The sequence below is a fragment of the Thalassophryne amazonica genome, chromosome 2 (assembly GCF_902500255.1).
Source record: "Thalassophryne amazonica chromosome 2, fThaAma1.1, whole genome shotgun sequence".
NCBI classification, from domain to species: domain Eukaryota; kingdom Metazoa; phylum Chordata; class Actinopteri; order Batrachoidiformes; family Batrachoididae; genus Thalassophryne; species Thalassophryne amazonica.
In genome coordinates this window covers 14,865,441-14,937,529 of record NC_047104.1, presented here as the reverse complement: position 1 = coordinate 14,937,529, position 72,089 = coordinate 14,865,441, and the positions used below count along the sequence as shown (strand labels likewise).

Genomic DNA, 72,089 nt, shown 5'->3' with positions numbered 1-72,089 from the left:
AATAAGGATTCATAGCTTATGTATATTATTGGAAAAAACTCAGACATGATTACATAGAATTGATTACATGTATAAAGTTTGAATTTTTTTTCTAAAAGATTCTGTCTATAACAGAGCAAACCCAGTTTGCCCTGTGGATGCACCCCTGAAGACAGTTCAGATATCTGCTGAAATGCTCCACATTCAGGGCAGTTACGAAGATAACATTTTATGTGGCTTCACTGCTTCCTGAAACATGATCCATATTGCAGAGTATTTCTTGTTCAGCTCAGTGGTTCACTCCTGCTCATTGTCACCAAGCAAACAACTGATTTTAGTTCACGTTGGCTACGCACTGTCAAATTACAGATGCTTAAAAAATAATGCTGACTTTTGCAGTAGAAGTCTCTTGTGACAGGCCCTATTGTGAAGTACATTCAGAAAAAATAAGTCATCTGAGATGTTACTTCACTTTGTCACCAAGAACAACATTACAAGTTTAGCCATTGATGTGAAACGGAGATTAGAGTAGGGATTATTAGGGAATAACCCTGTTGTCTGATGATTTGCAGACGTTAACGCTGGATTTTATGGTCACAATTAAGTTTTACCGGCGACGTGTTAGTGATCGTAATCCATCATAATCCTTATATAATCATAATCCTTGATGTCTGTAAACATCTCTCATGGATTATTCCGGTCCAGGAACACCCATTCCCATTGCAAGTCTCTCGTTCCTTCCTCCTCCATTAAGTGGTGGTACATGATAGCCGCTTTTTTTGAGGTAAGACACTGAAGTTTTGAAGTTTTAAGGTTAAGGTTTTGTCTTTTGTCTCGGCGTGGTGCACATGCACGCCATTTTCAGGTACTGGACTTGGCTGGCAGTGGACCAAAGCTTCCCCTGCAGGATCCGTCAGATGCAGCCTTTCCAGGGAACTTTTTGGCTCACTTCAGGAGCACAACGCAACTCTGTAGACCGTGATGGGTGGATTATCACATAGGATTTATTTTGGCCAGCACACAGCAGCCGGGTGAGAGGATTTTAACCACAGGGTGTGGTCCCAGCTCCAAATCTACCCTGAACTGTGACACAATCCTGGGCCGTTGCTGGTGGTGAGATTCATGTTTAGTAATGCTGTCATGGCTTGGCACAACAGTTCCATGTCATAGCTCCTACAGAGTTAGAAGGTGATCAATTAATAATATGTATATTACAGTGGAGAGATGCATTTAGCTCCATGCCTGACACGTGCAATAACACATTACTGCGCATGAGACCACGGAGAGGCGCAGCGGCACATTGTGCTTTCGGTCTGATAGCTCGCTGTTCACATTCACTGTACATGATGAATGTGTGCCACATACATGTTATTACATATCAACATGTCCTTTTCCCTCCCTGGCCGGGGTGTGAACATATGTGGCATAACATGCCAGCAGGCTTTGCTGGGACCGATTGATCTCAGGGCACAATCAACTGTGATCGGATCATTTCAAATGCTGTTATGATGCTGTCAGAATATGTAGACTGAGATCAGATGATGCAAAACTGCACACAGACTGCCGTCAGATGTGTGTCCCATCTTGATTGCACCAAGAGTGTTTTGAACATGTGCATCACACTCGGGACAGCCAAGCGAATGGGACCAAATATGCAGACTGCTCATAGACTGCTGTCCGTAGGTCTTTAGACCACACCTCAATACTTCCAGATTGTGGCCGAATGTGTCATTCTGACAGACAATGAAAAGCATAAAACAGAAAATGTCAGACATTTGTCTTGGTTTACACATTTGAATTCATATGAAAAGAAAGAACTTATTGATTTCCACCTCTTCTCCATAAGACTTCCATCAATAGTTATCCATCTTCCTTATCAATCTGAACCTGAACTATTTAATTTCCTTATTTTATTTAATTATAATAGTTGTGTTTTACGTTTGCAAAGCAAAACTAAAAAAATCATTATAATTATCCTGATATATAAAATTATTATCAAGCAAAATTACAAATTCATAAATCAAATAAATGTTAGAAACGGTCATTTATTACTTTCATTTATCATGAACATTATATTATTCATTCTATCATTATCTTTTCATATGACAATATGAAAAGATTGAAGAGGAACAATGCAACCACCGACCAGCTGTTTATGCTCACAAGGATCCTGGAGGGTGCTTGGGAGTATGCCCATCCAGTTTACTGTACGAGGTCTATTAGAAAAGTATCCGACCTTATTATTTTTTCAAAAACCATATGGATTTGAATCACGTGTGATTACATCAGACATGCTTGAACCCTCGTGGGCATGCGAGAGTTTTTTCACGCCTGTCGGTTACGTCATTCGCCTGTGGGCAGGCTTTGAGTGAGGAGTCGTCCACCCGCTCGTCGATTTTTTTCATTGTTTAGGAATGGCTCAGAGACTGTTGCTTTGTTTGATAAAAATTTTTTCAAAACTGTAAGGCACAACTGAGTGGACACCATTCAATAAATTCAGCTGGTTTTCGGTAAAAATTTTAACGGCTGATGAGAGATTTTGGTCTGGTAGTGTCGCTTTAAGGACGGTCCACGGCGCCTGACGGCGATCTGCGCTTCGAGGCGGCAGCGTCTCGCCGTTTCAAGTTGAAAACTTCCACATTTCAGGCTCTGTTGACGCAGTAAGTCGTCAGAGAACAGAGAACTTTCAGAAGAAGTCGGCATGAGGAGTTTATTCGGACATTCCATTGTTAACGGTCATTTTGTAATGAAAGAACGTGCGGGCAGAGTCGCATGTCGGGCTGGACCCGACCGCGGGGGGTCGCGGCAGGAAAAACACCTCCGTTGGAAATCTTAACGGGCAAGTTGGAACATGCCCAAGCTGTTAAACAATTTCTCAGTTACTCACTTGTTGAAAGCCATTAAAAGCCGCCTGAATTCTACAAATGGTTTTCAACACGGAGGTGTTTTTCCTGTCGCGGCGCACACAGATTTGCCGAGTCGTCACGGAAACGACTCGGCGAATTTGCGCGTACGTCTTTCATTAAAAAAATGTCCTTAAACAGTGGAATGTCCGCATAAATTCCTCATGCCGGCCTCTTCTGAATCTTCTCTGTTCTCTCACGATGTCCTGGGTGAATTAAGCCTTAAATTAGGATGTTTTAAGCTCGAAACAGGCCGACGACAGCGCCTGGAAGCGCTGCAGGACGTCCCGCTCCGTGGGAAGTCCTTACACCGACAGAAACACCCCATAATCTCTCATCAGCCGTTAAACTTTTCACAGAAAACCATCTTAATTTCTCGAATAGTGTCCACTCGGATATTCCTCACAGGTCCAGAAAAAATTTTGATAAAGCAACGCGCGCCGTCTCGAGCAGCGTGTGAAACAAAGGAATTCAGCCGAGGGGCGGGACCACATCTCACTCAAGGCCTGCCCACAGGGAAATGACGTCACCGACACGCGTGAAAAAACTCACACATGCGCACGAGGGTTCAAGCATGATTGGTGTAATCGCATGTCATTCAAATCCATATAGTTAAAAAAAAAAAAAAAAGGTCGGTTTATTATCTAAGAGACCTCGTATATATATGCCCGTTAAATTTGTCTCATTAATACCTGCAAATTTGCAGAGGGTGATCTACAAATATTCATTGATTTGCACAACTTCTGCTCTTGTCAAAGGCTCATATACACACACGCAAGGCCTCCTGCACACACCATTAAAACGAAAATATTGTTTTTGATTGATAGAGGGGCTTTATTGAACATATAAAAATTGTAAGACATTAGGAGCTTAATAATTAATTAAACAACTCCAAATTATATAGTACACAATGTTCATATGGCCGAGTTTATTTTACCATTGTGTTATATTTTAATTTCTTGATAGATTCCTCTGACCTGACTTGCCTATATTGTATTCGCTTACCATGCTTATAATTCCAACAATTGCTATCATGCACTACGGGGGTGGTTATGGTTAAGATGGGGGGAAGGAGTAGGATTAGGTTATGGTTAAGGTTAGGGCTGGGGATAGGAGTATGGTTAGTAATAGTGAGTAAAAACAAACCCTGTTATTTTGTGACGGGAGCACAAAAAAAAAAATAAATAAAAAAATCGTGAGACTGGGCTGAGTAAATTAGTAAAATAAATCATTTACAAGTAGACATTTTAAACAACATGAAATTATGTAGCGAGTACAACCTCCCCAGTCCCACCCACTGATATCATAATTGTCCAATTATGTAGACATTCACCCACTGCAAAGACCTTTGAGGTGAAGGAGGCTTGCTTAGGATTCGACGCAAGTGATGACAGATGAGCACTCTTGCAGATTATGTTTTGGAAATACTGGGGAAACACAAGTGCACTGAAAAGCTGGTAGCTCAGAGATGGAGATGGAGCCACTTGTGGCATCAGATCTGAATAGGGTGCAGGCAGAGATTAATGAAAAGGTGTCTGATGTAACCTTTACCCATTGTTACATACAAAAATTGAAGCTGGTGCTCTCACATTCTTCTTCAATGTGAATAAATAAATAAATAAATCAAAATTGAGCACGTTGCAACACTTTTTTTTTTAAGTCGACTGTGCACGCCTACCTTCTGAATGATGTTTACCAAGACCAATGCCCATGCAGTAGAACTGAAATTCTAGACTAGTGCAGACAGTCATATGTACCAACTCACTTGGCCGCTGTGTTTTCTGATTATAAATGAAAATGCTGCTACTTGAGAAAACGGCACCCTGATGATGATCGGATGTGATCTCTAGATATCAGTAGCATCACTGAAACTGATGCATTTGTGTTTGTGTCCTGCAGAATAAAGTAAATGACAATGGATTCTGCTGTGCACAAATCTGTGACACAATTAAGAGTTGTGTAAGAACTTTACAAGTAAAACTGAAACCATGCAACATGCATTTTCACTTGTACTGAATACTGAAAACTTGTCAACTGAATGGTGAATTTAAACAACCGATCAGGTTCATCTGTGTCATACGTCTGCCTCCCCAGCCACTGATGTTGTCATTTAGAATTTACATAATTTACAACAAGTAATGGTACCAACTAAGCAAAGATTATTAAAAGTTGAAAGCTCAATCAAAACCTCAAAAATAGATAAACAGATAGATAGATAGATCCCAGAGATTCCCTACAAAATGTTTTACAGACAGTTTTATTTGAAAAGTAAGTGGATGAAATCATGAATAATTCCAAGTCACTGAATGACTTAGCCTGAATTTGCACCCACAATTTTTACCAAAGGTACACAAGTGGGACAAGTGTAGATTTGATCAGTTTACCTGGCTGAAAAAATTGTATTTCATCCATTTATTTATGAACTCCAAAAACAGAGGAGTCAAAAAATGTATCATTTTGTTAAACCCTTGTTGAAGGCTGCACTACAGGCACTTCTTGACTGTTTAATTCCAGCACTTCTGTGGAAGTGTACAGAGACAAAATTGCAAGTATATTCAAGTCCAAATATTTATACTGTAAATCAGACCATTCATGTTTTGTGAACAGTTACTTCCCAGGTGGCCACTGCCTCCGCTCGTCGGATCCGGTACTGCTGGCAGGAGAGAGCACAACACACAGGAGTGGATGAACGCACCCAGTAACAGAGAGGGGAAAGCCGCCTCCACCTCTTGGCAAAGTATAGCAGGAAGGTGAGTACTTATCCAAAAAATGAGGTTTTCAGTAGTCACCAGTCCTGAAAAAGGTTTTAACAGTCTTAGCTGATGATGCAATATATAACTGCAGAGAATACTACCTTGGTCTTAGGCGATATCTCGGCACTGAGGTGGAGACGCCGTCCTCCTGATATACCTCGGTGCTGAGTAGAACAGCTGTGTCTGGTGATGGGTGACAGCTGTCACCCAGGCTACTCCCATGATGCGGCAGCGCCCTCTGGTGCCTGGAGCCCGCACTCCAGGCAGGGCGCCCTCTGGGTGGTGGGCCAGCAGTACCTCCTCTTCAGCGGCCCACACAACAGTTGCCCATGTATAAGTGTTACCACCATGTTGAACAAGAACTTTGAGTGCTGCTTGTTTTTATTGATCAACTCAGAGTAATGGGTCCTCTTTGTAGCCAGTAGTACATGCTTATAGGCTAAGATAGCATCACACCACACAAGGTGGAATACTTCTAATTTTGAACTATGCCATTTCCGTTCTAGGCCTCGAACCTTATGCTTGAGGTCACTCAAGTAATCATTGAACCAAAGTGACTGTTTTGGGGAGCATGGTTTTAATAAAGGTGGCGCAATCATGTCAAGTGTAGTTTTGAGCACTGAGTTTAAGCTATCCACAAGACTGTCTACTGATTGTGCATTTTCTAAACTTAAAGCTAAGATATCAGGCGGTCTAGCTTCAAGTTCAGTCTTGGTTGAGGAGTTGATGCATCACCACAGTGATAAATAAGGTTGTTGTTCCACTCAACATGGCAGCGAATCTGTACACCTAATAGGTGAGTGATCAGAGACCACCGACGCAAGAGGCATGATGTCAATATTTGTGACAGCAATACCACATTCGAGAGCCAGATCCATGGGTATTTCCACTAATGTGTGTCAAGTCCTCAGTGCATTGCTGAAATCCTAATGCATCCACAATTTCCATAAATGATTTGCAGAGGGGATCAGAAGGCTTATTTATATTAATGTTAAAGTCACCAATAATCAGAATGTTATTTGCACTAGTTGACAAGTTAGAGATGAACGCACCAAATTCATCTAAGAATTCAGAGTATGGGCCAACGGGCCTATATACAGTGACAAAATAATATGGCTGATTTTTATTCTTTGACCTTGGCAATACGTAGCATCAAGGGCAGAGTAGAGAATCAGATGCTGAAATGAATTATATTTGTAACCCCCAACAGCTAATAAGCTAAATCTAGATTTATAAATAAGAGCAAAACCCCTGCCTTTCTTCGCATCACAAGGGACGTGACTAAATGTGTATGCCGGTGGGCAGGCCTCACTTAAGGGGAGGACAGCTGTAGGTTTAAGCCAGGTTTCACATAACCCAATCATATCTAAGTGATGATCCATAATTGGATCATTAATCAACAATGATTTTGAGGACAGTGATCTTATGTTAATGAGACCCAGAATAAGGACCTCAGTGGGGTTGACAGTTGGATTGTTTGGATTTACGGGTGGTTCCAGAGTAGCATATGCCTGGAATCCTGGAAGTAGGTTTAGGTTTGAGACATTCCATGCAGTTTTTAGGTAGCAGACATGAAATATTTGATATTGCTGGAACAGCCAAAGGGACATCCTCAATTTCAACATCATCCAGTGTAGTAATGGTGATGACGCGCAAAGACCTCTCATTACTGCTGAGGCAGAGCACATTAGGGCTTGTCTGGTAAACCTGCTCGATGGGGTGCCCCTTGAAGAGGAGGTACCTCAGTTTAGTGAGTCTGGACTTGTACAGGGGGCCTTTCGGGTAACGTGCACAAATGAGTACTCAGTAGACTGGCTCATGGGACCTGTCTCGGCAGTTCTTGAGTGAGAGGGCCACACCTTCTTAGCTAAGAAGTTTTGAGACCTTCTAATACTGAGGAGAGTTTCTGCATTCATTCATGGTCCCCTGTAGGAGTCCAGGATTGTTTTGATGAGACTCCAGAGGCAGAATCCAGGCCTTCGTACAGAGGTCTGGCGAGTCCTCCACACCCAACCCCAAGAGAGTGGGCAATTACTTCTGCTTTGTTTGTACATACTTCCTGATTAGGTCCCAGCCATGTTCCTACTAATTTCATAAATCTGGTAATTCTTCAATTTCCACTGATGAAAGTCAATTTACCAGCAATTGGTACGATGTTTCTCTGAGTTAGGTTAAGATCTAAGATTTACCCATAATGGAGTGAAGCAACTCTCGTAAGGAAGTTCCAGTAGCCGCCACAACTTCATGGAATGAACAGAACCACGGCACCCGCTGGGCAAGGAAAACCTGTCTCCATCTGTAGAGACAATTCATGATTCATTATGTAATAAGAGCTACATGTCATAATGAAAAAGTACTTTTTTGCTAAATAGTCAACCTGTTTCCAAAACATTTTTTTTTCCAATATAAATAACACACATAACACTGAACCATTGCTTCCCTCTCTGGAAATGTCCATCATCATTTTTTTCTACAATTTATCCAAAATGTAAAAGATGTATGACACAAAAATCATATGGAACATAGCTGAGAAGACACATTATCATACAAGATGTCCATAAAGGTGAGGGAGACAACTGTACATTGATTTTTGGTTGTCAGCCCATCTTATGTTAGCCAAAAGGTAACCTTGCCACACATTTAAGCAGCTTTTGTCACCATCTAGCTGCTAGATACTCTGAGATACTCTGAAATACTCACCTGCAGGTGATGTGAGTACAAAAGTTCCAGCATCATCACCTTGCCTAATGCAGATTCGAGATTCATCACTGAATATGACTTTCATCCAGTCATCCACAGTCCACGATTGCTTTTCCTTAGCCCATTGTAACCTTGTTTTTTTTCTGTTTAGGTGTTAATGATGGCTTTCGTTTAGCTTTTCTGTATGTAAATCCCATTTCCTTTAGGCGGTTGCTTACAGTTCGGTCACAGACATTGACTCCAGTTTCCTCCCATTCGTTCCTCATTTGTTTTGTTGTGCATTTTCGATTTTTGAGACATATTGCTTTAAGTTTTCTGTCTTGACGCTTTGATGTCTTCCTTGGTCTACCAGTATGTTTGCCTTTAACAACCTTCCCATGTTTGTATTTGGTCCAGAGTTTAGACACAGCTGACTGTGAACAACCAAAATCTTTTGCAACATTGTGTGATGATTTACCCTCTTTTAAGAGTTTGATAATCCTCTCCTTTGTTTCAATTGACATATCTCGTGTTGGAGCCATGATTCATATCAGTCCACTTGGTGCAACAGCTCTCCAAGGTGTGATCACTCCTTTTTAGATGCAGACTAACGAGCAGATCTGATTTGATGCAGGTGTTAGTTTTGGGGATGAAAATTTACAGGGTGATTCCATAATTTATTCCTCAGAATTGAGTGATTCCATATTTTTTCCCTCTGCTTGGTCTAAAAAAGTAACCGTTACTGACTGCCACAATTATTTTTCTTGATTTCTTATAGTGTTTCTTATAGCCAGAAAGTTGCCATTTGAAATGACTTTAGTTTTGTGTCATGTCTGTGATCTGCTTTTTTTCTACAAAATTAAACAACTGAATGAACATCCTCCGAGGCCGGTGATTCCATAATTTTTGCCAGGGGTTGTAGTTCTTGAGTTTAAAGATATGAAATTTTTCCAGAATGATGGAATTTCTCCTGACAAGCACAACTTACAGCTGGCAGGCATGTGATAGGAAAACAAAGAAAAATGCTTAATATGGCTGGGTGTTAAGCAGGCTGAAGTGAATTTGCAAGGAGAGATAGGGGGGATGGAGGCAGCTGTTTATCCAACTCTTAACAAAATCTGTCTTTATATGCCGATAACTTCTGTGCTGTGTCAGAGGGTCTTCTCCAAAACAGAAGAGGAACAGACTCATGCCTAACACAGCTGAAATGATCTTGTGTTTAAACAAAAACTTTTCAAACCCCCAAATCCCCTTGTTATGACTATGGTCATAACAGTCCCTAGTTGCATAACAGTCCAGAGTTGCACAAGCATTTCACAATTTAGATCTCTATTACATACAGTATTTTATGATTGTACAATCACATTAAAACAAGCATATTATTAATATTTTTAAATGAAAATATATTCAAAAAATTTCAAGATGTCCATAGAAACCTTTATTATTTAACATACATAACTGTGCCTGACTTTTATTGTTCCATGAAGTGCTATGCTAAAAATTGGCCAGCAGGTGTCACCACATTTAATTGTGTCAAATGCTTCAAAACATTGAACCATTTCAACACAATTGCTTCATATTGATTCAGTGGTTCAAAATGCTTTGGTTTCTCAGTCACTAATAATTAGCAATAAATTGCATCAGTGACCAGTAATTATTATTGTGCACAGACAGACTTACAATCATTAATACTTGCTAATCAGGATGTTAAATAATGCGTAACATGTCCTTTGAACACTAACTTGCTGAAGAAAGAAGCAGAGCAACTCACCTGGATTTTACACAATTTCCAGTTTGTCGGCTACCTGATACCTGCTTTTCTGTCAATGTTCTTGGCACCCGGATCACCAGTTTTGTCACTTCCTATTGTCTTTCTGCAGATTTTGACTCGTTTTGTTTGGCTTGGTGTGATTACAAAGCAAGGTTTTGGGTTTTTTTTTGGTATGTTTTTTTTAGTTTGTCCGCTTTACAAAAAATTGTGCCCATTTACAGTAGCACTGTATAAACATATGATTGTCATAAGTAGTTTTTTTATGACATCTAATGTGCACTCTCAAAACAGACTGATTTATATCTCATGCAAAACACTTTGGCATAAATTAAGAAATGCATAAACATGCAAAATGTGCAGTTCTCAGATGTACAGGGGAGCTACGACCGCTACCACCCCAGGGCTAAACCAAACCAACTTCTTTAAGTTCCTTAGATGACCCCAAAACACAAATCAGGATGTTCCCAAAAATAAAAACTGGCCTCAAGCCAGTTAGCCAAGATGGCCACCAAAATGGAGTTATTCACTAAAACACCTGTAAACAACTTAAAGATCACAGAAATTCAATGGGAAGACCGTTGCAGGTCACAGCAAACTCATTTGTGCCTAAACTAAATTCATTCATGGGTTTAAGATTCAAAATGGTGTCCAAAATGGCCACCAATAGATCCTTATCATTAAAATACATAGTAGGAAGTTGTTTATATGTTATTTAAAGGTGTTTTAGTGAAAAAAAAAAAATCTATTTTGGTGGCCATCTTGGATAACTGGCTTGAGGCCAGTTTTTATTTTTGGGAACATCCTGATTGTGCTTTGGGGTCATCTAAGGAACCTAAAAAAGTTGGTTTGGTTTAGTCCTGGGGGGGCAAAGGTAGTGGTCGTAGCTCCCCTAGTATTGCCTGAGTTCTGAAAAAGAGAAACCTCAAAAATTTTGATGAATGCAGTAGGGATATTGTGAAAATGAAAATAGTATTCTTGCAGCATTCTTTCTGGGCTTCTCTTAAAAAAAATGCTTTTGAAGTTTTATTATGTCACTGTGCCAATGACTGCCAAGCTTCATTTTGATTGACATCAAATGTACTCTCAGATGTACTTGATTGTACAAATGTACTGTCATCCGATTTGAATGGAATATTTTTTTAAATAGGCAGGCCTGAATGACTACTCATATAAAGACTGTAAAAGGGATCAGCTGTACATAAACCCTTTGCCATGATTTATGAAATCAGTTTTGTTGATGCAAGTATATTCCTGAAGATAAAAGAGATAATGTTGAAAAGGTATGGAATGTTCTTTTGAATGAATGAATGAATGAAAACTGTTTATTTCGAACATTTGATACAACAACAAATACAAGATAGATCAGTGAAAACAACAACAAAAAAAGTTCCTACTGTGTACCCAACATGTCCGAAAAGTAATAATGTAATAATAATGTATGAAAGTCAAGTTAGACTGTGATTATCTATTCACTGAAATATATATAAAATGATTAAAAAAAAAACCTACCCCTAATATTCTACAAGGCTTGTTAAAGAACACTCACCTCCCAAACGCAGAGCAGTGTGCTGGATGAGTGAGAAGCGAAGGAAGAGAGAATCACTGCTACAATGGAACTGTGGCTGACTGTAGTCTGGCTCCCTGCCATCACTGTGTTCCGGCACTGAGAAAAACACAAAAATACCTAATTATGTTCTGAATATTTGACATCACATCAAGGAGTTGTAACTAAACATGAAGAAATAAATGTGCATTTCCCTGATTTTTGTAAACAGTTCTTTTTTCTTCATTACAAAGAACCTACAGAATAGAAGTAGTTAGTATGAACTGTATATCAAGTACACTGACATGAACTTGCCCGTTGTATGAAATTTGAATATACCACGTTAACTGGCAGAGCAGATTGTCATCAGCCTTCATGAAGAAAGAAAATCATCTTGAAATGAGAGCAGCTGTTACAGTTGTCTCACGTTGAAGACTTCACCCACAGGAGCAAATTTCACTGCACTCTTTAGTGAGAAGTCACACATACTAGTTGTACGACAGTTTTTACAAGTAAAAACATTTGGTAGTTGTTTCACAGCTGTTACACTCTAGGGTAACTTAAAAATATGGCAACACCAACACATACTCAGAAATAAATTATTCATTCATGCAGTATTCAGTTTCTATAGAACACGAGATTTGCATCCATGCAAGTCAGGCAAATTTTATTTTTGTCCTCTGGCCCTTCAGATTAAAGCTACAGAGCATTTCAAATGTCACAAAACTGAGAAAATTTAGTTTCTACTGCAATCCAAGCATTACACTGGTCAACTTTTTTTTTTTTCTTGTATGGACTTTGAGGACTGATTCAGGCTAATTTTGGGGAGCTGAATCCAAATCTGAGCTCAAATTCCCTCCATCACATCACTTTTTTTTTTTTTTGCAATCTGCAGGTTCCTTATTGATGGATTATGCAGAAGTTGCTCATTCACTGACAAGTTTGACATCACTAATCATGCACAAAAGCAGCTTCAAAACCGTAGCTTTAAATCAGGTTCACAAAATGTGACCAAAAGCCATAATGTTGTTTATGGTGCCAAAGACGTGTGTGAGACTACAGCTTTTGCTCCAATGTTTGTTACCAGAAATATGTTTTCATATCTCAAAAATGTGATGTGACTGGCAAAAACTAACACCAAATTTGGATTCAGGGGATGAAATTCTAAATTGTTTCTAGACAGCATGAATTTTGATCATATTGGCAATATCATATCCAATCCACCTTTATTTATATAGCACATTTTACCAACACAAAGTCTCCAAAGTGCTGCACAGAAAACCAAATAACACGAATTAGAAGAAAAAGAAAAAAGGAAATACAATTTTAAAAAATGCCACATATAGTAAAACAGTTACAACCAATATGAAAATAAAATACATAAAATGCACTAAAACGAAATAGTGAGTCAGAGGACCACAAAATTCTTATGCCGGTTTAGTTGGGCAAAAGTTTGTCTTGAAAATGGTTTTGCATGCCCCCCACTCTCCCCAAAAAATGTAATTGTGCACAAGAAATGTTCTAAAATACTTGCATTATAAGTAAGTAAGGGTAGTTTCTCACTGACACATGAATGGTGGAGAGGAGGCGGAGTCACAAATCTGCACGAAAACCGGCGAAAAGGCCATAAATTTGTCCTGTGGAATCTCACTGAATTGGTCTTGTCAGTACGTGTGCACATGACTGGCGACTGTCCGCTGAATGCCGTCCACAGTGACGGCAAAAATTAATTATGGCCACAAATCTCAAGCAGTCTTGAGGGATTTCATCACAACAAATTTTTTGGTTTGTTTAAAAATCAAGTGACGTGTGGGCGCCGCCCACAACTGAGGTGAAGGGATGGTGAATGGCTGCAAACCTCGCAGATGCCATTCGCAGGCTGTCACAGCCTTGCCAGATCCTACCCTAGCGAGTACATAAGCAAGGTTTATGTAGCACTTATCAGAGATTAAAAAAAAAAATCATGAAATGTTTCACAATCAAAAGAATGAAAACAAAACCATAACATATGAAATCAAATAAGCCATGAGAGCAATGGAAGACATCATAAAAACAAAATGATTTTTAAATGGTTTCAGCAGGTCAGAGATGATGTTTGAAGCATATCCATGTCAGATAATGCCTCCTACAGCATCCCAGAAATAAAGGAGTGGCTGCAATTACAGTGTTTAAGCCCTTGTGATGCATGTATGTTGAAATTTTAAGACAAGTAATGTAGCTTTTATAGGCCATATGACATCATAAGTAAAGGCAACGGTCTGACAACACTCTGATCATGTAAAACCTGTGCAAATTTAAAATCACATTTCCTTTTTTCCAGTGCATTGTTCAATCAGAAAATCTTGCAAAGCTCATGTTGATGACACAAGAGCTACGTTTAGACATAGGAAGGCTTTCGATGGTTAAACAAAGGGAAAATGCACTGGAAACTGAACATCCACAGACCATATAAATCCATTCTAAGATGATTCATGTCCTGTTGCTTTACCATGATCAGCCAACTCCAGCCAAAACAGTGCTGTTCTTTACTGATTTCACTAGAATATAAGATGGAAGAAAGATAAAAGGAGTAAAAGTGTCCAGAATCAAGTGCTTCCAGGAAGCACAAATCTGAACTTTTTCTTTGATCAACTCGACAGTCTACCTAAAAAGTAAGCCGTACATGTCAGCAAATTTTCCAGAGAACAGGAAATGATCATTATTTTCCAGGCAGAGTGCTCTAACTGCACCAATAAATATGAGAGGGAATCTCATAGAAAAGTGCAGAAATTCACACCATTAACCCTGTGCCTCGTGGATGAAACAGCCGAAGCACTCAGAGGAAGAGAATAAAAGACAAGAACTGCTTTTCAAAATGTGGAAGTAGACATGGATGGAAAGAAGGTTAAGTATCTCAAATTATGTCACAAGATAAAAAAAGTAAGATTACGCTGCAAAGTAGCTTCAAGTTACACTGAAACAATTGACAACGTAATTAACAAACATCTGAACCACTGTCATTGAAGACCAAATTATTTGCAGTTATAAATAAGCTGAGAAAAACTGTACGGCCAGCAGTAAATCATGTGTTCTTGCGGTAAGTCTGATATACATTTTATTCAATTGGGGAAAATGCAGATACAAATTTAATATATTTGAGGGAAAACTATCAGATATAAAATTTGTCGCATTTTGCAACCATTTTTTGAGACAGTATGAGTATATTTTTGCAGCCACTTGTGTACATGCAACTGGCAAATTTCAGCCCCCCCCAACAAAAAAAACCTTCGTAAACACAAAGTGGGTCTGCCAGCGTAAACTGTATGTGTGTGTGTGTGTGTGTGTGTATGGGTGGTGGGGTCGATTAGGTGCCACTCCTCTATTAAAAAAATGCAATGACTTCAAAGGGAAGCTGATTTTATATACGTGTGAGGGATGCGTGGCATGTAGTGTGCACCAGTTGTCACAAGCAGTGCGCAGAGCTTTTAGCTCCATCACGTTACCGACTGTACTGCATGAACAGTGAGCAGAACCAGTCAGAAAAAAATGTGCACTGTCTGGGTCACAAATTTCTACCCAAAATTTGAATATTATTTACTCACAGTGAGGAACAGATAATGAGTGGCTCGTTCCTCGTGTGTATGTACTGTGTGCAACCCAATCTCACAGCATGCTCATGATGGTGTCACGAAAAGCAATTAAATCGACTAGTTCATGACACCGTCTCAAAATGTTGCATTTTTGTGACAGTATCATGAAATTATTTTGTGATGGTATCATGAAGTTTAGGGTCAGACGGGGCGCCTGTAGGGATTATGTTTAGGGTTATAGATAGGGGTAGGTTTTGGGATTAGGGGTAGGGTTAAAAATAGTGAACAAAACTTGACTGTATCACAAAATGTGATGTATTTTGCAAAAACAAAACAAAACAAGACTGGGCTGGCTGTGTGAAATGGTTCGGTATGCACCTCTGCAGAGTGAGAAGGGAAGACGGGTCGGTGGTCACACTTTTTTTCTTGTCATACTGAATCTTGTCATTATCAATGAGGTTTCAAGTACATAATTCAAAAAGTGATTTAAAAAGTCTAACTTCTTTTTTAATGAATACCACCTTCATAGTACTTTTCCTTGTATTTAAACCATGAATGTCAACCACATGATTTTAGTTTGAATTATCCTCTGAAATTAGAAGTCAAATGAAGAAATTTACAGTGCTGAAACACATCTAGCCTTTATTAAAGTCATTGTTCCATAACAACTAATGACAGATTAATCATCAAATTATGACCAGAATCTTTGTTAAAATGTCCTATAGCCAAGGTTGAAACATGTAACTGTTTAGATAGAATAATAATAATAATAGCACCTTTACAAATAGATTTACTGGTAAAACTGTTGACATGTTCCATACTTACTTTACCTGCTGTGTTTGTGTGTGTGTGTACACCAGATCCTTACTCCAGATCCTTACTCTGGATGGCATTACCCTGACCTCTAGTAATACTGTGAGAAATCTTGGAGTCATTTTTGATCAGGATATGTCATTCAAAGCGCATATTAAACAAATATGTAGGACTGCTTTTTTGCATTTACACAATATCTCTAAAATCAGAAAGGTCTTGTCTCAGAGTGATGCTGAAAAACTAATTCATGCATTTATTTCCTCTAGGCTGGACTATTGTAATTCATTATTATCAGGTTGTCCTAAAAGTTCCCTAAAAAGCCTTCAGTTAATTCAAAATGCTGCAGCTAGAGTACTGACGGGGACTAGAAGGAGAGAGCATATCTCACCCATATTGGCCTCTCTTCATTGGCTTCCTGTTAATTCTAGAATAGAATTTAAAATTCTTCTTCTTACTTATAAGGTTTTGAATAATCAGGTCCCATCTTATCTTAGGGACCTCGTAGTACCATATCACCCCAATAGAGCGCTTCGCTCTCAGACTGCAGGCTTACTTGTAGTTCCTAGGGTTTGTAAGAGTAGAATGGGAGGCAGAGCCTTCAGCTTTCAGGCTCCTCTCCTGTGGAACCAGCTCCCAATTCAGATGAGGGAGACAGACACCCTCTCTACTTTTAAGATTAGGCTTAAAACTTTCCTTTTTGCTAAAGCTTATAGTTAGGGCTGGATCAGGTGACCCTGAACCATCCCTTAGTTATGCTGCTATAGACGTAGACTGCTGGGGGGTTCCCATGATGCAATGTTTCTTTCTCTTTTTGCTCTGTATGCACCACTCTGCATTTAATCATTAGTGATCGATCTCTGCTCCCCTCCACAGCATGTCTTTTTCCTGGTTCTCTCCCTCAGCCCAACCAGTCCCAGCAGAAGACTGCCCCTCCCTGAGCCTGGTTCTGCTGGAGGTTTCTTCCTGTTAAAAGGGAGTTTTCCTTCCCACTGTAGCCAAGTGCTTGCTCACAGGGGGTCGTTTTGACCGTTGGGGTTTTACATAATTATTGTACGGCCTTGCCTTACAATATAAAGCGCCTTGGGGCAACTGTTTGTTGTGATTTGGCGCTATATAAAAAAATTGATTGATTGATTGATTGATATACAGGGTATATGTGTGTATATTCAATTCAAATTCAAAGGATTGAAAAGGAGTTTTTGTCATATGCACATAAGGAACATGTTCCCTGCACAATGAAATGTGTTTACTGCATGTTTACCCATCCTAATTGACAGGAGCAGAGGTCGCCTTTTAGGGCGCCGGGGACCCAGCTCCAGATGTATATCCCTGCCCTAGGTCACGAGCAGGGCTGAGCAAACCTTGACTGGCCTCATGACACACTTAACCAACAACAACACACATAAGCCGGTCCGGTACATGAACACACATAAAAGCACACACAAAGAAAGATATATATATACTTATTTTCCCCTATATATATATATATATATATATAGTGGGGAAATAAGTGACCCCCCTGTCAGTTTTGCAGGTTTTCCCACCTACAAAGAATGGAAAGGTCTGTCATTTGTATCGTAGGTACTCTTCAACTGAGAGAGACAGAATCTAAAAAAAAAAAAAAAAAAAGCCAGAAAAACATGTATGATTTTTAAAATTAATTTGCATTTTATTGCATAAATAGGTATATGACCCCCTACCAACCAGCAAGAATTCTGTCTCACACAGACCTTTTAATTTTTCTTTAAGAAACCCTCTTATTCTGCACTCTTTACCTGTATTAACTGCACATGTTTGAACTTGTTACCTGTATAAAAGATCTGTTCACACACTCAATCAATCACACTGCAACCTGTCCACCATAGCCAAGACCAAAGAGCTGTCTAAGGACACCAGGGACAAAACTGTAGACCTGCACAAGGCTGGGATGGACTACAGGACAACAGGTAAGCAGCTTGGTAGAAGACAACAGCTTAGTACACATGATGCTGTCATGGTTTAAAATCCTGCAGGGCAGCAAGGTCCCCCTGCTCAAGCCAGTACATATCCAGGCCCGTTTGAAGTTCACCAGTGACCATCTGGATGATCCAAAGGAAGCATGTGGTCAGATGAGACCAAAATAGAGCTTTTTGGAGTCAACTTCACTTACCATGTTTAGAGGATGAGAACAACTCCAAGAAAACCATCCCAACCGTGAAGCATGGGGGTGGAAACATCATACTCTGGGGATGCTCTTCTGCAAAGGGGACAGGTCGACTGCATCGTATTGAAGGGAGGATGGATGGGGTCATGCATTGCGAGATTTTGGCACTGAGGGAAGGAGGTTGTCTCCTTCCCTCAGTAAGAGCATTGAAGATGGGTCATGGCTTGGTCTTCCAGCATGACAATGACCCCAAACACACAGCCAGGGCAACTAAGGAAGGGCTCTGTAAGAAGCATTTCAAGGTCCTGGAGTGGCCTGGCCAGTCTCCAGACCTGAACTTAACAGAAAATCTTTGGAGCGAGCTGAAACTCCAAACCTGAAAGATTTGGAGAAGATCTGTATGGAGGAGTGGACCAAAATCCCTGTTGCAGTGTGTGAAAACTTGGTCAAGAACTACAGGAAACGTCTGACCTCTGTAATGGCAGACAAATGTTTCTGTAGCAATTGTTAAGCTCTGTTTTTCTAGGGGGTCAAATACTTATTTTATGCAATAAAATGCAACTTAATTATTTAAAAATCATACAATGTGATTTACTGTATTTTTTTTTTTTTAGATTCTCTCACAGTTGAAGTGTACCTACGATGAAAATTACAGACCTCTCCATTCTTTGTAGGTGGGAAAACCTGCAAAACTGACAGGGGGTAAAATACTTATTTTTCCCCAGTGTGTGTGTGTGTATATATATACATGCAGCATTTCCTTGTTTTTGTTTGTGTTTTACACAAACTAGTACAAAAGCAGACAGAAATCCATAGGTGATTTCAAGGATTCTTTATTGTCATACCATATATGCTTTCACATGACATGGTACGAGATTATGTTTGAAAAAGGTCCCAGGGGTTAATAAACTAGACTAGGGAAATATAAATACAAACTAGAGTACCACACTTGTAGAGCACAAACCTTCACCAACACTTATTTCCAATTCCACAATGTTCACCTTGGAAAACATTTTAAAGGTCAAAGTCCTGTTAGAAGTGGCTTTTCATGAGCTAAAATATAATACAAAATATAGATCAAAATGGCTTTTCAATGTTAAAAAGAATCAAATATCTGCTAAATTCGCAATATGGATCAGATGCTGATCAAACTTATACCCCTGTTACACATAGCCAGAATGAGGGAAAAATGGCATCGGAATGACAATTCAGCCCACATCCAAAACGTGTTGTTGCAGTTCAAAAACATTCTGACAGCCATCTGTGAGAGTCCACACAGTTGGTCCCAATCGTCCGGTGGCCCCGAGTGTGTTGCACATGTTCAAAACCCTCTGGGGCCGTTGAGATAGGTGGTCCATGTGCAGTCTGAGCACCAGACTGACCACAACTTCCATATTCTGATGGTGGCAAAACAGGATCTGAAATGATTTGAGCACAAACAAGGGAACCTTGAGATGGATCAGGCATAGCAAAGCCTGCTGGTATGACCTGCACGTGCCACGTACAGTTGTATGTAAAGGTTTTGGCACCCCTGATGATTTCCAGGATTTTCCTTTATAAATCATTGGTTGTTTGGATCAGCAATCTCAGTTAAATATATCATATAGCAGACAAACACAGTGCTATTTGAGAAGTGAAGTGAAGTTTATAGGATTTACAGAAAGTGTGCAATAATTAAACAAAATTAGACAGGTGCATAATTTTGGGCACACCAACAGATTAAATAAATCAATATTTAGTAGATCCTCCTTTTGCAGAAATCACAGCCTCTAAATGGTTCCTATAGCTTCCATGAGAGTCTGGACTCTGGTTGAAGGTATTTTGGACCATTCTTCTTTACAAAACATCTCAGGTTTGTTGGTTTCTGAGCATGGACAGCCAGCTTAAAATCACCACAGATTTTCAATAATATTCAGGTCTGGGGACTGAGATGGCCATTCCAGAACGTTGTAGTTGTTCCTCTGCATGAATGCCTTAGTAGGTTTTGAGCAGTGTTTAGTGCTCATCGGGAAATCCTATCAAGAACAAAATTTTCGGAGAGATCATCCTGCCCTTACTAAACATCCATCCATCCATCTTCTATACCCACTTACTACAATTATGTATGGGTCACGGGGGGCGGGGAGCAGTCATAGGGTCTGACAGGACACCAGTCTGTCGCAGAGTCAAAGACAAACAAACACATTCACACCCGCACACACTTACGGAGAATTAAAAATGTCCAATTCAGCTTACTAAACAAGAAACTCCCCAACAGCACAAGAAAGTTAACTGAAATTAAAGAATAAGATGCTTGTAAAACTGTTGAAACAAATATTTTGCTCTAAAGTAAAATTAATTTGATTACAGTAAGGCCACTGACATTCATTATGACAGTTATTCAAGCTTCAGAAGTCATAAAAGCCCTTTACAGTAAACATTCCTCACAATCCTGAGTCATTCTGTGCTGGAACTTTCCAAATGAGATTCCTTTTCAAGAGTTAAAGTATGAGATGCTTACACGACATTTAGTTAACTTAAGCACAAACAGAAACCCTGAATCTCAACTTTACAGTCCACTTTGTTTTTAAACCACACATTCCGTTGGAAAGCTAGGAAAGCCCTGAGGTGAAGATGAGGATTTGAGGTTAAGGTATGAGGTGTCTGTAAAATCATGTTCCACTTTCCTCCCCCCAACTTGTCTTCAGTCATCCATGCTGAGCTTTCAATGTCAATTCCCAGTTTAACAAAAACTCAGGATGTTTGACTTACTGTTGGAAAAAAAGTTGACTACATTAAATGACCAAAAAAAAAAATGCTAAGACAAATTTGAATATCAGTTTGAATATTACATGAAATAGATAGGAATAGATGAATTTATACAGCTTTACAAACAAACCAACTACAATCATTTCACATTAATTTCAGCTAACATGGTGCTGAAAAGAAAAATAATGTGAGCAGTCATCTGACCACTTACATCTTAACATTTGAAGCATAAATCATATTGTGATCTATTGTGGCCTTTGAGGAACAAAAAACACTGAGGAAAAAAAAAAATCAATAATCTGACATTTACACAGTTTATAATAAGCCTGTGTCTATGCCTTTAGGGATGTTAACAGTTGTAGCAGTTGTAATGTAATATTCCACATTGTTTCACATTTTTTTATATAAATTTTTATATAAATAATATGAAAATAAGGATTCATAGCTTATGTATATTATTGGAAAAAACTCAGACATGATTACATAGAATTGATTACATGTATAAAGTTTGAATTTTTTTTCTAAAAGATTCTGTCTATAACAGAGCAAACCCTCAGTTTGCCCTGTGGATGCACCCCTGAAGACAGTTCAGATATCTGCTGAAATGCTCCACATTCAGGGCAGTTACAGAATATAACATTTTATGTGGCTTCACTGCTTCCTGAAACATGATCCATATTGCAGAGTATTTTCTTGTTCAGCTCAGTGGTTCACTCCTGCTCATTGTCACCAAGCAAACAACTGATTTTAGTTCACGTTGGCTACGCACTGTCAAATTACAGATGCTTAAAAAAATAATGCTGACTTTTGCAGTAGAAGTCTCTTGTGACAGGCCCTATTTGTGAAGTACATTCAGAAAAAAATAAGTCATCTGAGATGTTACTTCACTTTGTCACCAAGAACAACATTACAAGTTTAGCCATTGATGTGAAACGGAGATTAGAGGGATTATTAGGGAATAACCCTGTTGTGTCTGATGATTTGCAGACGTTAACGCTGGATTTTATGGTCACAAATTAAGTTTTACCGGCGACGTGTTAGTGATCGTAATCCATCATAATCCTTATATAATCATAATCCTTGATGTCTGTAAACATCTCTCATGGATTATTCCGGTCCAGGAACACCCATTCCCATTGCAAGTCTCTCGTTCCTTCCTCCTCCATTAAGTGGTGGTACATGATAGCCGCTTTTTTTGAGGTAAGACACTGAAGTTTTGAAGTTTTAAGGTTAAGGTTTTGTCTTTTGTCTCGGCGTGGTGCACATGCACGCCATTTTCAGGTACTGGACTTGGCTGGCAGTGGACCAAAGCTTCCCCTGCAGGATCCGTCAGATGCAGCCTTTCCAGGGAACTTTTTGGCTCACTTCAGGAGCACAACGCAACTCTGTAGACCGTGATGGGTGGATTATCACATAGGATTTATTTTTGCCAGCACACAGCAGCCGGGTGAGAGGATTTTAACCACAGGGTGTGGTCCCAGCTCCAAATCTACCCTGAACTGTGACACAATCCTGGGCCGTTGCTGGTGGTGAGATTCATGTTTAGTAATGCTGTCATGGCTTGGCACAACAGTTCCATGTCATAGCTCCTACAGAGTTAGAAGGTGATCAATTAATAATATGTATATTACAGTGGAGAGATGCATTTAGCTCCATGCCTGACACGTGCAATAACACATTACTGCGCATGAGACCACGGAGAGGCGCAGCGGCACATTGTGCTTTCGGTCTGATAGCTCGCTGTTCACATTCACTGTACATGATGAATGTGTGCCACATACATGTTATTACATATCAACATGTCCTTTTCCCTCCCTGGCCGGGGTGGTGAACATATGTGGCATAACATGCCAGCAGGCTTTGCTGGGACCGATTGATCTCAGGGCACAATCAACTGTGATCGGATCGTTTCAAATGCTGTTATGATGCTGTCAGAATATGTAGACTGAGATCAGATGATGCAAAACTGCACACAGACTGCCGTCAGATGTGTGTCCCATCTTGATTGCACCAAGAGTGTTTTGAACATGTGCATCACACTCGGGACAGCCAAGCGAATGGGACCAAATATGCAGACTGCTCATAGACTGCTGTCCGTAGGTCTTTAGACCACACCTCAATACTTCCAGATTGTGGCCGAATGTGTCATTCTGACAGACAATGAAAAGCATAAAACAGAAAATGTCAGACATTTGTCTTGGTTTACACATTTGAATTCATATGAAAAGAAAGAACTTATTGATTTCCACCTCTTCTCCATAAGACTTCCATCAATAGTTATCCATCTTCCTTATCAATCTGAACCTGAACTATTTAATTTCCTTATTTTATTTAATTATAATAGTTGTGTTTTACGTTTGCAAAGCAAAACTAAAAAATCATTATAATTATCCTGATATATAAAATTATTATCAAGCAAAATTACAAATTCATAAATCAATAAATGTTAGAAACGGTCATTTATTACTTTCATTTATCATGAACATTATATTATTCATTCTATCATTATCTTTTCATATGACAATATGAAAGATTGAAGAGGAACAATGCAACCACCGACCAGCTGTTTATGCTCACAAGGATCCTGGAGGGTGCTTGGGAGTATGCCCATCCAGTTTACTGTACGAGGTCTATTAGAAAAGTATCCGACCTTATTATTTTTCAAAACCATATGGATTTGAATCACGTGTGATTACATCAGACATGCTTGAAACCTCGTGGGCATGCGAGAGTTTTTTCACAGCCTGTCGGTTACGTCATTTCGCCTGTGGCAGGCTTTGAGTGAGGAGTCCGTCCACCCGCTCGTCGATTTTTTTCATTGTTTAGGAATGGCTCAGAGACTGTTGCTTTGTTTGATAAAAATTTTTTCAAAACTGTAAGGCACAACTGAGTGGACACCATTCAATAAATTCAGCTGGTTTTCGGTAAAAATTTTAACGGCTGATGAGAGATTTTGGTCTGGTAGTGTCGCTTTAAGGACGGTCCACGGCGCCTGACGGCGATCTGCGCTTCGAGGCGGCAGCGTCTCGCCGTTTCAAGTTGAAAACTTCCACATTCAGGCTCTGTTGACGCAGTAAGTCGTCAGAGAACAGAGAACTTCAGAAGAAGTCGGCATGAGGAGTTATTCGGACATTCCATTGTTAACGGTCATTTTGTAATGAAAGAACGTGCGGGCAGAGTCGCATGTCGGGCTGGACCCGACCGCGGGGGGTCGCGGCAGGAAAAACACCTCCGTTGGAATCTTTACGGGCAAGTTGGAACATGCCCAAGCTGTTAAACAATTTCTCAGTTACTCACTTGTTGAAAGCCATTAAAAGCCGCCTGAATTCTACAAATGGTTTTCAACACGGAGGTGTTTTCCTGTCGCGGCGCACACAGATTCGCCGAGTCGTCACGGAAACGACTCGGCGAATTTGCGCGTACGTCTTTCATTAAAAAAATGTCCTTAAACAGTGGAATGTCCGCATAAATTCCTCATGCCGGCCTCTTCTGAATCTTCTCTGTTCTCATCACGATGTCCTGGGTGAATTAAGCCTTAAATTAGGATGTTTTAAGCTCGAAACAGGCCGACGACAGCGCCTGGAAGCGCTGCAGGACGTCCCGCTCCGTGTGGAAGTCCTTACACCGACAGACAACACCCCATAATCTCTCATCAGCCGTTAAACTTTTCACAGAAAACCATTCTTAATTTCTCGAATAGTGTCCACTCGGATATTCTCACAGGTCCAGAAAAAATTTTGATAAAGCAACGCGCGCCGTCTCGAGCAGCGTGTGAAACAAAGGAATTCAGCCGAGAGGGCGGGACACATCTCACTCAAGGCCTGCCCACAGGGAAATGACGTCACCGACACGCGTGAAACAACTCACACATGCGCACGAGGGTTCAAGCATGATTGGTGTAATCGCATGTCATTCAAATCCAATAGTTAAAAAAAAAAAAAAAAGGGTCGGTTTATTATCTAAGAGACCTCGTATATATATGCCCGTTAAATTTGTCTCATTAATACCTGCAAATTTGCAGAGGGTGATCTACAAATATCATTGATTTGCACAACTTCTGCTCTTGTCAAAGGCCTCATATACACACACGCAAGGCCTCCTGCACACACCATTAAAACGAAAATATTGTTTTTGATTGATAGAGGGGCTTTATTGAACATATAAAAATTGTAAGACATTAGGAGCTTAATAATTAATTAAACAACTCCAAATTATATAGTACACAATGTTCATATGGCCGAGTTTATTTTACCATTGTGTTATATTTTAATTTCTTGATAGATTCCTCTGACCTGACTTGCCTATATTGTATTCGCTTACCATGCTTATAATTCCAACAATTGCTATCATGCACTACGGGGGTGGTTATGGTTAAGATGGGGGGAAGGAGTAGGATTAGGTTATGGTTAAGGTTAGGGCTGGGGATAGGAGTATGGTTAGTAATAGTGAGTAAAAACAAACCCTGTTATTTTGTGACGGTGAGCACAAAAAAAAAAATAAATAAAAAAATCGTGAGACTGGGCTGAGTAAATTAGTAAAATAAATCATTTACAAGTAGACATTTTAAACAACATGAAATTATGTAGCGAGTACAACCTCCCCAGTCCCACCCACTGATATCATAATTGTCCAATTATGTAGACATTCACCCACTGCAAAGACCTTTGAGGTGAAGGAGGCTTGCTTAGGATTCGACGCAAGTGATGACAGATGAGCACTCTTGCAGATTATGTTTTGGAAATACTGGGGAAACACAAGTGCACTGAAAAGCTGGTAGCTCAGAGATGGAGATGGAGCCACTTGTGGCATCAGATCTGAATAGGGTGCAGGCAGAGATTAATGAAAAGGTGTCTGATGTAACCTTTACCCATTGTTACATACAAAAATTGAAGCTGGTGCTCTCACATTCTTCTTCAATGTGAATAAATAAATAAATAAATCAAAAATTGAGCACGTTGCAACACTTTTTTTTTTAAGTCGACTGTGCACGCCTACCTTCTGAATGATGTTTACCAAGACCAATGCCCATGCAGTAGAACTGAAATTCTAGACTAGTGCAGACAGTCAATATGTACCAACTCACTTGGCCGCTGTGTTTTTCTGATTATAAATGAAAATGCTGCTACTTGAGAAAACGGCACCCTGATGATGATCGGATGTGATCTCTAGATATCAGTAGCATCACTGAAACTGATGCATTTGTGTTTGTGTCCTGCAGAATAAAGTAAATGACAATGGATTCTGCTGTGCACAAATCTGTGACACAATTAAGAGTTGTGTAAGAACTTTACAAGTAAAACTGAAACCATGCAACATGCATTTTCACTTGTACTGAATACTGAAAACTTGTCAACTGAATGGTGAATTTAAACAACCGATCAGGTTCATCTGTGTCATACGTCTGCCTCCCCAGCCACTGATGTTGTCATTTAGAATTTACATAATTTACAACAAGTAATGGTACCAACTAAGCAAAGATTATTAAAAGTTGAAAGCTCAATCAAAACCTCAAAAATAGATAAACAGATAGATAGATAGATCCCAGAGATTCCCTACAAAATGTTTTACAGACAGTTTTATTTGAAAAAGTAAGTGGATGAAATCATGAATAATTCCAAGTCACTGAATGACTTAGCCTGAATTTGCACCCACAATTTTTACCAAAGGTACACAAGTGGGACAAGTGTAGATTTGATCAGTTTACCTGGCTGAAAAAATTGTATTTCATCCATTTATTTATGAACTCCAAAAACAGAGGAGTCAAAAAATGTATCATTTTGTTAAACCCCTTGTTGAAGGCTGCACTACAGGCACTTCTTGACTGTTTAATTCCAGCACTTCTGTGGAAGTGTACAGAGACAAAATTGCAAGTATATTCAAGTCCAAATATTTATACTGTAAATCAGACCATTCATGTTTTGTGAACAGTTACTTCAGCAAAGTTGTTACTTTTATGAGTCTCATAATCTTACAGCTACTGGTTGCGCATGAACACTGTACACATCATGACTGCACCAGAACTAATCGAAAAAAGGCTCGACATTTCCTGATTTCAAAGCTTTTTACGCAGCGTTCCCACAGTAGGAGAAGAAGATGCAGTTTAGCAGAAACACGGCTGTAAGCCATAATAATATAAATATTAAATTAAGTGCATATTAAAGGGCTGATTGAAAGGTTTTGAGCCTGAACAGAAAAAAGTGATTCTCCAACTTTTCCATTTTGAGAAACCAACATTTCTCAACATGGTATACAGTGAGTCAAAACTTCACACATTCTCAAGAAATGATGTTTTTTCAATATGTATATATATCCTAATTTGGCATAAGCCACAATCACTGTTGTGGCCTCCCCTATATGAACTTATGAACTTGATGAGATAAAACATTTGTATGTATTTATTTATTTGCCTTTACCGTTCAGGAACTTCCACAGCCGGAAATTCGTTCCACCACTGTGTGCCTCGAGCTGCTCCTCCGGGACCACGGGCCCTACGTCTGTATCCTGGTGCGTCACGTCCTCTCTTGCGTCAAGCCGAACAGGACTCAAAGAGCCGACCCAAAACCAGATCATCACCAGGAGCTTCCACCGGTCTGAAGCCGCTGGCATGGTTCAGCGTTTCTGTGGCCGATGGAAGGAAGAGACGAGCGAAATGTCTAAATAAACACTGACATCACTGGACACACCTGCATTGGTGGAAAAGGAGGCGCACGGGAGGCGCTTTTTTCTCTTCTTCCTGCATCTGATTTCTCAAAACAAGTCAGCAAATCACAGCGCATGATCATCAGTTCTTTCAGCGCACAAAACAATGAATCATTTGACACTGTTAAAATTTAAAACAGAAAAAAATGATCCCTTATGAAAATTGTTCAGGACGCGCGTTATGCGCGTTAGGTTGTGCGTAAATTTGATTTTGGTACGTGCCACTCAGTGCAGCTGGACATTAATGTTTGTCAAACTCTGAGACTTTAAAAAAATGATGACACTGAAATGCTTGTGAAAAAACAGACATTTTGTTAAGTTTATTGTCGGGTTGTTCCTGTGAGCGACAGCACCGTCAGCATGGCGCGATAAGAACAACTTTTAATTGCAAACAGAATAATGATTGCGGGGCTCCACAGAAGCCTTTGGGAGCTGCTCTGTGTTTGGACTTTATGTGAGTTCAACGTGGAATTAAGAAAAAAAAAAACCGTTTGGTAGCGCGTGTACGGTTTGCACATTGCGCAGAATAATAAATGCTGAAATGAGACCTTATAAAACACAGAGACTGTAAAACAGACTCGAATGTGAGCATTTTCAGACTGTAAAAACATTTTGGATAACATTTATCTGAACCATGAATATTAAAGTTATAATATGTCCAATAATATCTTAACTCCAGTGGAAAATAACAAGTCGTGGGGAGACGGCTCACTCAGCCCAGTCTCACGTTTACTTGCTCTCATCACGAAAATAGTCAAATTTTCATGACGGTTTTTTTTTTTTTTTTTTTTTTTAACTCACTAATATGTATATGTGGCGGACATCAGCATCTCACCTGTCATGGGTCCTTCAGACTTTATTTTGAGTAAATGCTTCAGGGGAGCATTAGCATGGCAAAAACCTTTCACCCCCCCCCCCCCCCCCCCCCCCCCCCCCCCCGGACCCCCTGCGTTTTTAAGCTTTTTCTTTATTTTGCCTTTCAGTTTCTGGAGGGGCTCTGATCCCCATTACCCCCCCCCCCCCCCCCACACACACACACCTTTTTAAGCATTTTTCTTTTTTGCTTTTCAGTGAAACCCCCTAATTACAGCCCTCTTATCCTCCTGCCACTTTAAGCATTTTTTTTTAATGTAGATGTAAATTAACATTCAGAGTTTTCAGCTAGTTGACAGTAGGGCTGTACAATCTGGCCAAATTATCGTATCTCAAAATTGTCATATAAATTGTCATGTAAATGTCACTTACATACATGCTGTCCATATTCTTGAGCCGCTTAGGTGGGTAGGGAGAGTTCCCATGGGATAAAAAAGCTTTTCAACCTACCATCCCTGGTTCTTAAGACCAGGCACCTAAGTGGCTCGACTGTCTTTCTCTCTCTCTCTCTTTTTTTTTTAAAGCTATTTAGCTTTACTTTAGTAAACATGAGTAGAGTTCCACCTTAGATTTGGAATGTACTTGTATAATAGAAGATATACCTGACTGAATTTTCATATCAATATGATATAGGATATGACTATGATTTGACACAAAGTGCAGCAACAGTGAAAATTAAACATTCTTAAACAAAAGTACAAAATTAATTCTTGAATTTCCCTCTGGGATCAATAAAGTATCTATCTATCTATCTATCTATCTATCTATCTATCTATCTATCTATCTATCTATCTATCTATCTATCTATCTATCTATCTATCTATCTATCTATCTATCTATCTATCTATCTATCTATCTATCTATCTATCTATCTATCTATCTATCTATCTATCTATCTATCTATCTATCTATCTATCTATCTATCTATCTATCTATCTAAAGTATTGGAACATTTGGAATTTCACACATTTTAATTTGTTTATGCCATTTTAAATACAATAAATACAAAAAATAAAGAAAATTTCTAAAATTATCTTCCTCAAACTCAAACTGAAAGCAAATCTCAAACTTGACAAAACCTGTAAATAATAATCAGTTTTATTGCCAGTTTTCTTCAGACAAGTCAGGGGATGGAAACATGAACCTTCCGAAGTCAATGAATATGTCTTGGACTTTATTTACATCAATTATGAAGAAATACTAAATTTTCTTTCACCAAAACATCAAATCTAGGCTTTCATCTCAAATGTACTTTCTGTCAAATTGTAGATGAACTTTAGGTCTTCAAATCATCCTTGACACCACTTCATCAGGAAGCTGGATTTTATATTTTTAATTAATTTATATCAAGTTGTAGAGATTCGCTTTCAGTTTGAGTTAAGGAAGATAATTTTAGAAAAAAAAAATGTATTTGAAATGGAATAAACAAATTAAAATGTGTGAAATGCCAAGTGTTCCAATACTTTTTGGGGCATCTGAGAAATACTGAGGAGCAGCATCTTACATCTCATATATAGTGCAGCAGATAAGAGAATATTTAGAGTGGAATCCTGCAAATGGTGATATAAGCATCAAATTTGGCACAAATAATCCACAGACATGAACTCTTTTGAAAAAAACTGATTGGCCACTTGAATTTTCAATAGGCAGCCAGGTAGGGTTCAACTGAAGAATTACACAGGGGTCAAAATTAAAAGATGTTCTAATCATATAGAAAACTACACCACATTATTTTCCTTATCATAAAGATTAGAAAAAGGTATAGTTTGGACAATTTGTGACTGAATGTTATGGAGTCATGAGGTAAAAGCAGCAAGAAGGTGGTTGGGGCGTTGGGCTTGGGACCAGAGGATCCTCGGTTCGGATCCCGGCCTGACCGGAAAATCACTAAGGGCCCTTGGGCGGGGTCCTTGGTCCCCTACTTGCTCCCGGGGTGTAGTGGGCGCCTTGCATGGCAGCAGCTCACATCGGGGTGAATGTGAGGCATTATTGTGAAGCGCTTTGAGTGTCTGATGCAGATGGAAAAGTGCTATATGAATGCAGTCCATTTAAGAATGGTGGTAAAGGTCAGTTTCAGTTTGTACAGGGGTCAAAAGTTGCGCCATTAATTTTGCTCCTGCTGTATTTGTGCTGAATTTGATGCTTGTATCACCATTTGAAGGATTGTTTCAGTTATCTGCTGCACTAATAAGCCAACAGCTTGAACCAGCTACTGTCTGTTAGCTTAAACATGTGTATTTAAGGCAACCCGAATTAAAGGAGAAATGCTGCTTTTAACAGCCTGGACCTCATTTCTGGCATAAAATATGGTAGTTTACTCACCAAAATAAGTTTGGTGTGATAAGAAGTCCATAGTTCAAAAGCCCTGTTCAGTTCAAATCTGAAGCAAACATTTTTCTTCTTCTACTAAGGTGGATTAGAACTTTTTGTGGTACACAGCACAAACTACTGGACAGGAGGAACCTAGCAGTCAATGTGACTCACTGATTTGAAAATGCAGCTGTTTCAACCAGACGTGTGGTGCCGTGACATGTCAATCATCTGTGTCCAATAAGGTTTCAGGGGAGTCCATTGAAACCCCTGGTCTCCACTCTAACTCCATCCATGCCAGGAAGAGTTCAACATTTGACATGTCCTGTTTCACTGTGACTGAAATTTTGGCACTTCCTGCATGAGTGTGAGCTTGCCACTGAGTTCCCGCAAGATTCCATGGGATCTTGTCTGTCAATCCAGGAAGTGTTTGACATTTGAACATTTCCTGTTTTACTGTGGATTTGAAAATTGGCAATTCCTGTTTAGGACGCCTTGCACCATGACTGAGCACTCCGCTGCATGATGCTTTGCTCATATTACTAACCCTACTCCTACCCTCAACCCTAACCATAACCATAACCTAACCCTACTCCTTCCCCCAAACCTAACCATAACCACCTCCCCCCCACTTCACTTTTAATTTCGTGCAGCCATCACAGAATGAATTAGAATAAATTTCTGCTGCTGTGTCGAAAATTAGGTGCTTTTTGTCACAATATTACGAACCACTAGATTCATGTATATTTCGTGCTGCTGAATCATGACTTGCCGTGAGACCAGGTTGTCTCACTAACTACAACCCCAATTCCAGTGACGTTGGGGCATTGTATAAATGTAAATAAAAACAGAATACATGATTTGCAAATCCTCTTCAACCTATATTCAATTGAATACACCACAAAGAAAAGATATTTAATGCTCAAACTGATAAACTTTGTTTTTGTGAAAATTTTTGCTCATTTTGAAATGGATGGCTGCAACACGTTTCAAAAAAAGCTGGGACAGTGGTATGTTTACCACTGTGTTACATCACCTTTCCTTCTAACAACACTCAATAAGTGTTTGGGAACTGAGGACAGTAATTGTGAAACTTTGAAGGTGGAATTCTTTCCCATTCTTGCTTGATGGACAACTTCAGTTGTTCAACAGTCCAGGGTCTCCATTGTCATATATTATGCTTCATAATACGCCACACATTTTCAATGGGCAACAGGTCTGCACTGCAGACAGGCCAGTCTAGTAGCTGCAATGTTTTACGACAAAGCCACACTGTTGTAACACGTGCAGAATGTGGCTTGGCATTGTCTGGCTGAAATAAGCAGGGACGTCCCTGAAAAAGACATTGCTTGGATGGCAGCATGTGTTGCTCCAAAACCTGGATGTACCTTTCAGAATTGTTGGTGCCATCACAGATGTGTAAGTTGCCCATGCAATGAGCACTAACACAATTCCATACCATCACAGATGCTGGCGTTTGAACTTTGCAGGTGCTAACAATCTGGATGGTTATGTTCCTCTCTTGTTCGGAGGACACAATGTCCATGATTTCCAATAACAATCTGAAGTGTGGACTCATCAGACCACAGCACACTTTTCCACTTTGCATCTGTCCATTTCAAATGAGTTCAGACCCAGAGAAGGCGGCGGTATTTCTGGATGTTGTTGATGTATGGCTTTCACTTTGCATGGTAGAGTTTTAACTTGCACTGTGTTACGAACTGTGTTAACTGACAATGGTTTTCTGAAGTGTTCCTGAACCCATGTGGTAAGATCCTTTACACAGTGATGTCAGTTTTTAATGCAGTGCTGCCTGAGGGATTGAAGGTCACGGGCATTCAATGTTGGTTTTCGGCTTTGCTGCTTATATGTAGAAAGTTCTTCAGATTCTCTGAATCTTCTGATTATATTATGGACTGTAGATGATGGGATCCCTAAATTCCTTGCAATTGAACTTTGAGAAACATTGTTCTTAAACTGTTGGACTATTTTTTCATGCAGGTGTTCACAAAGTGGTGATCCTCACCCCATCTTTGCACGTGAATGACTGAGCCTTTTGGGGATACATGTACTTCTTTTATACCCAATCATGATACTCACCTGTTTCCAATTCGATGTTGTTTGAGCATTCATCAACTTTCCCAGTCTTTTGTGGCCCCGTCTCAACTTTTTTGAAATGTGTTGCAGGTATCCATTTCACAATGAGCAAATATTTGCACAAAAACAACAAAGTTTGAATATTAAATATCTTGTATTTTTGGTGTATAACGATTGAATATAGGTTAAAGAGGATTTGCAAATCATTGTATTCTGTTTTTATTTACATTTTATACAACGTCCCAACTTCATTGGAATTGGGGTTGTAACTGCTCCAGTTTATAGGTTTTGTTGTTTAAATTAAGATGACTGTTGTGTGGGCCGCTGAAGAGGAGGTACTGCTGGCCCACCACCACAAGATGGCGCCCTGCTTGAAGTGCGGGCTTCAAACACGAGAGGGCGTCGGAGCAACCAGGAGTGACAGCTGTCACTCATCATCCGTGTGTAATAATCTGAACTTCTGTTGCAGCCATTTTCCTGGTGTTTTCCTTGTCTGTGGGATTGGCGTTTGGTGTGACAGCGACGGCTTCGCCTCACACTCCAAACCAGATAAGTGGTTAACCAGGAGCTGCACGAGTGTGTGATTGGAGGTGGAGGTTCTCCCTCCTTTACTAAACACTGACTGTGGGATTACTGAGTGTGCAAACTCACACTCATCAGGACTGTCTCTGTTCTCTGCCAGCAGTACCGGGTCTGACTGCTGAAGACAGCGGCCACCTGGGGAGCAGGGCTTGGCGGCTCCGGTGTTCTTCAGCTCCGTTGGTGGTGGAAGCTGTGTGGGGATCCAGCTCTTCTCTCGCCAGGTGTCTTCTTTCGTCGAGCCTGCCCACACGTCACCTGGTGTATGATTGACAGTCCACCATGTTGTTATTGTCTGTACGTCGTTGTGCGATTCACAACATTAAATTGTTACTCTTGGCTTATCCATTGTCCGTTCATTAACGCCCCCTGTTGTGGGTCCGTGTCACGTCACTTTCACAACAATGACACTGGCCAGCCCACACTTTATATTCCTTTATGACATCATATAATAAAGAGCATCAGCCACCAACTGCATCCCTGTGGAGCTGAACGCAGCTGTGCACAAACAGTGTCAGGCACATAGCCAGGGGGTGTGAAGTGTGTGTGTGTGTGTGTGTGTGTGTGGGGGGGGGGGGTTCCACTGTTATCCACAACTTTGCTATGTGCCCCTTCACACATAAAACGATTGCAGCGATTGATGGCGCACGAAGGAGGAATTGCATGGTACTCGTGAAAAATCGTAGCTGCCTCAAATGCCTCGTACAGCTGTCGCTACAGTCATTTGCTCACACCAGTGGCTGATTGACAGCAAGTGCCCATTTGACCACCTCTCGGCAGGTGTCGACAAATTCCAGGTCCAACACCTCTCGCTGGGCACTGAGAAAAGGCATGGCTATTTGCACTCCTGGCACGATAGTGGAGTGCAGATGGCCACATTTGAGCTGTCTTTGAAAACGGTCTAAGTGCCACATGAGTGTGCGTTACCAAGCAAAATATATGGGTGTGACTGTACCAAACCCCCCGCCGCGCACCCACAAATGGCATGTAAGAATGTGGTGTGTGCCCCCCCAACAGAAATGGCTTGTGGAGTGTGTTGCCCTCCACACACCATGATCCAACAATGTGGCTGAGTGCGATCGCTGTCCAGCATAGTGTACAGCTGGTACAACTGACCGCTGTGTACTCCAACTGATCACATGAGGACCGATGTCACAGACGGAATGGTCCCTCTAAAATCGGTCCCCCCGATGACGCGGTTCACGGATTAACACCTCATTTCTGCTTCAAACTGCACTCCAGTCATCATTAATCTCAGCGACAGATATCTGAAGCTTTTGTACAACAATCATTTCCACATAAATTCAGTATTATTTCATCATAAAATACGCCAGAAGCGATCAGAGCACCGCGGCTAAACAAGCTGTTACCTGATGTGTTCACTGCACATCAGTCATTTCAAACTTTCACAGAATTTTGCAGTTTCCACTTAAAATGGCCTCATTTCTGCTTAAAATGGACTTTAGAATGATTTAAGAGGTTTTACCTTTATCATCTGATGGTTAATAATCCCATTAATCCATTTGATTGCTTTGGGTGAAATGACGTGCTGCTGTGGTCTGAAAATGACACATGCACAGATGCAAAAGGCGGACCAATTTTTAGGGGTGGACCGTTCGGTCTGCGACACCGGCCAGCATCTGTGAGCGTGTGGCACGGTGTTACCACCATGTTAATTGTACTTTACATGACAGACAGAAAGAGTGGAAATTAAATAACACAAATAAGGGTAAAGGTTTGAACTCATTCATATGTCATCGCTTTGCTCATATGCTTTGCAGTGGACATACAGCGCATGTCAGCTGGACCTTACCGTGCACGCAAGGTGTTAAGTTAACCACAGAACGAGTACATACATAAAATAAAAATCACGGAACAAAGGAACACAGAGTGAGCCTCTAAGAGGGACACGCCCTCTTAGGTGGGCGTGTTCCTGTGACCTGCAGCTGTTCAGATATCTGTGCTCGCAGCTGGAGAACACCTGTCGTGGTCTCTAGAATATGACCTCGCATAACACCAACGTGAGGCGCAGGCGTCAGCATTCTGTCCTCACATAGAAATAAATAAAAAAATGGGAGGAGTTCGGGGAGGCCATGCAGGAGGACTATCGATCAGTCTCAAAGAGATTCTGGCAAACCATCCAACGCCTCAGGAGGCGGGAGCAGCTCTCCACCAGCACTGTTTACGGTGTGGATGAGGAGCTGTTGACACTGACTGGGGATTGTCAGGCGGTGGAAGGAATACTTCGAGGATCTCCTCAATCCCATCATCACGTCTTCTGAAGAGGAACCAGAGACTTGGGACTCAGAGGCGGACTCATCCATTACCTGGGCCGAGGTGGTTAGAAAGCTCCTCGGTGGCAAGGCTCCTGGGGTGGATGAAATCCGTCCTGAGTACCTTAAGTCTCTGGATGTTGTGGGACTGTCTTGGCTGACATGCCTCTGCAACATCGTGTGGCAATTTGGGACAGTGCCTCTGGATTGGCAGACCGGGGTGGTGGTCCCTCTGTTTAAGAAGGGGGACTGGAGGGTGTGTTCCAACTATAGGGGGATCACACTCTTCAGCCTCCCCAGTAAGGTCTATTCCAGAGTACTGGAGAGGAGAATTTGACCGATGGTCAAACCTCGGATTCAGGAGGAGCAATGTGGTTTTCGTCCTGGTTGCGGCACACTGGACCAGCTCTACACGCTCCATCGGGTGCTCGAGGGTTCATGGGAGTTCGCAAAACCAGTCCACATGTGTTTTGTGGATCTGGAGAAGGCATTTGACCGTGTCCCTCGGGGCACCCTGTGGGGGGTGCTCCGGGAGTACGTGGTCCGGGGTGCTTTGCTAAGGGCTATCCGGTCCCTGTACGACCGCAGCAGGAGCTTGGTTCGCATTGCCGGTAGTAAGTCAAACCTGTTTCCAGTGCACGTTGGCCTCCGCCAGGGCTGCCCTTTGTCACCGGTTCTGTTCATTATTTTTATGGACAGAATTTCTAGGCGCAGCCAGGGTGTAGAGGGGGTCTGGTTTGGGAACCACAGAATCTCATCTCTGCTGTTTGCGGACTATGTGGTTCTGTTGGCTTCGTCAAAATCAGTACCTTCAGCGTGCACTAGGGCAGTTTGCAGCCGAGTGTGAAGCGTGCGGGATGAAAATCAGCACCTCCAAATCCGAGGCCATGGTTCTCGACCGGAAAAAGGTGCTTTGCCCTCTTCAGGTCAGTGGAGTGTCCTTGCCTCAAGTGGAGGAGTTTAAGTATCTCGGGGTCTTGTTCACGAGTGAGGGACGGATGGAGCGTGAGATCGATAGACAGATCGGTGCAGCATCTGCAGTGATGCGGTTGCTGTATCGGACCATCATGGTGAAGAGAGAGCTGATTAGGGGGGTAAAGCTCTCGATTTACTGATTGATCTACGTTCCGATCCTCACCTATGGTCATGAGATTTGGCTCATGATCGAAAGAAGGAGATCGCGAGTACAAGCGGCCGAGACGAGTTTCCTCCGCAGGGTGGCTGGGCACTCCCTTAGAGATAGGGTGAGGAGCTTGGTCACTCGGTAGGAGCTCGGAGTCGAGCCGCTGCTCCTCCATGTCGAAAGGAGTCAGTTGAGGTGGCTCGGGAATCATTTCCAGATGCCCCCTGGATGCCTCACTGGAGAGGCCGGGCACATCCCATTGGGAGGAGGCCCCGGGGAAGACCCAGGACAAGCTGGAGGGACTACATCTCTCAGCTGGCTTGGGAACGCCTTGGGGTTCCCCAGGAGGAGCTGGGGGAGGTGTGTGTGGATCGGGAGGTCTGGGCGGCTTTGCTTGAGCTGCTGCCCCCGCGACCCGACTCCGGATAAAGCGGAAGAAAATGGATGGATGGATGGATGGATGGATGGATGGATGGATGTTCATACGGCTCATAAAACAGTAAGGAGCCCAAATCTCACAGCAAATAATTTGATTTGGCACATTCACACTGCTATATTCACCTAATCTAGGTCTGTTAACCAGTCCAACATACCTCAGTCGCCCTCGTCTAACTCGGGTGAATATCTGTCATTTTGGGCGAGTGGGAATGGACGTCGGGCCTCTGAAAATGCATACCGCCCTCCAAAGCCATGTTATTGTATTATAATTTCCTGGTGTACATCACTCTGTATCAAACCAACATGTGAAAATCTGTATTCTTTTCCCATATTTTTACAATTCTCACTTCAGACATTGGATCAAAAATCCCTCTCTTTCATTATTTATGCTGGTTGCATAGTTTTTACTGCATTTATGCTCATCTTATTTTAATTGTCCAGCTTTTTGCCTGTATGGTAGCCAGTGAAATTATGAGCTCCTCACACTTTGCTATTGAGGACTGTGGATGGATGGGGGCAGTGCTGAGCAGCCGATCAATAGCAGAGAAAAACACTCTGGCGTTCCCAGCCTTTTCTCTGTAATAACTTTAAAGAAGTCCTCTTTTCTTGCCATTTTTACAGCTCTGTTAGCTCAGAGACCTCCTGTAACAATGTTAGCGTTTTTATTGACCGGTGTAACCTAACCATGATTAATGGTTGATCTGCCCTGAGTTCTGTAGCAAGATACCACACTGATATAAATTCAGTCAGGTCAACACAATTAAAAACAAGCTGTGAGGACAAGATAGCCAAAACCTTCCATCCTTTCCTGTTTTGTCTGGGCAAGTGATAAATACTACAGTTTGAAGGACAGGCCTCAATCATTGCCACAATACAGAGTCATCACGGGTCATGTTGCAGCAAAGAAAATTCAATGCCAGGTTATCTATCAGATCATTAAGTCAAAAAATAATTTTAATTAATGATCTGGCATTTAAAAAAGGCTAATTTCAGCTGCTGTGAATGTGCATGAAGAGAGGAGACTTGTATATTACCTGAACATTAACAACTTGAAGATTGTTATTACCCGCACAGGCACCAGATGATCTGTGCATACAGTGACATGTTTACTGAACCACACTACCGGGATGTTTGGCAGAGTGGCATCGTGCCTGCATTTGCTCTTTTCTTGCAGTTCATCAACAGTTTCCTCAAGTCTCCTTTTAATTATTTCAACAAGCTGCTTATTTGGTGATTGGGCTCAAGAATGTTGGGGGTGGGGTGTCTCTTCCCTTAAGGTGCGCTGACACTTGCACGACTTTGATGCACGCACTTGCATGATGTGTGTTGTGCAGGAGAGTAAATTTGTCTTTAATGGGTGGAGACTGAACGTGCACATGCAATTGTGCAAAGAGAATTTTGAAATGCTCAAAAAAATCTTTCACGCATAAATGTCATGCAACGTGGTGCGATCTGCTCACCAACACTACATGCAGCTCGTCAAGTGGAATAAAGAAGATGTGAAAAGAGTGAGTGATTGGGTCAGTGCACTGCATCAGAGCGCAGCTCGTCTGAATGATTACAGTGGTCCCTCGTTTATCGCGGGAGTTACATTCTAAAAATAGCCCACAATAGGCAAAATCCGCAAAGTAGTCAGTGTTATGTTTTACAATTATTATAGACGTTTTAAGGCTGTAAAACCCCTCACTACATGCTTTTCTCAAACAGGCACTAACATTTTCTCACTTTTCTCTCGTGTGTAAACACTCTCAAAGTTCAAACCTTAGTAGAAAAATAAGACCAATCTGTTTTTCAGGCCCTAACAAATTTCATTTTAACGATCAACCTACAAGGTTGGACACATAAGAAATTATTAATAGTGACTGACCAGTATTTCACATTTCCTCTGATCGTGCCTCTTCGTCCTGGCGCCGCGCCGCTGTCGTGCCTTTTTCCACTGAGTCACACCTACCCATAACTGTGTTATGGGTAGGTGTTGGCGGTCTTTTTTCTTCTGGGCGAGAAGATTCTTATAAACAGGCACACGCAGAACACAATGCGCGTACTCTCCCATCGCGGTGCCGCGACCGGCCTGCTTGATGAGGATGCAGAATACAATGCACTGTAAAAAAAAAAAAAAAAGCATGCAAAATTGGACTAAAAAAATCCGCAAAACTGCGAGGCCGCGAAAGGTGAACCACGTTATAGCGAGGGACCACTGTATAACGAGATGTTATATCACAAACATACACTTACAACTGCACACAAGAAGGAAAGAACATGCAACTGTTTGACCAAGCCATGACAATGTAAACATGACAAATACTTACCTTCTTAGATTGCTCCAAAGGCTTTCTCCAGCTCATTCAGCACGTGTGCATGAACAGCTGCTGCTGGAGTGGTCTCCTGTGATTCAGGATGCAATTAGGGTCCCTTCACACACAGTGCAAAGTTTGGACGAAGTGCACACTTAGTGCTCATGACGTAGGAATCGTATGCAAACCGTGTAATGTTGTCCCTGCCACCAATGCCTTTGTACACCTGTTGCTACAACTATTTGCCACACAAGCGCCTGAAAGACAAAGGGCGCTGTGCGAACCCATCGCACCCTCTCGTGGCAGGTGCGGGCCAAATTCCAGGTGACATGCACGAACACCTGACACCACTCGCATGGCACTTAGAAAATGTGTGCTCAGTCACACTCTTTGCACAACAAGCAATCAGACAATCACTGTCATACTGCTGCGAAATTTGTCTAAGTTCTCCACGAGTGTGACTTTGCAAGCACACACACTGACACACGGGTGTGTGTGCTCCACTCACGGGAGGCGTGGCTTCCAACAGAAGCAGCTGTGGTGATCTGTCATTCTGGACATTCCAGCTATACAACACGTACTCTGTTTGGACATTTATAGACTAACAGCTGTCCACTGTTAGGCGCGTGTGTCTAATTGCTGTATTTACGTGGACATAAATAAAAACATATATCACTGTGGCAGTGACAAGCTGTGGAGTGTAAACTGACAGCCTGCCAACTTGAAACGGACCATCAGATCAGAACACGCAGCGAGCGATCTGTCCGTCATGTCACCCACATGAGCTATATTGCACATGTCTGTCCTGTGGCGTGCTGTCCACAAGACACGCATGTTGGGCAGAACACGAGTGCGGTCGACTATATGCACCTGACCAGTAGATGTGGACATGATCAGAGCACCCTTATTCCACATAAGCAGCGCAATGTGGTCCCACAGGTACCGGTTAGTTTTTATTTTATTATTTTTTCCACATAAGCGGCGCAATGTGGTTCCACAGGCACTAGCTGGTTTTCATTTTATTATTTATTCCATATAAGCGGCGCGATATCGTTCCACACGTACTAACTGGTTTTTATTTCTTCCACATAAGTGGCGCCATGTGTTGCACCTGGCACTGTTCCTGCTCGATGGACACAGCGCGTGCATGAACTTTCTCTCTTGCGGTTTTCGTCCAAATGCTGTCCAAACTTTGCACTACGTGTGAAGGGGCCTTAACAGCCATTTCAGCAGCCAACTTGCAGAGAAAATGATTACTCCCCTACAAAATAATTATTTTATATACGCAGCGTCCAGCACAGAGTGCCTGGCAACCAGTGGAACAAAGCACTGCATCCAGCTGGGGAACACAATGGGTGGGATTGTCACGACGATGTGTGTGCACCAACTGTCAGCATACCTTTACTTCAACGTTTTGAAGCCCTTGTGTATTGCCGGGTAATGAGTCTGGGGCCAGTGACAGTTGTTGAACCACTTTTGTGATGTGTAACAGTGAGTCAGAAGGGGATAAGTCACTTTTTTGTGTGTGTGTTGTTTTGATGGTGTGTTTTGTCATTCTCTTGTCTTTGCTGATGTCCTTGTTAAGAATAAGCTTTTTCGGGGGGGGGGGGGGGGGGGGGGTGTAGGCTGTGCTATCAGAGCTGTCCTTCGCACATATCCACACAGTTGTTTGTGTTTTGTATCTGCAGAGCGTGACGCAGGTTGAGTCCAAGCAGTCTGGACCCTCTGTGGTTCAGGTCTAGTCCATCGGGCTGAAAGCATTCCTGGCCATTCCAGAAAATATTAAAAATGTCAATAAATTTTAGCACACATCCATGGCATGTAGATGATATCCATGAATTTCAGCTCTCTGCGGATGCATGCAATCAGACCACTGATGGACACATTGTGTAACTGATAAATACTCAGAAGCATCCAATAGCTGTGAGCTATATCAGTATCAGTCTTTTTTGACATAATCCACTGTCAACGACAATCTTTAATGTGCTTGGTCATGTGTCCGGGATGGTTGGCAGTAGTCAGGACCACTTTAGTCAAAAGTAAACCGTTACTCTACTGTGACATGACAGCAAGTACCCAGACAGTAAAGAAGAACAACAGGAGGCGTTTGGATGGGTTGCATTTCATCTTGTGGAGGAAGCAGCTATGTCAGCTGTGACAGTTAAATAGGGTGCTGTATAAAGAATGTGCCATTTGAATGTGTATGAGGGAGGCACTTGATATATATATTCAGAAAAATTCCAAAAATAATATTTCTTAAAGTTGTTTTTAAAATTATTGCTATTATCAGAATCAGAATCTGCTTTATTGGCTAAGTATGTCAGCACAGACATTGAATTTGACTCTGGTTCCTCATGCTCACAGTACGATCACAAAACTAGATGAGATAAACAGGACAAGGACAAAAAATACTAAATAGTGACTGCTGTATAAAATGCAATGACAACAGCGCCAAGTGGGCACTGGATGATGGTGTGTGTACTTTACGAGGTCTGTTAGAAAAGTATTGGACCTTTTTATTTTTTGAGGACCCGCCATTCCACCTCTTGTTTGTTCCCCATCTCGGATGAGGCAGATGACTGTAGTGTCATCTGCAAACTTCAGTAGTTTAAGAGACAGGCCAGTTGAAGCAAGAAGAGCAGTGGGGAGAGCACACACCACTGGGTGGGGGCGGTGCTGGTTGTGTGGGCTCTGGATGTGAATTTTCCGGCCCAGAAAAAGTTAGCGATCCACTGATATCTGGGGGCTGGCACAGTGAGCTGGGTCACTTTGGAGTGGACTGCTTCAGGGACGATGGTGTTATTATTATTATTTTTAACTTCTTTGTCAAATCTTAAATCAATAATTTTCTTATATTTTGTTATACTAATAGTCATCATTTTTCATCATTGTATTTATATACTCTGCAAAAACTGTAATGAAACACAAAAATGTTGTAAGCTGGTGTTTTTAAGAGTTCAGTTCTTCATTTATATCTTCCTTTGTGTCATGATATTTAAATATCTTCTTGAATTATAAATAATGAGTGGATTCAAATATTTAATAATCTCAAATTTCCATTTTTGTTGTCATGCTTTAATTATATTGTATTCTTTATTATTTGTTAGCCCACCCACTCTGAGTACTTGGGGACCTAATGGGTCAAATGCCAGGAGACACATCTGTTAAATCATACAGTAGCTGTTTGTGTTTGTTTTTTATATGAGAATTTCCAGCACTGATTAGGTAATTTTACATAGCAAGGGGTGTGTCTGAATATGTATTTGTCTGAATTACTGAATTAGTCAGGACAAAAATATTGTTGCCTTCAAGACTGCAAACTTACATTTCAGCATTACATTTCATCCTTGCTATACTGTAAATACATTTACAAAGATTGCAATTATATCAAATTAGACATTAATGAACACAACACAGAAATAGGTCAAACACTGAAAATAACTTAATTTTACAAATAAATGTTTACAAGTTGTCGTTGTCCATTCGGCTGCTTCCATTTTGTTCGGAGTCACCACAGCGGATACAACCAGATCTGCATTGGTATTTGGCACAAGTTTTACTTACACCGGATGCCATTCCTGACACAACTCCAGTGTAACCTGGAGAAACACACACAGCCGCTGGTGTTCCAAAGAGGTCTCCCATCCAAGTACTAACCAGGTCCCGCACTGCTTAGCTTATGAGGAGACCTGACGGGATCAGGCTGACACAGAGCAGATCGGCTGCATTTACGGCACAAGTGAACCATGATATCGGATGCTTTTGTGTGGATTTGCCAGTCCCATTTTTTCACCATCATTCCTGAACCACAGATTGTTGTTAATTAATGTAAGCTGCATTAATTGTTACACAAACACACACACACTCATCTTATCCAAGATCAGGTCATGAGGGGCTTTTTCTCAGTAATGTCACAAATTGTTCACATTTACATGATAGAAAACGGGAGTCTGCACTAAACTAGCTAATTTGCTACCAGTCTTTCCTCATCCTTAAAACATGTTCATGTTGTTGTCATATTTGTTTAAAAAGTTAAAAGCACTTTGCACAGAACAGAAGAAATGTCATGCAGTTTTCTTTGAAAATTATTAAGCATGCAGTTTAATCTGCAAAACACAAGCAGCTGGTGAGTGGCTGCTCAACCCACGGACACATTTCAAAAGAAGCCACTTTCATGGTGAAACCAAAGCTGCCGACACTGTATGCTGGCTGTATGTGCACAGTGACGTGCACAGACCGTGTTAAACTGCACTGTTTTTATACTGTAGAAAGACCTTTCTTAACCTGACATCAATACATGAGGTTATTAAACCTTGACCATGAGATTTTGCAGGGACAGAGGTCTGGTGAATCTCAAAAGGTGTCAGATCAGCAATGACTAAATTTCAAAATGTCACATTTGAAAGATAAAACCTGAGCTGGAAGGGGGGAAAGTGGCTTTTGAAACATAATATCTACCGACGAGAGTTGAGCTGGTAGTGAAAAGTTGCACTGAAAAGTAAAGCAACTATTAATACTTCTAGATGCTGTTGCCTTCAGTTAAGTTTATGTTACTGGAGCCTTTCTGTCAGAGAAGGTGGTATCCAACTTTCACCAGACACTTCATCCATTTTTAATTTCCTTTTCCAGACCGGATGGTACCATCCATACTGAGATGCAGGAGGCCTCCAGCATCCACAGTTGTGTCCATGTAAGCTTCCGCTTATTGCAGGTCCTACATCATCTATGCTCCATTTGAACGTAGTATAGGGTGACCACATTTTGATCACTGAAAACCAGGACATTTGGCCCTACAATGAGATACTCAAATGATACTCGAAGTTTACTCAAAGATGCTCAAAGATGAAAAACAATGAACACCAGGACATTTTTATCATTTTTTACAAAAAAACCCAGAGCGGCCAGGTCAGGACAGGAAAACAGGTCATGCCCTGGGGAAAGCAGGACGTTTGGTCAACCTAATAGCCCACACGGTAAGATTCTTTACACAATGATGTTTGTTTTTAATGCAGCGCCGCCTGGGTGATCGAAGGTCACGGGCATTCAATGTTGGTTTTCGTTCTTGCCGCTTATGTGTAGAAAGTTCTCCAGATTCTCTGAATCTTCTGCTTATATTATAGACTGTAGATGATGGAATCTCTAAATTCCTTGCAATTGAACATTGAGAAACATTGTTCTTAAACTGTTGGACTATTTTTTTCATGCAGTTGTTCACAAAGTGGTGATTTGCACCTCATCTTTGCTTGTGAATGGTTGAACCTTTTGGGGATGCTCCTCTTACACTCTCAACTGTTTCCAGTTAACTTGTTCACCTGTGGAATGTTCCAAACAGATTCATCAACTTTCCCAGTCTATTGTTGCCCTGTCCCAACTTTTTTGAAACGTGTTGCAGGCATCCATTTCAAAATTAGCAAATATTTGCACAAAAACAAAAATTATCAGTTTCAACGTTACATATCTTGTCTTTGTGGTGTATTCAATTGAATATAGGGTGAATAGGATTTGCAAATCATTGTATTCTGTTTTCATTTACATTTTACACAATGTCCCAACTTCATTGGAATTGGGGTTGTAATCAAAATTAGGAAGCTTCAGCACAAAAGAAAAGGAAATATTATTCTGAAAAATAATATTTTACTGTAAATGACTGAAATAACTTCTAATCTTGAATCATAATATTTGTCAATTTGCCCAGTTGAAATATCCCATAATCCCTTGTGCACCAGAGAGGTGCTGCAGTCAAAATAAGATAGAGAACTCACATAACAAAAATTTCAAATGAACACTATACTACCAAAATGTACATTTTTATGCCTTGCATAACATTAATAAGGGATGAGAATGCCTGAAAACTTGCTAAAACAAATATTGCAAATATTCCATGTGTTACCTTAAACCTGCATGGAACTTTATAAACTCAAACTGAATTTCAGACATTATATATATATATATATATATATATATATATATATATATATATATATAGTGAGGAAAATAAGTATTTGGACACCCTGAGATTTTGCAAGTTCTCCCACTTAGAAATCATGGAGGAGTCTGAAATTTTCATCTTAGGTGCACGTCCACGGTGCGAGACATAATCTCATCAACCTTAAACCTGCATGGAACTTTATAAACCCAAACTGAATTTCAGACATTATATATATATATATATATATATATATATATATATATATATATATATATATATATATATATATATATATATATATATATATTTTTTTTTTTTACTCTGGAACAAACAGGACACATAGTGTGCGACAATAAATGCCAATAATCAGGGTGTTAAAGAGAGCAGAATGACATGAACAGGAAGCGACTGCAGCTCACAATTCCCGTTGCTAATAATGGAGAAACAACCTGAGATTCTCATGCTTACATAAAACAAACTCAATGACAATGTCTAAAAACCTAGATAATATATTCACCAGAGTTTTAGGTACAATATGCAAAACGTTTCACCTTGTGATGTTGATGTCTGTGTGCAGAGGTTAAATTGCAGTGTTATCTGAGTGTCTCAATGGAATTCTCAATGCTACTGATATCTCGCAGAGGAGCGACCTCTCTGAGGGCCCCTTCACACATAACACGAAAGATGCAGAAACCAGAAGACAATTTGCGAACCAAAAACGAAATGGGGAACCCACGAAACCTTCCGCCTGCTGTTGTGAGGAAAGCACGTTCAGACAGGCATGCACAAAACCATTGCCGTGGTTTTGTGCACGCCAAGTGTGACCGCCTGCTCTCTGCTATCATACCAGGTGCGCAAATAGCCCCACCTTTTCTAAATGTGTAGCGAGCAGTGTTAGATGTTCATGTGTGACACCTGGAATTTGGCCGACACCTGCCGAGGGGGGATCGAATGAGCAAGCGCAGGGCATTTTCTGTCTTTCGGCCGCATGTTGTGGCGACAGGTGTACGAGACAATTGAGGCGGCTACGATTTTTCATGAAAGACATGCAGTTCCTCCTTCATGCACTAGTCAGCTTCAATCATGTTCTGTGTGAAGGGGCCCTGAGATTTTGTGGGATTTGAAACATCAATAGGGTGAATGCTATTGCAGGTGAGGTTCCAACGTTAACTTGTTCCATAAGTTACCACTGAGAAATGAGAGAAATTACAGAAACTAAGCCTCATTTTAAAGCTTTAATTCTTGCCAAAAAATATGTACAACTTTGCTGGTGTGAACATGCAGTTTATTGAAGCAATGTCAAACATCCTGAACCCCCCACCATTCAATGTAGGAACAAGGTGATGAGGAAGAGCCAGACCTCAGTCAGCCACAGGTCCACTGCAGCAAGCAGCTGTATCAACCTTCACTTCTCTCGTCAGACACACTGCACTGAGTCTGGGAGGTGAGTCTGTTTCTTTAATAAGCTGTGTCAAGGATCAGGGGGTATTTTACTAAACCTATATAACGGATTAAGTGGAGCCTATCCCAGCCGCGACACAAGACCAACACTTTTAAAAAAACACATTCACTCACTCGTACCTACGGTCAATTTAGAGTCACCGATTCATCTAACCCCTTTGTCTTTGGAAGTGGGAGGAAGCCAGAGGAACCAACTAGAACCACAATATACTATAATTTTTGCAATCAATTAATTTAGTATATTCTCAGTCAATTTGATATCACATAAAAATGTCAATAAATGCTATCCAGAACCCAAGATGACTCCTTTAAATGTCTTGTGTTGTCCAAAGGTATTCAGTCCAATGCCAGAGAGGATTAAAGTAGCTGCTACAATAAACCAGAAAATACTCAAATTCAAGAAGTTGAAATCTAAGAAGTTGGATTTTTTAGACTTAACACAATGAATTGAGTATCAAAATAGTTGTTAATTCTTAATGCTTGGAATTTATTGATGTATTGCTTTTTTTTCCTGTGTTGTGTGCACAATTGGATTTTGGTGTCAAGGATTTCTCTTGTCTGGTGGTGGGGGTTTCTTTCCTGTCTTCCCTCCTGCTTGCCATACACCATTCCTGATCCTTCCCACACACCTGCCATTTCTTCCCAATCACTTCCTCCTTATTAGCTGTACTTCTCCCTTTATCCAGTTGCGAGATTGTTGTGCTCTCTGCCTCTTTCACGCCTTTTGTCTTCAGCGTATTAGTCCTGTTTTGGCAAACCCATGTTCTGACCAGTCTGCCTGTTTTTGAATCCTGTCTCTGCCTAATGTTTCGGGCATTGTTGCTTGTAACGGCCTGCCTTTTTGTGTACCAAACTCAGCCTGACCCAACATTAAACTCTGAAGCTTTTCCATCTGAATCCTGCATTTGTGTCCTACCACCTTGAACCATCATGTCTGTGTTTTTGTTTTTGTTTTGCTGTCACAGTTACTGTCATTTTCACTGTTTTATGGTGCCGTTTTGTGTCACCCCCTTTGTGAATCAGAAAAGGAGCAACAAATTGCTGCTTGGGCATAAAAATTGTACACATTATGGTATTTTTGTATCATGTTTGTAATAAAGAGGGCCACATAGGATATAAGTGTGTTTAATACTTTGTAATTTATTTGTATGTATATTTCACATGAACAAATTTCAAAGCAAACACCCATAAGCCTGCTGGGACTCATCCTGTAATGATGACAAGTGTTTTAAAAAAATAAATAAATAAAAGAAGCTCATAATTAAATTATACATGCTCACTCATAAGTAGTGGGTTGTTCATCTGTTCCTGTCTCGGAGGCGGCTGAAAATTGGCACGCTTAATTTTTTTCCCCTTGGTTAATGTGTTTGAGGTAGCTGACACGCAGTGTGTCTCACCTGTTCCTGGTATTCCCATATCCGGAATGGCTGACAAATGGCACATGTCTCTGCCTCAACCATCAGTGCTCTTCTCTCCGTCAGAGCCACCTGCTTCACCTCAGTCTCTGTTGTGTCTCTCCAGTTACCGAAACAGAGTTCAACAAAAGTCATTTATGCAGCGTTCAGTGGCTCTCTGGCCACTTGGGCAGCATTCAGCATTTTCAGTCATTCTCACGGGTGCCAACTCTGCTTCAGCTGCCAAAGTTCCAGGTCTCTTTGTGCCCCGCTACATTTTCTGCAGAGACCTGCACAGTCAGTGTTTGCTCCAGAGTTTTCTGCTGTTGTAGTCAAACCGTTTTCTGCACACTAAAGGCCTGCCACAGAGCCGCCGAGCCCCCTCAAGAGAATGCTGCAGCACCTGTCTGTGACTCCAGAGAGGTCAACAAACAGTGGGTGTCACCTGCTCCTGCTTCCATGGTGGCAAAGAAACAGACTCCAGTTCCTGTCTCAACGCAGCTGACAAACTGCACTCCCCACCGCTTCCTGCAATGTCTATCACTGAGATGGATGAGATGTAGCATGTCTCACCTGTGTTTGCTGAAATTTGCCTGCTGATTAGTGGACTTATGCCTTAAATATTTTTATTCTGGGTTTTGACCCATGCCTTGGAAAGTAGCTGCGAGGGAAAGAGCTCTACTCCGACCCAGAGCCAGGGAGTTGGGGTGTCCACAGCCTGGCTGTAAACCCTCTGTCAGATGTTAGGGGATGTTATGGTCTTCAGGTGCTTCCAAGTGTCACCGCTGGCCGTAGCCTCACGACAAGGTGTTGGGCATTGTGGTGCTGCTGTTGCGCTGTGGTGTTAAGATATGTAGGGTCACCTTTTCATGGCTGGATCTGGTGTGTACCTCACAACGGTGGCCTGGGGGAACCCTCCGCTCCACTCAGGTGCAGGGTCCTTGACTGTGGAGGGCACAGCAGTGTTTCATCACATTGGCTGTTCTTGCTTTAGTAGGCATCTCTGTGGGGTCCTGAGTTCTGCCTGATTTTGGGAAATGTCCTACATCTCATGTCCATGGGACTGCTTTGTGTGTGTGTGAGTGGGGGGTGGGTGGTCAGAAGGTGCACGCTTTCACTTGCATTCATTTAATGAAAAAAAAAAAGTTTTTCCTTTACTCTGTCTGACAGTGTTAAAGTGTCCAACGCAGCTCTCTGCTGCACACAGATTAAAGACATGGTTTGTTTTGAACTTGGCAGCAAATACTCCATTTTCCAGTATTAATGTGTTTTTAACATTTTTAAAATTATTCATGACTAGCGTATAACATGAAATGACATGAAACACAAAATAGTGAAATATGAAATTTCCATCATATTTTACTAGTTGGCTCAAGTTGTGGCTCTTACAACAGATCAAAAACATTACAAGTCATGAATCATTTATTTTATTTTATTTGGCTTTGTTTTAACAAATTTCCAACCAATTCTGAACATATACAAATAAAAACTAGATCCAACGCTTGTTTCATTTCAAAATACCTGCACCCCTACACTGTTGTGCAAAACCTTTGATTGTAGATTAGCTGTTGTTTTCAAATATAAAACTACATAATCTTAGACACACTTTGCTTTCATGGCATCATTTGCCACAGAATCTTTCTTAGTGCACTGTCCTACACTTAAGTAGCTCCTGAAATTTGCAACTCTATGTACTGAATTACTTTAGAATCAAAAATCAATTTGAATCTAAAATCGATCTTGATTCTAATCTTGTCCCTATGAATCGGAATCAAATCCAATTGTGAAATAATGAAAAATTCACACCCCTAACAAGAGCAATCTGAGATTTCTGACATCTGCCAAGGGTTGACAAGGACTCAAAATAACAGATTATGACCCAGACTTTACCTGATTCTGGATACACAACACAATGCAATAACTGCATACTGATCCAGAATGGTCCGACTGATCAAGATGTTGCAATGTGATATTTAATACACAAGCTATCACAAAATAGTGTCTTCCTGATCTTGGTTTTACATCATGATGTCATATCCGTGAAGTAGTTTTGATGTAATCCTTAAAAGTCTACGAAGTGAAATCCTGATCCAGAATCCAGATTACCTCCAAAATCCAAAAGTCTTCCAAGGCCTAACATCAATGTGTGGTAAAAATCTGTTAAGTACTTTTGGCGTAATCCTCAAAATCTGACAAATTAAAGCATGCAAATTGAAATCCTGATCCAGAACCTCCAAAATTCAGTGGAGTCTTCCATGGCCTAATACCTATATGTGGTGCAAATTTAGTGAGAATCTGTGAAGTCATTTTGACATAATCCTTCAAAGCCTATATAAAGTATAATCTTGATCCAGAATCTGGATTTGGATCACCTCCAAAATTTAATAGAGTCTTCCATGGCCTCATATCTATCTGTGGTGAAAATTCCATCAAATATGTCATTCAAAGCGCATATTAAACAAATATGTAGGACTGCCTTTTTGCATTTACGCAATATCTCTAAAATCAGAAAGGTCTTGTCTCAGAGTGATGCTGAAAAACTAATTCATGCATTTATTTCCTCTAGGCTGGACTATTGTAATTCATTATTATCAGGTTGTCCTAAAAGTTCCCTAAAAAGCCTTCAGTTGGTTCAGAATGCTGCAGCTAGAGTACTGACGGGGACTAGCAGGAGAGAGCATATCTCACCCGTGTTGGCCTCCCTTCATTGGCTTCCTGTTAATGCTAGAATAGAATTTAAAATTCTTCTTCTTACTTATAAGGTTTTGAATAATCAGGTCCCATCTTATCTTAGGGACCTCATAGTACCATATTACCCCATTAGAGCGCTTCGCTCTCAGACTGCAGGCTTACTTGTAGTTCCTAGGGTTTGTAAGAGTAGAATGGGAGGCAGAGCCTTCAGCTTTCAGGCTCCTCTCCTGTGGAACCAGCTCCCAATTCAGATCAGGGAGACAGATACCCTCTCTACTTTTAAGATTAGGCTTAAAACTTTCCTTTTCGCTAAGGCTTATAGTTAGGGCTGGATCGGGTGACCCTGGACCATCCCTTGGTTATGTTGCTTTAGACGTAGACTGTGTTTCATAATTATTGTATGGCCTTGCCTTGCAATGTGGAGCGCCTTGGGGCAACTGTTTGTTGTGATTTGGCGCTATACAAGAAAAAAGTTGATTGATTGATAGTTTTGACGTAATCCTGCTAAGAGGCAGACAGAAAAATAAATAAATAAACACCAATGATTTTATTACATCCTTGGCAGATGTAATAATATGTACATAATTATAAACCAAATTGTTGTTCTGCCATCTTCAATATTGCAGTTCATTTCATATATATATATATATATATATATATCGTAAGTTGAAAGACAGAGAGGCTGTACTCTAAACTAAAATTGCTAATGGGAAAGGCTATAGCTATGCAACATAAGCAAAAAAGTGCCTCCAAGTTCCTTCTACAAATCAAGTAATTGGGCATTTGAAGTTTACAATGAGCCAAAATGGCCCCAAAAATATACAAACCAACAACAACAACAATAACAACAAAAACTCTCATTACTGCATTTGATTTGTATGGTGAATCATTCAGCAGAGTTCTGCATCATTTCTGCCAATATCTGCAGTACCCTTTTTAATTTTATTTTTAGCCTAGATGGCTGCTACATGTATGAAATTCGCAGTTACTCTAAAACAGGCCTAATTATAATGTGGATAACTCTGTTTGATTCAAAGATCTGTAAGGAAAAACATGCAACTCACATTTTCCAGCTGTCTGTAGCATTTTTCTATCGAAACAACATAACAGACTGTGCATATAAGCTCTGAATACTGTTTTCTGAGATCTTAAAATGTTTTTTTGCACTTTTGATCAAGACCACCTCAAATTACACAGATGCACCTGAATGATTATTTTGTGCTACAGTGCTGCTTTAGGCACGGTATTCCAGGACAGCTTCCTGAGGTGTTTATTTGGAGTGTCAGACATCCAGGAAAAATATAGACTCTGGCATACGGTGCATCTGTAAAGAATTCACAGAGCTGCACTTATTCCACATGTTGTGTCACAGCCTTATTTCAAATTGGAGTAAATACATTTTTTTCCCCTCAAAATTCTACTCACAAAACCCCATAATGACAAGATGATTTTTTTTTTATTTATTAAAAATAATAATAAAAATAAAAAACTAAATCACATGTACCTAAGTATTCACACCCTTTGCTCAATACTTGCTTGATTTGGCACCTTTGGCAGCAATTACAGGGGGTTGTCCCCTATTTAATGTACACATTTTGGCAAATGTTCCAATCCCAGCATCATACTAATACATGATGGAGACATAGGTCTAAAGTGATCAGTGCGGGTGTTTGCGAAATTATCATTGCTGGTATTCTCATGTGTGGTCTGTGCAGCAGTACTGCAAGGACGCCAACAACAAGGTCAGCAAAGGGAGAAAAACAAAACAGATTATGCTGAAGGAGCTGTCAGGATGATAGCAGTAATCAAAGAAATATGCAGTTTTGTATACAAGTACACTCAGCAAAACATGCTGCCGAATGGCACACATGACTGACAAAATGAATGTTTGTTTTGCCAACCAGGCAGCGCACATCAGGAAAACAAAACATAAACAATGCCAGCAATCAATGGGATGGTTTTCACTGCAGCAACAACAGCGTCACATCTGAGATACCAAGTTACAGCAGTAATGCCTTCACATACTAAGTGCTCTACAATGTTAAAGAGAAGCACCCACAATGATTTGATGCCAAAAAACTCACTCACTCACGAACATCATTTCACTATTTCTTTCTGCACATATTGGCATGTGACATTTTTTTAACCAAGTGTGCCAGATTTATAGGATAAATAATCAGAATGCTACAGAATCCATTCAAGTTCTGTGAATGAAGCCTTGTATGCAAAGCAAAATGTGTAACAACTGTCAATAGATGCTGCAACTGAATTATAAAAACCATTTTGCAGCATACTGAGTCAAACATCATGTCCTGAATAAAACAACAATCAAAAATAATGGTCATGACAGAAGAGAAACTTGGATGTGTGGGTCAATATGTGGGCACCCACGTGTCAATGTCCCACCTAAGTGATTCATAATTTTCAGATATGTTACAGGCTCTCTAATGGCATACAGCAGGCTAAGATGTGATTGCAGCCATCTTTCTTTGCAGGTTGAATGGCATGGACTGACTCTAAAGACTGCTCGAGTGGGTTCTAGGTGTTACAAAAAGAAAACAAGCTTCATAAACACATTTTGAGAGAGAGGAAGGGAGAGAGGGAAAGAGATGTTGGCTTCACTTTATTTGAGGAGAACTTCACATCATGCCTTTTCTTGGAAGAAAACAAAATAATCACCATTCTTCAAGCCCTACGTCATTTGCCAAACAACTTGTAATAAATTAATTCATGCCATTCATGCTGCCTCCACCCTCACAGATACTTTTCCCAACAAACTTTCCAAAAACTGTATATCCACTGCCATTTACCAAACTCTTAGGTAAAAAAATCAATCATCCACCTCATTTGCTAATGTCCACTGCTGCCGTTGTCACACGCTCACAGAACTCTGAATGTCTGCTGTCATTCACTGAATTTCAGGCCTCTGGGCTGATTGAAGTCAGCCCAAAACATTAGCAGATCAAGGAGGCCTCCTAGGACAGCTGTCACTCACTACATGAGGAAAATGAATGGAAGCTGTTGGAGCAGGGGTTCGGCTAGTAAGAAAAATCAGTCAAAATACTATGCAAATCAAGGGGATGTGCCAGATACCTGTGACTCACTACACGATGGCGAAGAATGGAACCCGATATAACAAAAAGAAGCCAGTTTAGCTAAGTCCTATGTTTTTCTTGAGACTTTTTGGTGCTGTTGCTGCATTTGGTAGCACCAAAGTTGCTCTGAGGTGACATCTGTTGTGATTTTGCACTGTACAAATGAAATAAAATGAATTCACACAAAATCTACTTTTGTTCATTGATTGAGATGAAAGGTGAGAACCCGTACCTCATGGTAATATTGGACCTCAGTAGCAAAACCACTCTGCCAAAACCAGTATTTGTTTGAACATATCCAAAATGTGTAAACTCTGCTTTATGTAGTCTGAACTCTTGAGACTCAATACATTTGCCAAATGAAAGGTTAAGGTTGATCATTTTAATCCTCAAGCGACCGAGTGGGGTCATTTATGACTCCAGGCATATATTTTTGTGCACCAATTTAGTAATTTTAATTGGTTGATTGAATTTGTCAATCTATTCATCCTGCATTTGTTCATAGAATTTTTCAAGGATTGGCAAGTATAATTCAAACTTGTGCGGGGTCACTTATGACCTCATAAATATCTATGAGATTTTTGACATTATCGCTTCAGATGGTATTGTAATTTACCAACTTAACCGTTATATTAGCAAGGAAGCATGTCCACCAGACCAAGAATAGCAAGATTTACAGCTGCACAAGCATTGAGACTGATTCTTGATGGCATTCTTGATGAGTGAGGACAAAAAGGATGATGGACAACAATATTAGAGAATGAAAAAAATCTGAAGAACCCCAAAACAATCATTCATATAGAAGTATTCCAATATAAAGTCAATGGGGCCATAAATAACCCCACTCAGTCAAATTAATCACTAAAATTGCTTGGTCACTTGAGGGTTAAATGACAAACTATTAATTGGTTTCAACAACTGCTGCACATAATTTACAGTTGTGGTTAGAAGTTTACATACACTCATCATTGGTCTGAATGTCATGGCAATTTGGGGCTTTTAATGATGTCCTTGAACTGCTCTTCTGCCAGAGTAAATTATTTTACAGCATACATCAGTAATGGCTTGAATAAACAAGAATTGGGTACACAAGTTTGAATTTAATGAATTCATTTGGGTGTTTTTTTCTTAACATGGCCAAAATGTCAACACTGACCCTCCCTCACAATGTAAGTGATGCTCCTCATCTTAGTCTCTCTTAGAAAATGTGGATCCTTTGAAGACACCTAGTACAAAAGACCTCCAATTGATCCTTTAGGTCACTGGTTAGCATCCAAGTCTCACAACCTAAACACTTGGACCTTTGTTCACCTGCAAAAACACCTGCATTACCAAACACCTTTCCAATGACCTCATGACTCCATATGTTTTGCCAGGTGCCTCTTGATCTCAAAGGCTGAGGACCCAAAGACATGTACAGTAGTGTTCAGAATAATAGTAGTGCTATGTGACTAAAAAGATTATTCCAGGTTTTGAGTATATTTCTTATTGTTACATGGGAAACAAGGTACCAGTAGATTCAGTAGATTCTCACAAATCCAACAAGACCAAGCGTTCATGATATGCACACTCTTAAGGCTATGAAATTGGGCTATTAGTAAAAAAAAGTAGAAAAGGGGGTGTTCACAATAATAGTAGCATCTGCTGTTGACGCTACAAACTCAAAACTACTATGTTCAAAGTGCTTTTTTAGCAATCCTGTGAATCACTAAACTACGAGGGCTGTCAATAAAGTAACGGTCCTTTTTATTTTTTTCAAAAACTATATGGATTTCATTCATATGTTTTTACATCAGACATGCTTGAACCCTCGTGCGCATGCGTGAGTTTTTCCACGCCTGTCGGTGATGTCATTCGCCTGTGAGCACTCCTTGTGGGAGGAGTCGTCCAGCCCCTCGTCGGAATTCCTTTGTCTGAGAAGTTGCTGAGAGACTGGCGCGTTGTTTGATCAAAATTTTTTCTAAACCTGTGAGACACATCGAAGTGGACACGGTTCGAAAAATTAAGCTGGTTTTCAGTGAAAATTTTAACGGCTGATGAGAGATTTTGAGGTGATTCTGTCGCTTTAAGGACTTCCCACGGTGCGAGACGTCGCTCAGCGCTCTCAGCCGCTGTCGTCAGCCTGTTCAAGCTGAAAACCTCCACATTTCAGGTTCTATTGATCCAGGACATCGTGAGAGAACAGAGAAGTTTCAGAAGAAGTCGGTTTCAGCATTTTATCCGGATATTCCACTGTTAAAGGAGATTTTTTTAATGAAAGACGTGCGGACGGGTCCGCGCGTCGGGACGCAGCCGCCGCGACGCTCCGCCACAGGAAAAACACCTCTGTTGAAAGCCTTAAGGACAAGTTGGAACATGTCCTGCCTGTTAAACAATTTCTCATATACTCACTCCACTGAAAGCCATCAAAAGCCGCCTGGATTTTACAAATGGTTATCAACACGGAGGTGTTTTTCCTGTGCCGCCGCACCACGTCGGCTGCGTCCCGACGCGCGGATCCGTCCGCACGTCTTTCATTAAAAAAATCTCCTTTAACAGTGGAATATCCGGATAAAATGCTGAAACCGACTTCTTCTGAAACTTCTCTGTTCTCTCACGACGTCCTGGATCAATAGAGCCTGAAATGTGGAGGTTTTCAGCTTGAACAGGCTGACGACGGCGGCTGAGAGCGCTGAGCGACGTCTCGCACCGTGGGAAGTCCTTAAAGCGACAGAATCACCTCAAAATCTCTCATCAGCCGTTAAAATTTTCACTGAAAACCAGCTTAATTTTTCGAACCGTGTCCACTTCGATGTGTCTCACAGGTTTAGAAAAAATTTTGATCAAACAACGCGCCAGTCTCTCAGCAACTTCTCAGACAAAGGAATTCCGACGAGGGGCTGGACGACTCCTCCCACAAGGAGTGCTCACAGGCGAATGACGTCACCGACAGGCATGGAAAAACTCACGCATGCGCACAAGGGTTCAAGCATGTCTGACGTAAAAACATATGAATGAAATCCATATAGTTTTTGAAAAAAATAAAAAGGACCCTTACTTTATTGACAGCCCTCGTAGTATTTAGTTGTATAACCACAGTTTTTCATGATTTCTTCACATCTGGAAGGCATCCATTTTGTTGGTTTGGAACCAAGATTTTGCTCGTTTACTAGTGTGCTTGGGGTAATTGTCTTGTTGAAACACCCATTTCAAGGACATGCCCTCTTCAGCATAAGGCAACATGACCTCTTCAAGTATTCTGACATATCCAAACTGATCCATGATACCTGGTATGCGATATATAGGCCCAACACCATAGTAGGAGAAACATGCCCATATCATGATGCTTGCACCACCATGCTTCACTGCCTTCACTGTGAACTGTGGCTTGAATTCAGAGTTTGGGGGTCGTCTCACAAACTGTCTGCGGCCCTTGGACCCAAAAAGAACAATTTTACTCTCATCAGTCCACAAAATATTCCTCCATTTCTCTTTAGGCCAGTTGATGTGTTCTTTGGCAAATTGTAACCTCTTCTGCACGTCTTTTATTTAACAGAGGGACTTTGTGGGGGATCCTTGCAAATAAATTAGCTTCACACAGGAGTCTTCTAACTGTCACAGCACTTACAGGTAACTCCAGACTGTCTTTGATCATCCTGGAACTGATCAGTGGGTGAGCCTTTGCCATTCTGGTTATTCTTCTATCCCTTTTGATGGTTGTTTTCCATTTTCTTCCATGCATCTGTTTTTTATTTATTTATTTGTTTGTTTGTTTGTTTGTTTGTCCATTTTAAAGCATTGGAGATCATTGCAGATGAACAGCCTATAATTTTTTGCACCTGCATATAAGTTTTCCCCTCTCTAATCAACTTTTTAATCAAACTTCGCTGTTCTTCTGAACAATGTCTTGAACATCCCATTTTCCTCAGGCTTTCAAAGAGAAAAGCATGTTCAACAGGTGCTGGCTTCATTCTTAAATAGGGGACACCTGATTCACACCTGTTTGTTCCACAAAATTGACAAACTCACTGGCTGAATGCCACACTACTATTATTGTGAACACCCCCTTTTCTACTTTTTTACTAATAGCCCAATTTCATAGCCTTAAGACTGTGCATATCATGAATGCTTGGTCTTGTTGGATTTGTGAGAATCTACTGAATCTACTGGTACCTTGTTTCCCATGTAACAATAAGAAATATACTCAAAACCTGGATTAATCTTTTTAGTCAGATAGCACTACTATTATTCTGAACACTACTGTACCTCACTACTGAGATAAATGATTGTCTATACAAGTTCAACACTCGCCATTCAGAGCATTTTATTTATTTATTATTTTTTTATTATTTTTGAATCACATTTTTTTTTTGGAGAATATATCAGATTGTTCCTGAAAATAAATAAATAAATTCATACGTTGAATGACAGCACCATCAGTATGAGACCAAAAGAACAGCTTTGATTTGTTAACAGAATAATCACTGCGGGGTTCCACAGAAGGTTTTGAAGATGCTATCTGTCTGAACTGTGTCCAAGTTCTACAGGGAATAAAAACGATTGACAGCGCGTCCATTTGCATATTGCACAGAATAATGAACTTGGAACTAAGACCTGACAACAAAAGTGTTAGAACTGTAAAACAAATGTGGATGCAGATTTTGAGCCTGCAAAAATACTTTGGATCACACTGAATTGAATCATGAATCTTGTAAAGTTCTTTACCATGTAATATCCATACATTCAACCAGTGGTGGGCACAGATCCACTAATCCACTAACCGCTAATTAGCAAAGCTAATTTTTTGTTAGCAGATTTGTTTTACAGCTAATACTGAAAACCATCAGTCGACCACTTAGCTTCTGCTAAATTTAGCTCTGATAATTTTCAGTCCGCTAACTTAGTTTTTTTTTTTTTTTTGCTGGCATAGTAAATCAAAATTATATATTTTAATACTTACCTGTTGCATGTCTTACAATAGTCAGATGGCTGTGAGCTATTATTACTGTGAGCTATTTAAAATAACAGTTTGTTAACACTACTGACGGACAGCTGCCTTTGCCAGCTGAACTGTGTGGCACAAGGGCGCCCTCATGTGGCTGGCCCATGGTACGAAGCAGGATCTGTGTTTTCTTGCCTTCTAAGTCAAGCTGTCTCATTAGCTTTTCTGAACAGAAGGTGGCCTGGCTTCCATTGTCCATAAAGGCATAAGTCTCTATCACTTTATTGCTTTTCTTTGACTTGATAAACACAGGCACAACTGACAAAACACGACTGCCTGTTCCGGCCCCGGTGGCTCCACAGGTCCCACCTGAGACGTTGATTCTTCAGCAGTAGCGGCTTCAGTTGTGTTTCTTTGACTGCTGTCCGCTGTGTTCTTGTCATCTTCCATTGTGAGATGAAGCATGCTGGGATGTTTCTTAGAGCAGTACTCACAAGAAGCTCTCTTTCTACAGTCCTTACTTAACCCTTAGATGCACGAGTGACTGGACCCTACACTCTTCCATAAGTGGGTCAAAAATGACCCATATTAGAATCAATGTGTTTTTAAGCCATTTTTTGTCATAATCACTTGTATAATATTTAGTATTTAGGACCACACAAGAATGATTTTATGTATGAAATAACTTTATTTTTTACTTTTAACATTTTTGAAAAAATAAAATTACCCAGAACAGCATTCGAACAATGTGAACACCTATTTTTGACTTTGCGATCTTTGTTGCTTGGGCACATCTGACACCTCTTTCTCTTTGGTTGGCCCAGTCTGCTTCTTTCCTGTGGCTGGGTTGTGGCTTTTGTCACCCCACACCTTTCCATTGCTTCAATAATCGGGGTTTGCAGTTGGGGGCAGCCTTCCAGTCGACTCCTCATGTGTGGTGTGACAAGCTCCTTTGACAGCTCTTTGAGGAAGAGCCGTCGTGCATTTTTGATGCCACTCTTGAATTCTGGGTGCTGAGCCGTGAAAAAGGTGTAGGCACTCAGGGCGGCAATGTCAATTAGGTTGTACCACAAAACCATGGGCCACCTCTGTGCTTCGCGCTTGCAGGTGTAGGTCCCAACCATCTGGTCAGTGGTGTCTACACCTCCTTTCATCTTGTTGTAAAATGTGATCACTTCTGTTTTTTTCTTTCTGCTATTTTCATCCACTACTGTGTCATGGTGCATCGTGCTCAGAAGCACAACAGCTTTTCCTTTCTTTCTGACATAGCTGACCATGGTAAGGCTGTTGTTGAATCGAAACTCTGTGCTGTAAACCTCCCGGGACTTGGAAGGCTTCATCAGAGGAGGGATGTCTGGCTTGTTGTGATGTAGAGTCCCCACAATAGTGAGATCCTTCTCCAGGACATACTGTGCAAGAGGCACAGTGGTGAAAAAGTTATCCATGGTGATGTTGCGACCTGTGTTTCTAAATGTATTACACAATTGCTGGACAATGTTTCCTCAGATTTTTCTGAACTTCTTCCCCTGGTTGTTTCCCCATGTAAACTATACCATCTATTGCATAGGGGATGTGTGCATCACAAACCCAGAAGATCTTTAGGCCATACCTGGCGGGCTTGCTTGGCATGTACTGTAGAAACTTGAACCTACCCCTGAATGGCACAAGCTGTTCATCCACAGTGACACAATCACTGGGGATGAATTGTTGTCTGCAGTTGGCCAGGAACAGATCCTGGTGGAATATGGTCTGTTTCCAGTCGGAATGCTCTGGTCCTCTTATCACCAAATGTGTTTCCTGAGGGATGAGACTTCTGATATAGTCAGTGTGGTCTGCAGTTAACTTATTCCTGACAGTCACAGTTGATAAGAATCAAAGGTTCCCTTTGGATTCCATAGAAAATGCATGCGGGTCATTTTTGACCCACTTATGGAAGGTTGGGGTAGTAATACAAAAACTACAATTTCTTAAAATGTATAAAAGGTAAGTTCAAAATGTAAATGTCATTATATCAAAAACATGTTTTTTGAGGAATACCTGTAATATGAAATGATAACATTTTTTTCATTACAAATATATTTGAAGAAAACATCCTCACCGGGTCATTTCTGACCCACTTATGCATCTAAGGGTTAAATGTCCTGATGTCAAACATCCAAAACATAACCCTTTGACTTTCAGAAATTCAAGCCTGTCTTTGAAGGCTGATTTCTGATCTTGTTGCACTCTTACAATGTGTGTTGTTTTTCACAATACATACATGGTTTCAGGAAAGAACTGCTGGTATGACACAGGAGACCTTTACCACCTTCAAGTGACTTTTCTCTTGCAGCCAGCATTACACTTGTAGCAAAAGTACTTCCCTTTGGTCTTGCTGCTTGAGTTGTTTTTATGTTTTCATAAGGCTTTCCTCTATCTTCAATGTCCTTTATCTCACCAAAAACAGGATCCGTAGCTATTTTAGCTTCTCTGTTTATGAATCTGACCACATCTGCAAACTTTGCTCTTTGTCCACTTTTCTCTTGGATGTCAAATGCTGAAACTCTCCACTTCTCTCTAATCTTATACGGCAGCTTAGAAACTACTGTTCTGAGGTGAGAAGGGTTCTCAATTTCTTGAAGCTGGTTAATGTCTTGCATTGCATTGTTGCATCCAGTGAGAAACAGTGAGTAAGTCTGAAGAGCTTTGGCATCATCTGGTTTAATCTGTGGCCAGTTGAATGCTTTGTTCATATAGTTGCAATTTTTAGCTCATTCCCATAGTGATAGTTTAGCAGCCTTCTTGCTTCATTGTAACCTTGATAAGGAGTCATATGCTGACAACTTCGCACTAGATCTCTGGGCTCACCTCTGGTAAACTGCTCAAGGTAGTATAACTTGTCACTGTCACTATCAGCCTTGTCATGAATAGAGTGGTCAAAGGCTCTTATAAATGACTTGTACTCCAGTGGATCACCACTAAAAACTGGAACGTCTCTCTGGGGTAAATGTGCCAGTTTGTGTTGTTTGACCAACATCTCTGTGATGTCATTTTGTTTTAACAGCACCTCACACAGGTCAGGACCATTGTTGACAGTCTGCTGTGTGTCATGTTCTTGTCTTACTTCGCAATTATTTGCCTCTGTATGTTCAACTTTCACCTTTGGACGCAGGTTCATTTGTTGTAGATGGTTTGCTGAGCTTATCACAGGATAAACGACTGCATCACTCTTGCAAGAGTCATATTCACAGTCCTCCAGCACTTTGAGTTTAGCTGTGGAAGCAGCAATAGCTGTCTCCATCTCCAATTGTTCCCTCTTGGCTTTTAATCTGCATTCCTCAATGTCTAATGCTTGTCTCTGTTTCAAAGATGCTGCCCTTGCCACCAAAGCAGCATGTTCTGCTTGCTCCTTTCGCCGCACCGACGGTATGGATGAAGCTTTGGATGAAGCTCTGGATGATCTTGAAGAGCCACTTGTAACACTGCTTCGTGCATCATATAAACCAGATTTATTTTTTTACTGGTGCATCAACAGCAGAAACACTGTCATCTGGTCTGATGTCATCTTGAAGTTGTTGTCTTGTTGTTTCTACCATTTTTCAACATCATGTATAACTTTGTTTAACTGTTCATTTCTTGGCTTAAACCAAAGCTCCTGATCAGCTTCCTTTTCTTCTTCAGGTAACAGCAGCATTACATCATCATTTGCATGAACAAAGTCCTTTAATAACTTCTTGCACTCATTTAGTTGTTCATCAATGATGTCTGGACTTTCATTTTTCTGCATAAGTGCATTTACATAGTTCGTTGTTGCCGTTAACTGTGAGAGTTTGGATCGTCTTGTATTGATATGCCTGGTTAGGTGCTCTTCCAAAAAAGCACAATCCCCGGATCGATTGGCCGTCTGGGGTGGTGGTTCAGTGGAGCGAAACCTGCCATCGGGTGTGTTTAGGATCCTCGGTTCCTCCCGGTTCCCAGGCTAAGGAGGAGGTCAAAGTCCCGCCCAATCTGACGGCAGTGCCAGTTGAGTACCACGATCTTGCTGACGTCTTCAGCAAGGATCTGGCACTCACCCTTCCCCCGCACCGTCCGTACGATTGTGCCATTGATTTGGTTCCAGGCGCTGAGTTCCCGTCCAGCAGGCTGTACAACCTCTCACGACCGGAGCGCGAATCAATGGAGACCTACATCCGGGACTCATTAGCTGCCGGGCTGATCCGGAACTCCACCTCCCCGATGGGGGCAGGTTTCTTTTTTGTGGGCAAGAAAGATGGCGGACTTCGTCCATGTATTGATTACAGGGGGCTGAATGAGATTACGGTTCGCAACCGATACCCGTTGCCATTATTAGATTCCGTGTTCACCCCCCTGCATGGAGCCAAAATCTTTACTAAACTGGATCTTAGAAATGCGTATCACCTGGTTCGGATCCGGAAGGGAGACGAATGGAAGACGGCATTCAACACCCCATTAGGTCACTTTGAGTACCTGGTCATGCCGTTCGGCCTCACAAACGCCCCCGCGACGTTCCAAGCATTAGTTAATGATGTCTTGCGGGATTTCCTGCACCGATTCGTCTTCGTATATCTAGACGATATACTCATCTTTTCTCCGGATCCTGAGACTCATGTCCGGCATGTACGTCAGGTCCTGCAGCGGTTGTTGGAGAACCGGCTGTTTGTGAAGGGCGAGAAGTGTGAGTTCCACCGCACCTCTTTGTCCTTCCTGGGGTTTATCATCTCCCCCAACTCCGTCGCTCCTGATCCGGCCAAGGTTGCGGCGGTGAGAGACTGGCCCCAATCCACTAGCCGTAGGAAGCTGCAACAGTTCCTCGGCTTTGCTAATTTCTACAGGAGGTTCATTAAGGGCTACAGTCAGGTAGTTAGCCCCCTGACAGCCCTGACCTCACCAAAAGTTCCCTTCACCTGGTCGGATCGTTGCGATGCCGCGTTCAAGGAGTTGAAACGGCGCTTCTCGTCTGCACCCGTTCTGGTGCAGCCCGATCCTAGTCGCCAGTTAGTGGTTGAAGTGGACGCCTCGGACTCAGGGATAGGAGCTGTGCTTTCCCAGAGCGGGAAGACCGATAAGGTCCTTCACCCGTGTGCCTATTTTTCCCGCAGGTTGACCCCGGCCGAACGGAACTATGACGTCGGCAATCGAGAACTCCTATCTTCACGATAGTGGACCGATTCTCCAAGGCGGCCCACTTCGTGGCCCTCCCGAAGCTCCCGACGGCCCAGGAGACAGCGGACCTCCTGGTTCACCACGTCGTCCGGCTGCATGGGATCCCAACAGACATTGTCTCAGATCGCGGTCCCCAGTTCTCCTCGCACGTCTGGAGGAGCTTCTGCCGGGAACTGGGGGCCACGGTGAGTCTGTCATCCGGGTACCATCCCCAGACCAACGGGCAAGCAGAACGGGCCAATCAGGAGATGGAGCAGGCCCTGCGTTGCGTGACAGCCGCGCACCCGGCGGCCTGGAGTACCCATCTGGCCTGGATCGAGTATGCCCATAACAGCCAGGTGTCGTCAGCCACCGGCCTCTCCCCTTTCGAGGTATGTCTGGGGTACCAACCGCCTTTGTTTCCAGTGGTTGAGGGAGAGGTCGGTGTGCCCTCGGTCCAGGCCCACCTACGGAAGTGCCGTCGGGTGTGGCGTGCCGCCCGTTCTGCCTTGCTGAGGGCCCGGATGAGGTCAAAGGCCCATGCAGACCGTCGGCGGACCCCGGCCCCTGCGTATCGGCCAGGGCAGGAGGTGTGGTTGTCGACAAAGGACATCCCCCTCAAAGTGGACTCCCCCAAGTTACAGGACCGTTACATCGGTCCCTTCAAAATCCAGAAGGTCATCAGTCCAGCCGCAGTGAGGCCGGCAGCTGAAGCCTCACTGCGGATCCATCCTGTATTTCACGTGTCCCGAATCAAACCACATCACACCTCACCCCTCTGTACTCCGGGTCCGGCACCGCCTCCTGCCCGGATCATCGATGGCGAGCCGGCTTGGACTGTGCGCCGGCTTTTGGATGTCCGTAGGATGGGCCGGGGCTTCCAGTATTTGGTGGACTGGGAGGGGTACGGACCTGAAGAACGCTCCTGGGTGAAGAGGAGCTTCATTCTGGACCCGGCCCTCCTGGCCGATTTCTACCGCCGCCACCCGGACAAGCCTGGTCGGGCGCCAGGAGGCGCCCGTTGAGGGGGGGCTCCTGTTGTGTGGGCCGCTGAAGAGGAGGTACTGCTGGCCCACCACCACCAGAGGGCACCCTGCCTGGAGTGCGGGCTCCAGGCACCAGAGGGCGCTGCCGCCTCACAGGAGCAGCCGGGGTGACAGCTGACACTCATCACCTGTGACAGCTGTCACCACTCATCTGATCTGCATCGGTATATCAGCAAGACGTCATCTCCACCTCTTTGCCGAGATATCGTTCTACCTGAAAGGTAATATCCTCAGCCTGACTGCTTGATAGAAAGCCCTTTTTGTGATTTTTGTGAGTGATAACAGACTTTTTCTCCAACGAGAGGTGGAGGTAGCTTCCCTGCCGTGCAGATTGCTGGGTGCAGACGCACCCACGTTTAATTGTGTTTTTGTTCCTCGCCAGCAGTACCAGGTCCGACACGCGGAGGCAGTGGCCACCTGGGAGTTCGGGACTTGGCGGCTCCAGTATTCCCGGGGTCTGGTGGCGGAGGAAATCGTGTGGTTCCGGTTCTGCTTTGGACAGGCGTCTCCTATCTTCGAGCCTGCCCACACGACACCTTGTAATTTGACCTCTGATCTGTTGTGTAATCTGTTGTGTTTGTTGTGCACGTTCGCAACAGTAAAGTGTTGTTATTTGACCTATTCCATTGTCCGTTCATTTGCGCCCCCTGTTGTGGGTCCGTGTACTTACACTTTCCCAACAAGTCTTCCACCTTGCGCAGTGTGATGTTATTTTGGACTATAAGCACATGCTATTGGCTTCAAAACAAGTCTACTACTCAAATTTGATTAACAAAAACAAGCATAATTCAAAGTTCATGTTTGACACTGGCCACAGTCCTTCAAGGGTGGCCACACTTTTTAATTTGTTTATGTCATTTGAAATACAAAAGTAAATCAGGTTTTTAATATAAGAATTTGGAAAATTATGTTCCTTAAACTTGAACTGAAAACAAATCTGTACAACTTGATATAAATTTATAAAAAATATAAAACCCAAGATGATGGGTTGCATAAGTAATCAGCCCCTTTGGTCTAATACCTGTAAATAATCTGTTTTACTGCCAGTTTACTTCAGACTAGTCAGGGGATAGATATGAGCATTCCCAAGTCACTTTTATAATTTCTTTATAATTTAAATCAAGTTGTAGATATTTGTTTTCAGTTTGAGTTTAAGGAACATAATTTTCCAAATTATTATATTAAAGAAACCTGATTCACTTTTTGTAGTTGCAATGGCATAAACAAGTTTAAATGTGTGAAATGCCAAGGGGCCGAGGACTTTAGCTTGCCACTGTAGAGTATGAGGTTATCTCATCTGTGCGAAACTGATTAAAATCTTCACTTCTGTGTAATCAATTTACCTCTGTCTGTCTGCTCTCTATTTTGTTTCCCTCAGCTTGGCCCAGAGTTAGAGGACACGTGCAGAGGAGGGAGATGACATGTCAACTGTGAACATCGAAGCAGATGTTTTAAGCACCTCAAACACCAGTCCAGTGTCAGCGATGCTGGAAGAAGAAAACATCCCGAACAGTCCATCGGTCACAAGTCAGCCCGCTAAAAAAAGACAAAGACTCCAAAATCCGAAGCCAAAATCGGTTGAGCACAGCCTTGAAATGGCTACAGTTTCACTGCTCCAGCAGGTCCAGAACATGCTGACAGCGAATGCAGACTCTGAGGAGCTGTTTGGACAGCAGGTAGCCGCATAAATTACAGCATAAATTGAATAGTGAACTAGCAGCTGACATTACAATTTTCAAATGCCGAATTCTGTTACTGTTGTTACTGTCTTTAACTCCTTAAAACCTGACAGGCCCAGTGCCTGTTGTGTTTATATTATTTATGTGACACCAATCTACCTCATGTTTGCAGTGTTTGCACATTTTATTAATAAAAGTATGTAGCAACAGTCATGGAGCAGATCATTTTTGTAATTTCCCAAGAAGGTATTATTTTATAATTAATTATGTTCAACTTTAAGTTTCTATACACAAAGAAAAATGTTTGTGTGGCCTACAAAAAGACTGCCGATTGTGATATTGAACAAAACTGAAGATTTATTTTTAACACAACAAACGAAAAAAAAATAAAATAAAAAAAAATACTGTTTGTTTCTAAAAAGAAATCACTTCGTCAACAATGACATACAATTTAAATCAAATATTGCGAAGATGCATTGGAAAACACCCTAAAAGAAAAAAAAAAATGATTACAAGTAAATGTAACTCTGAGGCAAATTTTTGATCTTCCCCCCACCACCCCACAAAAAAAAGGATGTTGAAAGCAGTGGTAAAACAGTATCTCTATTGTTCAAGATGAGAGGGATATCAAAATAGAAGAGAATCAAGACAACTGATACAGCATAAATTGAATAGTGAACTAGCAGCTGACATTACAATTTTCAAATGCCGAATTCTGTTACTGTTGTTACTGTCTTTAACTCCTTAAAACCTGACAGGCCCAGTGCCAATTTGCATAACCTTGTTTTAAGTCTGATCTGAGTGTACATGAATTACAGCATGTTATACCACAAAAACATCTCAAAGATAACAGTCTACAAATCCAATCTGCCAAACGTCCACCGCAAAAAAAAAAAAAAAACATCTCAGCTTGCGATCAAATTGTACAATGTTTTTTCTTAAATCTTTTGCAGATTTCTGAGCAAGCTTGTCAGTAATCTAGGCATATCTTGGTTCATACTGTCCATAGAAGAATACCTAGCTGTATTTTCTGTAGAGTTGAATGGGGTAATACTCCAATATTTATTTAGTGACAAAAGACATAAATAAATCACAAAGTATATGTAGATATTTCTTGTAATACAACCATAAACTTATTGCTAAAAAAAAAAAAAATGGGGTCAAGGCTTTAAATGAGAAATATGTACCAAATATATACCAAGGATGTAGAATATTTGTTTAGTGAGTGATAGAATTTGGATCTGAAGAACATAGGTGGGTATTATAAACAGGTTAAACTTTGGTCCTTGACCTATACCATGTCATCTTGCCATGGTGTAGGTCATGCCATACGCTCCCTGCTGGTGAGACAAAGTATTGGCAAAGGATGTCCCTTTGTGTCTTTGCCTCCACTGGGGGGTTGCGTGCTCGGCCCACTGCAATGGACTGAAGTGCACCCTCTCCATGCTCCTTCAATCAGCTGGTAGTTCACATCCTCAAAATCAACATAGCCTGGTGGTACATAGGCCTCAGACTTCTGTTGCCGGAGAAAGTTATGGAGACAGAGACATGCGAAGATTATAGTCACTACCTTGTCTGGATCCAGGCAAATGGTTGTTCTGAAAACCCTGAAGCGATTTGCCAGAATTCCAAAAGCATTCTCTACAACCCGGCGCGCTCTAGAAAGATGGTAGTTGTAGATTCAGTGATTGTTATTAAGGTTCCGAAAGGGATAGGGTTTCATCAGATCTGGTCTGAGAGGATAGGCATCATCACCAACAAACATGTAGGGCATCATGCTAACAGTGCCTGGCAGGGCTTCATCACGGGGTAAGTTCAGCATGCTTGTGTCCATAGCATCTCTAAGGTCGGAATGGGCAAACACTCCAGCATCCGACACCCTTCCCTGTGTCCCTGCGCTTGCATACACAAACTTGTAGTTGGCATCAACAACAGCCATAAGTATGATGGAAAACCTTGACTTATAGTTGTGAAACATGCTTCCACTGTTGGCTGGAGGTTGAATGAAGACATGTTTCCCATCTATTGCACCTAAACAGTGTGGAAACTGCCATTTATTTTCAAAGTCTCTGGCAATGGCCTTCCACTCAGAGTCAGTTGATGGTGTCTGTGGAACACAAGTACAAAATGGAGCATGAAATAAATATCTAGTGAAATCATATTAACCACTTTACTTCCACTTTACCTTTTTGATAACACTTCACAAAGAATGGAAAAATACATCTGGGACCAAAATAATTGTTTTTGTGAAAATGAACTGTTGTGTTAATTTATGGAGTATATTTGACAATGTGCAAGTCAGCCTTTCATTATTTTTAAAATGGGTAATGTGACATTCTGTAACGTAACATAACTATTTCCAGTCAAATGTACCTTCAGGTAATCTTCACGCAGTACAGTGGTAAGGGCTGTGCAGGTTTCCATTACTATCCTGCTCAATGTGGTGCTTTCAATCCTGTATTGGAAACTTAATGAGTTGAAGGTCTCACCTGTCAAAGTCAAGAAAGTGAGTTAAATACTCAGATGGTTGGTGCTTTGTGTATTTTTATTTGATAGATTGACAGATTATATATATTTTTTAAAGAATAGATTGCAGTGGTATTATGTAGGTGAGGAGACAAATGTCCAGCTACAGGGTCGCTGTTGCAGAAGTAGGATGATGTAGCTCAGGTTGTATTTACTTGGGTGAACTGAATTATTATGTGAATTGGAAAAATGACCTTGCCTTATGTTCACCTGTCAATAGTTTAAAGTGTTACAGAAATGTAATTTATACACACTTGCCTGTTGCCAAAAAACGTATGGTGACAGACAGCCTGTCCCTGGGGCTGATGGCTTTCCTCAGGTGTGTATCTGTTTTTGCTATATGGGGAGTTACCCTCTCCAAGAGATAACTGAATTCATCCACAGACATTCGCAAAAGATCTCGAAAACCCTTCATGTCATCAACCTATTTGTAGTCAGAGGTGTCCCCCCAAAAAAGCCAGAGTTTTGAATATATATGTTTACAACCTTCTGATGTCTTTAAAAACACAAAAATGACAATGTGTTCCCCCTGTGCTTTTTAATTTTTAAGTTTTACCATCATAAAACCAACATTAACATGTTCTGAAATATATATATGTGTATATATATATATATATATATATATATATATATATATATATATATATATATATATATATATATATACACTCAACAAAAATATAAATGCAACACTTTTGGTTTTCCTCCCATTTTCTATGAGATGAACTCAAAGATCTAAAACTTTTTCCACATACACAATATCACCATTTCCCTCAAATATTGTTCACAAACCAGTCTAAATCTGTGATAGTGAGCACTTCTCCTTTGCTGAGATAATCCATCCCACCTCACAGGTGTGCCATACCAAGATGCTGATTAGACACCATGATTAGTGCACAGGTGTGCCTTAGACTGCCCACAATAAAAGGCCAGTCTGAAAGGTGCAGTTTTGTTTTATTGGGGGGGGATACCAGTCAGTATCTGGTGTGACCACCATTTGCCTCATGCAGTGCAACACATCTCCTTCGCATAGAGTTGATCAGGTTGTCAATTGTGGCCTGTGGAATGTTGGTCCACTCCTCTTCAATGGCTGTGCGAAGTTGCAACGACGAACTGGAGTCAGGTCGAGACCCCGATGAGGACGCCAAGCATGCAAATGAGCTTCCCTGAGACGGTTTCTGACAGTTCGTGCAGAAATTCTTTGGTTATGCAAACCGATTGTTTCAGCAGCTGTCCGAGTGGCTGGTCTCAGACGATCTTGGAGGTGAACATGTTGGATGTGGAGGTCCTGGGCTGGTGTGGTTACACGTGGTCTGCAGTTGTGAGGCTGGTTGGATGTACTGCCAAATTCTCTGAAACGCCTTTGGAGACGGCTTATGGTAGAGAAATGAAATCTTGCTTGCGACATCTGAGGCATTGTGCTGTGTGATAAAACTGCATCTTTCAGAGTGGCCTTTTATTGTGGACAGTCTAAGACACACCTGTGCACTAATCATGGTGTCTAATCAGCATCTTGATATGGCACACCTGTGAGGTGGGATGGATTATCTCAGCAAAGGAGAAGTGCTCACTATCACAGATTTAGACTGGTTTGTGAACAATATTTGAGGGAAATGGTGACATTGTGTATGTGGAAAAAGTTTTAGATCTTTGAGTTCATCTCATACAAAATGGGAGCAAAACCAAAAGTGTTGCGTTTATATTTTTGTTGAGTGTACAATCACTGTCTTGTAACAGGAGAATGAATCAACAAGCAGATAAATGTATTTTCTAAAAAAAAACAAACCACACACATGGATGTGTTGGGGGGAGCACGCAAAACGCACAAGTGTTGTGAGGGGCACTGACACTCTGCCACACTACATGTGCACTCGGCAACTTCACAGTCATGGGGCACTTAGACAAATTTCACATCCAGCTCGACAGTGATTGTCTCCAGACTGTGTTCGTGATGATAGTACGGATGGCCACACATTTTCTAAGTGCAATGCCAGTAGTGCTAGATGTTCATGTGTGTCACCTGGAATTTGGCCAACACCTGCCATAAGAGGGTTTGATGGGCTCGCACAGGACGCACTCTGTCTTTCAGCCACTGGTGTGTGCAAATAGTTGCAGCATCGGGTGTACGAGGTGTTCAAAGCAGCTATGATTTTACACGTTTTACATACGATTCCTGCTTCATGCGCAATTTTTGTGTAAATCGACCAAATTTGCATTGTGTGAAGGGGCACTTAATGATAGTTTGGTACAAAAAAGGCTGACTGTTACAAACAACCCCCATTAGTTAAAAAAGTCCACAGAAATGTGAGACCATGGTAGCCTGGGAATCGGTAGTGGAAGCAATTTGCCTGGTTGTCTCTGATTTGATGGCTTGTGGGCAGCGCACACTTGGCAAGTGTTAACATAGTCAGTACTGTCCTTACTCATGTGTGGCCACCAGAACTGCTGGAGGATAAGTGACATGGTCTTTTTAATACGTGGATGGCAGGCAAATGGGCTGTCGTGAGCCCAATGGATCAATCAATCAATCAATCAATTTTTTTATATAGCGCCAAATCACAACAAACAGTTGCCCCAAGGCGCTTTATATTGTAAGGCAAGGCCATACAATAATTATG

General features: G+C 41.3%; 1 protein-coding gene and 2 long non-coding RNA genes across 3 annotated transcripts; 2 read left to right on the top strand and 1 right to left on the bottom strand.

The window, feature by feature from the left end:
- Positions 1-36,193: 36,193 nt before the first annotated feature.
- LOC117504617 lies at positions 36,194-47,826 on the top strand. The gene is made up of 3 exons (XR_004558848.1): positions 36,194-36,204; positions 44,055-44,062; positions 47,751-47,826. It is a non-coding gene; the product is annotated as an uncharacterized LOC117504617 (long non-coding RNA).
- A 2,546-nt stretch (positions 47,827-50,372) lies between these two features.
- On the top strand, positions 50,373-61,137 carry LOC117501828. Its single transcript, XR_004558097.1, has 3 exons — positions 50,373-50,386; positions 51,436-51,437; positions 60,888-61,137. It is a non-coding gene; the product is annotated as an uncharacterized LOC117501828 (long non-coding RNA).
- Positions 61,138-68,389: 7,252 nt separating this feature from the next.
- Positions 68,390-69,482, bottom strand: LOC117501821 (protein ANTAGONIST OF LIKE HETEROCHROMATIN PROTEIN 1-like). Its single transcript, XM_034160782.1, has 2 exons — positions 69,319-69,482; positions 68,390-69,052 (listed from the first exon to the last, which is right to left on the bottom strand). Exons 1-2 carry the CDS (start codon positions 69,367-69,369, stop codon positions 68,627-68,629), a joined length of 477 nt encoding a protein of 158 aa, XP_034016673.1. The 5' UTR covers positions 69,370-69,482; the 3' UTR covers positions 68,390-68,626.
- Positions 69,483-72,089: the final 2,607 nt, after the last annotated feature.

Bases quoted from the DNA above. Each gene is read 5' to 3' on its own strand.
- LOC117501821 (XM_034160782.1), bottom strand. From the start codon at position 69,369: ATGGAAACCTGCACAGCCCTTACCACTGTACTGCGTGAAGATTACCTG. The intron at 69,053-69,318 runs GTACATTTGACT...TGTGTTCCACAG, and splicing joins TGCGTGAAGATTACCTGAAG to ACACCATCAACTGACTCTGA.